Here is a 72,089-nt window from a genome sequence, read left to right as displayed (position 1 = left end):
TTCATTCACTCATATTCCATGCATACCATTCATCTCTAATATTCTAAAACAATTCATTTGTGAAAGCTAGAATTTTCTTATAAACCTTCTCTTTCTATTTGTTTAATTTCAAATTTATCATACTAATAATGATAATAGTCGTCCACATTGTAAACATTATCAAAACCTGTTTGTTTCAAAGACCTCACTGTTCTAGTGAATCTCAATAGGTCCTCTGTGGACCTGAATAGTCCTGTCAAATACTGGCCTGTGACATTGCTACCTTATTACTTAAATAATTCCAGAGCATGCGTTTCTCAACATGATCGCCAGTTATCTGTTAGCAGTATCTGCAACCCCCATGAATCAGGGTTCCAAAGCTGTCAGTCCACTGAAATGGCCTTGAGCCATGTCTCATCTTTCACACCTCTGCTCATCCCCTCAAACTATCTTCCTATCTCATCCTCCTCAACCTCATTGCAACCTTTGACCCTGTTGATCATACCCATCTCCTTCTGAGCCTCAACATCCCCAGAATTCAGACCTCAGCACTTGCTTGGGTTGCTTTCTACTTTTCTGATCACTCATTTGCTATATTTTGGAACATGCAGATCTCTGAAGCCACCCCTCTTCCAGTAGGTATCCGCTAAGCCTACATCCAAGACCCACTTGTTTGTACGCTCTTTACGCTGTGCACCCCCCATCTTGGTAAGCTTAATTACTCTTTCACATCTTTGCTGTCAGCACTCAGATCTTCTCCTTCCATACTTTCACCCTGAACTGTCCTTTGGCATTTCTGTCTCTCTCTTGCCCGTACGTTACTTGATCGCTCTTTGCTGTCTTATGCTCAGCTTCCCTAAGGTCCATGCAATGTGTCTGTCCATCCACAATACACCACTCCTGATCCCAATATTCTTTTCCCCTTACCTCCTCCCTCTCCCACAAGGCTTGCAACCTTAACTTTATAGTCCTTTTTTACAGTGATCTTAAACTACAATGGTTCATCTCTTTACTGAGACCGCTGTTAGGCTAAACTTGTTGCTTCTCTGTAATATAGGTGCTTTTGTCACCTACCATTCCACAAAAACTTTTATTTCCACTACGGTACTTACTTGACTTGACTGCTGCTCAAGTCTCTTCTTGGGCCTCCTTATCTAGTTTTTCGCTCAACTCCTAAAAATTCTTATTTGCAACGCACACTCCCTTTGAATCCACCAATCTTGGTCCTTGCTAGTCTCGCTGGATAAGGAACTTTGATATTCCTATTGTGTTTGTTGGTCTGCACTGCTGGAAAAGGACAACATTTACTGTGGAACCCTCCTCTCCGCTCCAAGAGGGGGGAGTTGGATTGTCAGTGGTGTGGGAGGAACTAAGGGGTGGAGCTAAGTGGAGAATAATGTGGGTGCCCTGAATATAGGATGCTGGCTGATTTGCATAAAAAGAAAGTGCATTTTTGGAACATATGAATAACCAACAATGTATCAAACCTGTCTGTGTTAGTAATTTAAATGTGCATTCATTCTGACCGTGCAATGCACACTTGGTACGTTAGATGCTCATTTCATCTGGCAGAATCGTCACCATGACAGTAAAATGTGTGCAAAGCATGAGACATACATATAGCTTTGGACTGAGCCTTGTTTGAGTTTGGGCTGTCGAGCAAAGGACCACTTTTAGATGCAGTCTGTGATGTTTTTTGTATATGACAGCTTAGTTGCACGTCTAGAGACACTGTATCTCCCTTTATGTGTGCAGCTGAGCGGAGATATGCAACAAGTGCCATTCCATGTAGAACCGTGGCGCAAACCCCTCACCAGGTTGCAAAATCTCTCTGGCGCTAACTGTGGTGAGTCTCCTGTTCGCAGCGGTCAGAACACTTGCATCAGTTTTCTGAACACTGTGTGCATTCACGAGACTGGTGGCAGTCGGTGGCAGAGAGATTCCTTAACTTGGGAAGGAGGGCGGGGGGGTTGGGCCTCAGGTCTACTTGGGACGGCGCACAGGCAAGACAGTGTTTGCCAGAGCACAGTTCTGACTTATTCCGGCCCAATTACGTCCCATCATTACTCACTCGCGGTGATCTACGCACAGAGGGAGTGGTCATGGCTCAATAAAAGCCGCAAACCCTTGTGCTTCAGTGGAAGGTTTAGGAGTTGGCAAGAGAGGAACAGAGATTGTGGGAGAAAGCAGGCAGTGGCCGAGACCAGGAAGGAGGTAGAAGGGTTGTGAGGGAAGAAGGCTGATTATAGACAGAAGTAGGAGAGAGTACCAGGAGGAAGGTTTTAGGGAACAACAAAGAGACGGCAGCGTGGCAGGAGCTGCGAGGAGGAAGTGGAAAGGTGTTATGAGGAGGGTGCTGAAAAGAACACAGAAGAGGAAGTTGCCAGGAGCTGCGAGGATGAAGGAGAGAGTATTACGTTGAGTGTTGGGTGGAATATAGAGAGGAAGGTGGAAAGGAGTACAGTGGAGGAGGTTGTAAGAGATCAAAGGTTGCAGAGAACCATCTGAAGGAGGTCCGGAGGACTATTTCAAAGGGAAGAAATAGAGACAAGCAGGTAGATGAGGAGAAAGAGAAGAGGGGAGAGAAGGGGACAGCAAGAAAAAGAGAAGACCTCTAGGAACAAGACTGTTGTAATTCGTTGATGAGGGAGATGAGGTTGTTTCATGGATTAAGCCTAGGACTCTTCGGCAGGGAGCTAGCAAATGAAAGGCAGTACAGAGAAAGTCTGATTAGTAGTTTCCTGGTGGGGGTTCATCAGCACTTAGGAATGGCTGACTTCATCCCTTTGCGAGGCCTAGTATGCAGCTGCAGGTGGGCCTGGAGAACTCAGTCAAGGATCTCTTGCAACTGTGAGGATGAGAAGCAGATGTCCAGAGCATGAGGAAACACAAAACCAGAAAGAATTGGCAGGGTTCCTTAAACCCCCACACCTCTGAGTGGGTGTGAATCCAGTAGCCTCTCTGGGACGGGAGCCCCTAATTGAGACTTGTTAAACCAAGAATGTTTGGACGCAAGACAAAGTTGTTCTGTGGTTGTCGATGATGACATTATTTTAAGTGGCCTTTCATAACTTATTTGTCCATTCCCTGTAAATATCCCTGAAAAACATGACTTTAAATATAGCTTTGCATTGCCTGCGTGTTGTTGATCCTGCTTGGCTTTGTGACATCCCTGGGACCAGGCTGCCTGCCCGGTCTCAGGCCTTTGATTTGCGCAGAGATGTGCTGACCAGCGGTAGGGCACATTGGCCAGGCACTTCCTCACTCTTAGACATTCACATACCTGTATAGTAAAGGAGACAGCAGCAGCCACAGTGTGATAGCAAGCACGGTTTACTAAGAAGATACTACATGAGCCCAGGTGTCTAGGGTGCCCGCGTTCTAGTGATGCTCTGCCCGCACGATTCCGTACGTACTCTAGTTACACCAAACAGTCCTTTAACCTCGTTCAAACCTTAACACAATGTTTATTGTGATAGTGCAAAGAATTGGAGGTGGACACAATGATCCTGTTTCGTGCCACTACTCTGCCTGCCAAAACTACCAAAATCCCTGACTGGAACGCTAAACGTAGTGTTAAACCAGGCGGGAAGCACCTAGCTTTAAGACCACGTTCTGCTCTTTGGGGGATGATTTTAAAATGACCACCATGTATTCCTACACAGAGAAGCCAGGGAATAGGACCAGTCTGCACGGAATTCGTCCTTTCCATTCACCCTCATTTGAAGTGTGCCATCTTCTCTGGCCTCATTTTTACCCTCCCAACAGCCCAGGTACCCCCCAGAGAACTCCTTCGAATTACATCCGTTGCATCACACTCTAAAAAGGCTTGTCTATGACAGCGATTAATGGGCTCCTGCTCAAAAAACATCTGACATGGCCCTCCATAGAGACCCAACAGGGTGAGAGGTTTGGACAGGGGAGAAGGTCAGAGAGTGCTGGAGCTGCAAGTGGGCAGGGCGTGGTGAGAGAAAGCGAGGAAGGACTTGAGGTGAGAATGGACAGTGAGCAGTGATATAGGGAGGGTCAGGAGGCCGGAGGCAAAGGAAAAACTCTTCAAATTGTATCAAATGACAAATTCTATAAACAGGATTCTCCTTCAATAGGGATAGTCAACTAACCCCGGAAGTGTTCTGACCTCCCAAAGTAGGCCTACTACTTTAGAGATGCTTTGAAGGCCTATGCTTTCAATGGGAACAATGAAACTACAAGCCACAGAATGCAACCAGAAAAAAACAGGACTGGCTCATGGTGTTACTCATGACATTGGGCTACTTGGCTGACAGCTATGATGTACGCCTTAAAGAGATCTCATAACCTGCTGCTCAACATGTTACGCATGCATTCCTTGAGAAGTCAGGCAAGGCCTCTGACACGCTGTTCATTGCTCATCTTCACAGGGGGGGAGGAGGGACGGGGGGTCAGAAGAAGAATATAGGGCTGGATGGAAGAAGAGTCTTTGGAAATCCCCAAAATACCCAGCCATTTGCAATAGGCTTCAGAGACCTACCTATCCCTGGCGTCATCTAATGCACAGCTCTTTAAAATTGCCTCACTAAAATCAAATAGGAACAGTTGCCATTTATACAATGGAAAATCCCCCTCACTAACGTGACAGGGGGCTTAGATTATATTAAAGAAAGGCGGCGAGTAGTATGCATTACAATCTTTACTCTGAAACCACAGCAGCAAAGAAAAAACTTTTACAAACAAAACAGTTTCAATAACAGAACTAAATAGAGTTCAATGTCAATGCAAGGGGGACTCCCCAATCCATCATGGTGGACAGGTCATGCCCTTCAGGGGACCAATGAGCAGGGACCCTCCTCTATATATGTCCTTTACTCTAAACCCAACTCCACTTTCTGCAGCTGTCTTGCACCGGACGCCCAATGTAACGATTCCACTGCGTAGCGTGGAGAAAGGATCTAGCGAAACCCGAGGGATCTCAACCTCTCCGCAGCCTGAAGCTACGCCGAAGCTCTTCTGGATAGGACTACTCACCCGAAAGCTGAAACAATATGAAATAGAACACGGTGGGTGGGTGGAATAAGAAACAGAAAACAAAGGGAGGGTGGATGGGATAATACTCGTACCTGTCTTTTTTAATAGAATCTAAACCCCCTGTCACGTTAGTGAGGTGGATTTTCCATTCTATGGCATGACAGGAGGCTTCATATTATGCAAGTTCAAAGCCCTTGCATCCCAATAATCCCAACTTGCACAATACACTTGTAATAAAATAAAATTATTCCAATTATTATTATTATTATTCTCACGACCAATCAGCTGCTTTGATAATTCCCTCCCCTAGGAGAACGTCCTAAACACTATAGCATCTTCAACTGAAGAACCAAAGGAGTAATTAACTCCCTCTCACTGCAAAACCTACTTAATCCATTTGGTCCAAGGGGCAAGGGACCCCGCAATAGTGTTCCCACAGGAAGAGCAGCTGAGAGGTATTCGGGGTACTTAATAACTCATTCATTGCAAAATGTTCTGGAAACCTGCCAAACCACTGTTTCCACCCTTAGCGACCATGTCTCGCGTAGATAATGGCAGTTAAAAACAATCATCGACATGTAATGTTACCCTTTGAAAACAGCTCCCCAGGAAACTACCTATTTCTGCTATAAGGGAGAAACAGAAGCAAAAATTTGAGTCACATACCCACTCACCGAACAGTTGCCAGCTAAAAGAAACAGACTTATTAAAGGCTATCGCAAAGTCCTTGATGACACAGATAGAGCACTGCGAAAAAACCTCAGAAGCCCCCGGAAGAGATGAAAAATATATTTTAATGAATAACAGAGAGGAACTCTTGAAGGAACCATTCATAAGAGAAAAACTGTCGGGGCAGAGATAGACCACTGGTGGAGAGGGATGAGATTGGAACATATGCACTGTAAAATCCTGTAGGGCTGGGAACCACCACCCCCACCCCCGAAAAAGCCAACACTAGTTTTGCCGCCTGCTTGCGCAGCTGAACTCGCAACTCTTGCTATCAGATGGCTGACTGACACAGTTTAACTAGATGTGGCAGCTGGATAACTAACATGGTTCACTTAGATGTGACAAATGGCCAATATTCACATTTCTGTCTAGATGTGACGCAAGCCAGCATGCATAATTCAGTCCAGATGTGACACAGCCAGCAGCCACACCTTTGTCCAAATGTGACGCAAGCCAATATCCAAACCTTAGTCCAGATGTGACGCAAGCCAGTATGCACACGTCTGTCTTGATGCGACGCAAGCCAACACTCACACCACTGTCCAGATGTGATGCAAGCTTAACCAGTATGCACATTTCTGTCTACATGCGACGCAAGCTAACACTCACATTTCTGTTTAGATGCGACACAAGCCAACATTCACACCTCTGTCCGGATGTTACGCAAGCTAACATCCACATTTCTGTCCAGATGCAACACAAGCCAGCATCCATCCACACTTCTGTCGAAATGTGATGCAAGCCAGTATGCACACATGTGTCTAGATGCAATGCAAGCCAGTATGCACAACTCTGTCCATATATGGTGTAAGCCAACACTCACATTTATGTCTAGATCTGATGCAAGCCAACGTTTAGATTTCTGTCTGAACTATCTAGTGCAGTTAGAACACAGTTCACCTAGATGTGAGATTTCACTGGCTAACAGTTCTCCTAGATGTGGGACATGGCTGGGCAACACAGTTCACAACTCAGTGAGTTTATTTGGGGCATAATTTCTTAAATAGAAATGGGTACATGCCAGCTACAAGCTCTTGGGTGGTGGAGAAGATAGGAAATGAGAGAGGTGGGCCAGTTAAGTTGGACACAGTGATTGCTGTGCCCCCTGTCAGCACCACACTTACTTTGTCTGTTGCTGCTGGTTGACGGCTGCGTGCCCCCTGATTCTCCGGCCCACACATCTGGAACTGTTTCTGTTTCTGCTGGAGCTGTCCTTTGCCTCTGGGTCCTTTGCCTGAGGGGGCTGCAACAGGCAGGGGCTGCCCTGGTCAGGTGTTCTCTAATGGGTCTATCCAGCCAGTGGGAGCAGAGGGGTGGGAGGGGATGAGGGTGGGAGGTGGGCAACCAGGAAGTGGGGTTGGGAAGGGTACACAAATTAAACAAAAATGGGGTTGGGTAGCATAAATGGGGACTCACGTACCTTCTGCACCGAAGCTAAAGTGGTGGTGAGAGCCGGAGTGAAGGTCAGGAGAGCTATTATGTTACTAGGCAGCTTAAGAGGCCAGTGGGAGCACGGGGTGGGACGTGTGGAGGGTGGGCAATCAAGAAGCGGGGTCGGGAAGGGTACACAAGGTGCACGAACAAAGCACTGGCAAATTAAACAAAAATGGGGTTGGGCAGCATAAAGGGGGACTCACTCACCTTTCTGCACTAAAGCTAAAGAGTTGGAGATCCAGAGTGAAGCTTGGGAGGCCTACAAAGTTACTAGGCCCCTTAAGAGGCCAATGGGAGCACAGAGGTGGGATGGGAGGAGGGCGGGTAACCAGGAAGCAGGGTTGGCAAGGTTACACAAGGTGCAGAAGCAAAGCGCTGGCAAATTAAAAAAAATTGGGTCAGGCAGCATAAAGGGTGACTCACTCACCTTTTCGCAATGAAGGCGGGGACCTAGAGTGTATCTCGGCAGACCTAGGATTTTACTAGGCCACTTAAGAGGCCAATGGGAGCACAGGGGTGCGACAGGGGGAGGGCGGACAACCAGGAAGCGGGGTCGGGTCGGGTACACAAGGCACAGGAATGAAGTGCTGGCAGATTAAACTATGATGGGGTTAGGAAGCATAAAGGGGGACTTTCTCACCTTCTGCACTGAAGCTAAAGTGACGGGGAAGCCGGAGTAAAGGTTTGGCAGACCTACAATGTTACTAGGCCACTTAAGAGGCTAATGGGCATGCGGAGTGGGACGGTAGGAGTGCAGGCAACCAGGAAGCAGGATCGGAAAGAGTACACAAGGTGCAGGAATGAAGCTCTTGCAAATTAAACAAAAATGGGGTCAGGCAGCATAAAGGGGGACTCACTCAACTTCTGATCTGAAGCTTAAGTGGTGGGGAAGCCGCAGTGAAGGTCAGAAGACCTACAATGTTTCTGACCACTTAAGAGGCCAATGGGAGCACAGAGGTGGGAAGGGTTGAGGGGGGCAACTATGAAGCAGGTCGGGAAGGGTCCACAAGGCGTGGGAATGAAGCACTGGCAAATCGAACAAAAATGTGGTCAGGCAGCATAAAGGGGGACTCACTCACCTTCTGCGCAGAAGCTAAAGGGATGTGGGGGCCGGAGTGAAGGTCAGGAAACCTATGATGTTACTAGGCTGCTTAAGGGGCCAATGGGAGCATGGGGGTGGGAGGCAAAGACCATGGGCAACCAGGAAGCGGGGTCTGGAAGGGTACAGAAGGTGCAGGAATGAAACCCTGGCAAATTAAACAAAAAATGGGGTCGGGTAGCATAAAGGAGGACTCATTCACCTTCTGCACTGAAGCTAAAGTGGCGTGGGAGCCGGAGTCAGTGGCAGCTGAAGCAGTGGCACTGTAACTGTAAAGAAGAAGCAAGTAAGGTGTGTCGCTGTGTGACCTCTAATGGGTGGACCATGTGGTCTGACAACTGTGCCTATACCAAGTACACCCACCTAAAGGAAAAGACACTTAATTCACCCATAAACTTGTGTATGATTGTCAAGAAGAAACTTTAGTGGTCTGACTTTGTTTGAACTGAACTTTTATGACATTAGTGAAATTGATGAAAGACAAAGTGGCCAGAAAAGCTGAGAAGGATCCTAAGGAATTGTATTGTTTTTTTGGAACATTGAGAAACTTTAAAGTGTGGGGAAGGGAACCCCTCTTTTTGACAAAGTGAAGCATCCTGAATCCTGTGAAAGAGAAATCCCCTTTCCAACGACGAGCAGGAAGAAGCTCTGGAATTTTATTTGAACACTGATCATTTTGATGCTGACATCCCTACACATTATAATTAAGTAGTTGTGAGGGCAAGAATAGGTTTTGGACACAAACAGATATTTGCTTTAGACTTCTTGACAAAGACTCTCCTTAGTTTCATTTAGGTAGGGAAATCCCACCTTAGCATAGGACAAGTTAGGCATTTTCCCAACCTTCCTTTATTTAAATAAAGGTTTATGACCCAAGTTTTACTCAGTTTGGAGTTGCTTTCTCACTCTGAGTAGAGGGTGTGCTTTTAACTATTTCAGTTTGTTTCACTTTAAACCACTTTTCTGAACAGAACAGTTCCAGCTATTCAGGTTACCACTTGGAACCCCTCTGCTTTTAGGCAAGGTCGGGGAATAGTAAACAGTTGGGAATCTTGCTTTTAATGTACCCCTCCTTTTTAGAGGATTTCCGGGTTGGCAAGAATAATGTTGTGATACCCAATTACTTTAACAGACTCAGGGTCATTATGTGTTGGCCAGTTTTCTGGCTGTAAATCTGCCAGAATACCCCCCTACTGAATTACCACTTGGTCCGGCTGTATTACTGCCAGATTACAGGTGTCAGGTGGTGGCAAAAGTCCACAAGGTTTTGTAGTCCATAGGACTCAATGGGGTATTTCTGGTAGAATGTACACAGTAGTAATTCCACCATGGTAATTCCTCTGTAAATAAGCAGAAAGTTGGCAGATTTACCTCCATCTCATAGCTCGACGTGATTCCTCAAACTTTCAGCCAGCTCATAGTTGGGAATGCAGCAGTATATGGTAATACCGCTGCATTTAACCTGCACCGTCCAACTCGCAATGACCCCCACTTTATCATCACTTGGATGGATGCAGGGAATTTCAAAGTTCCCCATATTCACTCCAGTGTCCGTTAACTATATAGGAATTAATTAAATAATGAATTAATCTGAAAATACTAGGGATCTACTTCGGTATGCCCACACAAACAATATAGGGAAGATATTCATTCAAATAGAACCACACCAAAGGTTTGTCTTGTGTACTTACTTTAAATCACTCTGGATCTATGCTCAGAAAAAGTCATCAGGGTTCCATGGTCATCTCATGGGAAGCATAGGCACATGGTCAGACGCCCCTTCAGATTCAGTTATGGATAGCCTACAGCTTCAATCCCTCTTTCCTGGTTCCCCCCCAGATTGTAGTCTTCAACATGACAATTTTTTCTGTGTACAGCTAAGTATCACAAACTATCTATTTCTGTATTGGTCTGATTCCAGTCGCAATGCACTGTGTCTCGTGTCAGCACATGGTTGCAGGTTTGTATGGCAGATTTTTGCGATTTATTCAAACAGGCTAAAATTAGAATCATTATATTTTACAGACACATGTCTCATTCCATTAGCTACAAGGTAGTTGGCTATTTGATCTATAATTTATTCTGGGGAGGTGCAATCACATTTTAGTTAATAACTCTTGTTCCCAAGGATGGAATTTTGAGGGGAGTTGGATTATCGGATGGGGCTTTTCATACGCTTTTCAGAAATATTTGAACCACGGTCCCCATGTTAATGGACAAAATATGATTCGACATATAAACGTATGGCATCCTAATCATTATAGCATATTTTTCACTTCATTTAATTAAACGTGTTCTTCCCAATCCCCTGATGTTGCCCTGGGCATTCTCTCTGTGTTGCCCCAGGCTGTAATAAAGCACTTAATGATGTTGCTCCCAGGGATGATGAACATCTGTGTTCTTATCTTCCTTGAGCAGTTGGGATAACCCCCTTGACTTATGTAACATTCTTCTGAAACATGCCAATTGTAATCAGCCCCTCAGCTTCACTGCAAAACTGAATTTAATTTTGACTATCTTTTTAGAGTTCACCCTCCATTAGCTGCATCATTGTTTATTATTTTAAATATGTGATTATTTGTGTCTTAGCCAAATCATGGTTTTTCATAATGTAACACATGTATGAAGAAAAAACCAAAAGAGAAGAAAAAAAACAAAACAATGTGCAGCATAAAAAAGGTATATATTCGATTTCATGAAAAGGAAACATATGAAAGCAGACAAGAAAAAGGATAAAAGAATCAAATATATACAGTACACAAATTCCCTCCCCGCAATCCATCATTTGTTAGTGCAGACTTTTGCATGACATTACATTAAGAATACATCACAAATCTCCCGTTTAACACAGATCACTCATCATTGTTTATTCAGTGTTGTCATTCACCCAATAAAACTTCTTCCCAGGTTCAAACTCCATCCCCCTTCCTGGCTCTCCTGAGGCTTCAAAAGAGTTGACCAAATGTCTGGTACATATAGAGGGAGGTGAGCAGTTCTTGATCTTTGTATCTGATGTGGGGTAAGGCTTTTTTGGGCTTAAACACAGGTTTCCAGTGCTCTGATTAACCGAAATGAGCACCTTTGTATTTCCATTACATGATGCTAGTTTCACTGTCTTGTATCTCACGAGATGCATTTTGCATATAGGTGCGTTATAAATGCCATATCATATCATATCTTCATTCTCGCAACTTATTTTAAAACAGTTTTTCTGTAGCCACCAGTTTCCTTAGGGTGTGCCTTTGAATTTACTTCTGCAGTGGAGTTTCATATGTACATGTTTATTTCCATGCGGCAGAATGCACACATTTCTCCATGTCAACTCAGTGGTAGGCAAAGTTACATTTTCAGGTATTCGGCCCATGTAGTTGGAATTAGGTCTCAGGTTTTTTCGGCCTAGTCATTTGATACAAGCCACACTCAATATTTTTATTTTTCTGTAGAGCACTTTGGGATATTTGGCAGTTGAAATTTTAATGCTGGCCTTGTCCCTGCCATTCAACAAAGCACTTTTGGGCTTAAAGGGGTAGTCCAGCTAAAACTTTTATTAAAAAAATAGAAAGGCAACATTAAAAAAAAAATACTAGCACTTTTCTTTTTTAAAACTTCCTATGTAAAATTTGGAGCTATTCAAGCTCAAAATTCGCAAAAGCAAGCACATGGGCGCATCCATTTTGTGAAATGGATGCCCGCCTGTGCTGGCTTTTGCTTTTGCGGCACTAATGAAGGAAAAGCCAGCCAGCTGTAGTAAACAAAAGCTACCGCTGGGTGGCTTTTCCTTCATTGGGGCTGTACGCGGAGGACGAGGACCGGAGACCAGAGCAGGAAAGCTGCAGCTGAATCTCGGTAAGTGCTATTTATTTATTTTTTAAAATAAGCACTAGCTGGAGGAGCCCGGAAAACTTAGAAATAAAACCGCAGCTTTAAAAACATTGTATTTATGTTTGCGGTCGCTTTTGAATCTACCGCACACATAAATACAACGTTATTGTGTTTGAAAACGCTGCGGTTTTTCTTTCCAAGTTTCTCAGGCTCCTCCGGCTCGGCGGAGCCTGAGAAACTCAGAAAGAAAAACCGCAGCGTTTTCAAACACAACCGCGTTGTGTTTCTGCCTGCTGTGGCTATCACTTTGGGTCTCCGGTGCTCCCCCAGGGGAGCACCGGAGACCCAAAGTGAAAGCCTTGGCAGGCAGAAACACAAAGCGGTTGTGTTTACATGCCGCAGTGTTTCTGCCTACAGCTGATTTCCCATTTGGGGCTCTCGGGCTCCCCACGGGGGGCCCGAGAGCCCCAAATGGGAAATGCTAAATGCTGCAGTGTTTCTGCCTAAATCTGCTTTCCCATTTGGGGCTCTCGGGGAGCCCCAGAGCCCCAAATTGGAAAGCAGATTTAGGCAGAAACACAACCGCGTTGTGTGTCTGCCTGCCTTGGCTTTCACTTTGGGTCTCCGGTGCTCCCCTGGGGGGAGCCACAGCAGGCAGAAACACAACGCGGTTGTGTTTTAAAATGCTGCGGTTTTTCTTTCCGAGTTTCTCAGGCTCCTCCAGCCCGGAAAAATTAGAAAAGAAACCGCAGCTAGTGCTCATTTTAAAAAATAAATAAATAGCACTTACCGAGATTCAGCTGCAGCTTTCCTGCTCTGGTCTCCGGTCCCCGTCCTCCGCGTACAGCACCAATGAAGGAAAAGCCACCCAGCGGTAGCTTTTGTTTACTACAGCTGGCTGGCTTTTCCTTCATTAGTGCGGCAAAAGCAAAAGCCAGCACAGGCGGGCATTCATTTCACAAAATGGATGCGCCCATGTGCTTGCTTTTGCGAATTTTGAGCTTGAATAGCTCAAAATGTTACATAGCAAGTTTAAAAAAAAAAGTGCTAGTATTTTTTTGTTGCCTATCTATTTTTTAAATAACATTTTTAGCTGGACTACCCATTTAACTTAGCCATAGGCAGTTAACTTTTAGCTGGTGCTTAAAATACCCCACAGATTGTGCTCACAGCTATCGTAGAAACATGGATTGACCCTGTGACATGGCCGCTCTTGATTTCCCTCACACAGACCCTGCTACCTTTCAGCACTCTGCCCATCTTGCCAAAGGAGGTGCTGGGGTTGGCTAAAGGAGAAATAAGACAATCCCTCTGCTTCTCTCTTCTGCCATCTTTATTCCCACTCTAATTTTTTCCAGCTGCCTATGCCCAGTCCATCACTATCCTTATAATGAACACAAAAGCTAACAGCCAACGTACCAAAGGAGACATGGGTCAGTTATTTCTCAAATATGTACGCAGCTCTTCCTGATTCAGCTGAACAAGAGGAAAGTAAAATTAACATAAAATGGTCAGTACCCATTTCATATGAAGATCTTCTATTCATGATCAATCGACTTAACACCTCAAGAGCGCCGGGCCCTGATGGACTTTCGAATGCCATGCTCAAACAAGACCCCTCGGCATGGGCAAGTTTTCTGCACAAGTTATTTGATATTATAAACTTACACAACCAAATTCCTACTACCTGGAAAACAGCAACAATAGTCCCCATACACAAGCAAGGCTCGCGTGATAATCCACAAAACTTCCGCCCCATTGCCTTACTCGACCCTTTAGGGAAACTCTTTGCATCAGTCCTATTAAAACAACTCACTGCCTGGGCCAACTCGACCGGTAGATTCTCAACACGGCAAACTGGATTCACTCCTAATCTTGGAACGAACATCAATCTCCTTCTCCTCCATCTCATTAAACATGAAGCGATTAACAGCAAGACCATGATATACGCCGTGTTCATCGATTTAAAGATGGCCTTTGACGCGATACCTCGGCAAAAATTATGGGCGAAGCTTAAGGCATGGAACTGCCCTCCGAACATTCTTGAGCCCATCAAACTACTTTACTCAGACACTTCAATAAAAGTCAGGCTCACAAAACAAGGATTGACCACTGAAGCAATACCAACATTTAACGGACTAAAGCAAGGATGTCCTTTAGCAGCGACTCTTTACAACCTCTATACATCAGATATTGAACAACATCTGGAAAACAATAAAGTAAACCCCCCAAAAATCAATTCAACCCCTGTATCCATAATGGCATATGCAGACGACATTGTCTTAATGGAGAAAACCCCTTCTGGCCTGCAACTTTCACTCACAGCTCTGAGCAACTACATGACCCAAAATGATCTAACAATCAATATCACTAAAACAAAATCTATGCAATTGACGAAATTTCAACCCAAAGCTAAACAACAACCCACCTTCAATATCAATGGAAACAAGTTGGAAAACGTGACAACATTCAAGTATCTTGGAATCACGATCAACCAATCAAATACAGAAGCAGAATGGTTGGACAAAATTGAACAGAAGGCGCAAGCATTAGCACGCCAAGGTTGCATCTTACACAGAAAATTTGGTAAGTTTTCATTTAAACCGATAATTGCGTACTAGAGGCAAAAATACATTCCAATAATAACTTATGGCGCTGAAACAATGCTGAACGCAAAAGAAGTAAACTGGATGAAATTTGAGTCCATATTCTGGCGTAAGATTCTATCTCTACCGAAATCGTACCCCATGCCACGAATAAGGTACGAACTTGCAACTCAATCTATCGGCTCCATAGTACGATGGAAACGTCTGGACATCTATCGTAAACTCCTGTCCGACGATAAGACACCGGCAATCAATATTCTCAAAACTAAAACGGCGACCTTAAATACCACAGTTCTATCAAAATGGAAAAAATCTATCACCAAGGAAATGGAACAAGAAGAAATATCTCAAGAACTTTTAACGAAGCGTCCCCAACATGCCAAAGTCAAACTCCTACAAAATGACTGGATCAAAACCATTGAACAGAAAAACTCCTATAAGCGGTCGCTATACTGTAACAAGGACAACAGAAAACTAAATGAACCACAACCATACCTGCGATTATTTCCCGATCCAGTGATTAGATCAATATTTCTGAGAATTAGATTGAATATCCTGCCGACAAACTACTATTTATCCACAACAAACCGGATCCCCAAAGCAAGGAACTACTGTCGTTTTTGCGAAATTGAAACCATACCGGAGACCATATTCCACCTAGTCATGGAGTGTCCGGCGCTGGCAGCTCAACGCATGCAATTTGGTTCCCATTTCGATATGGCTTCACAAGAATTGGACAAAGATGAAAGATGGAATACTATCCTCAGCGGAACAAACAACAAATACATATTCACAGTTGTCCATTTTCTGACTAACACTCTTGATCTCAAGCGCAGAAAACTATAAAGCCCTTCTTACATTTCCTTCGCCCTTGTATAAGATTCACAATGATGCAAAAGTTTATCACTAAACTAAGACATCAAAAAAAAAAAAAAAAAAAATAATGAACACAAACCTTGGCCAATTAAACTGTTTCTTCCCAGACCTGGACCACTTTCTTGACTCCATCCCTACAAATGTTTCTGTTGCACTAATTCAAGACTTTAATCATCTCAATTTCCCCATCTCACACCAACCTGAGATTGTACTCATGAATCATTCTTTGACCTGTCTAGACAATCCACTTGCAAATAATTGAAGCAGTTCTGTTGATCTTGTCTTTCTATCATCGTCCCTTTGCACACATCCCCACTATTGTCTCTTCTCTTTCAGACCACTCTCTGCTTCACTTCACTGTCTCTGTTTTCCTCCTCTCTCTCCTGCAACATTATCTGCTTCCAAATACAAGTTTAAACCTGACTCTATGGCCCTCTAGCTGGTAAAGGTCAGGTCCTTGGTCTTAGCTTGATACACTCTTCAGTCCTCGTCTATTAAACTATATTTCAATGTCTTTAACGTGTCCCTTACTTCTCCATTTGATCATCACTTACCAGCCCACACCTTTACTCCATCTTCTGCTGCCTCCAGGCCTTGGACACCACCATAATCCTACAATGTAGGATTGACATGCACATTCACCTTAGCCATTGACCGAACCTCCTCCTCTCCACGCCTAATCCCCCACAAGAATGTGCTCCTAACGTCCCTGCTACATCCCTGAATGCTGATAAGTAGTGTGATGTTATGCACTTTTTTTGTCCTCTCTGTGCTCAAACCCACAAACTCTTCTCCGAGTCATGTTAGTCCAACCCCTTGCTGTATATCCTCATTCTATTTCTCTGTCCCTATCAGCTGATGACTTTGCCTTGTACTTCTCATCCAAGATCTTTAAGATTCACAACACCCTCACTCTCTCATTCTCTCCACCGCCCCTCTTCCTTTTCCTCTTCCCCTACACTAACACACTATCTTGATGTTGCTCCATCTGTTACCTCACCCATTGCGCTGGCTCCAATTCTCCGGAGAGCAAAACTATTTCTGTGCCTTGATGGACCTCTTTGTTACACAAAGTATCAGTGAATTAGTGCCTGTTATCTACTTCTATCTCACCTACCTCTCCTTAACTTCTGGGTTCTGGTCTGTTTGTTTCAAAGATACAAAAAACAGCAATTGTACCCAGTGGGACCTAGGAAGGATCGGAGAAGGAAACAGGAGCTGTCTCTACTTAATCATTATTTTATTTTATTTTCATTCTTTTTAATATATAAAAAAGTTACAAAATTGATTCAATAAAACATGGTTCTTCATTCACTCATATTCCATGCATACCATTCATCTCTAATATTCTAAAACAATTCATTTGTGAAAGCTAGAATTTTCTTATAAACCTTCTCTTTCTATTTGTTTAATTTCAAATTTATCATACTAATAATGATAATAGTCGTCCACATTGTAAACATTATCAAAACCTGTTTGTTTCAAAGACCTCACTGTTCTAGTGAATCTCAATAAGTCCTCTGTGGACCTGAATAGTCCTGTCAAATACTGGCCTGTGACATTGCTACCTTATTACTTAAATAATTCCAGAGCATGCGTTTCTCAACATGATCGCCAGTTATCTGTTAGCAGTATCTGCAACCCCCATGAATCAGGGTTCCAAAGCTGTCAGTCCACTGAAATGGCCTTGAGCCATGTCTCATCTTTCATACCTCTGCTCATCCCCTCAAACTATCTTCCTATCTCATCCTCCTCAACCTCATTGCAACCTTTGACGCTGTTGATCATACCCATCTCCTTCTGAGCTTCAACGTCCCCAGAATTCAGGCCTCAGCTCTTGCTTGGGTTGTGTTCTACTTTTCCGATCACTGATTTGCTATCTTTTGGAACATGCAGATCTCTGAAGCTACCCCTCTTCCAGCAGGCATCCCCCAAGCCTACATCCAAGACCCACTTGTTTTTACACACTTTACGCTGTGCACCCTCCATCTTGGTAAGCTTAATTACTCTTTCACTTCTTTGCTGTCAGCACTCAGATCTTCTCCTTCCATACTTTCACCCTGAACTGTCCTTTGGCATTTCTGGCTGTCTCTTGCCCGTAAGTTACTTGATCGCTCTTTGCTGTTTTATGCTCAGCTTCTCTAAGGCCCATGCAATGTGTCTGTCCATCCACAATACACCACTCCTGATCCCAATATTCTTTTCCCCTTACCTCCTCCTCCCACAAGGCTTGCAACCTTAACCCTATAGTCCTTTTTTACAGTGATCTTAAACTACAATGGTTCATCTCTTTATTGAGACCACTGTTTGGCTAAACGTGTTGCTTCTCTTTGAAATAGGTGCTCTTGTCACCTACCATTTCACAAAAACTTTTATTTCCACTACGGTACTTACTTGACTTGACTGCTGCTCAAGTCTCTTCTTGGGCCTCCTTATCTACTTTTTCGCTCAACTCCTAAAAATTGTTATATTTGCAACGCACACTCTCTTTGAATCCACCAATCTTGGTCCTTGCTAGTCTTGCTTGATAAGGAACTTTGATATTCCTATTGTGTTTGTTGCTGGAAAAGGACAACATTTACTGGTGGAACCCTCCTCCCCACTCCAAGAGGGGGGAGTTGGATTGTCAGTGGTGTGGGAGGAACTAAGGGGTGGAGCTAAGTGGAGAATAATGTGGGTGCCCTGAATATAGGATGCTGGCTTCTTTGCATAAAAACAAAGTGCATTTTGGGAACATATGAATAACCACCAATGTATCAAACCTGTCTGTGTTAGTAATTTAAATGTGCATTCATTCTGAGCGTGCAATGCACACTTGGTACGTATGTTGCTCATTTCATCTGGCAGAATCGTCACCATGACAGTAAAATGTGTGCAAAGCATGAGACATACATATAGCTTTGGACTCAGCCTTATTTGAGTTTGGGCTATCGAGCAAAGGACCACTTTGAAGGGATTGTGTCCTCCTACGTATTCCTTATCTTTATCTTTGATAATACGTTTCCAGCTTGCTGGCCTCGGAAATTTTTTCTGTAGAGGGTGCTGCGCATTGACGTCCGTCGAGTCGATGTCCCTCGACGGCCACCGTATCGGCGCCGACGTCACCATGCCCATAAATAGCCATGCGCTGCGTCCGTTGCTAAATTCTGTTTTTCCGCGCTTCGTGGGGCCTCAGAACGTCATTGCTCAGTTTAGTCAGGATAACTCTATATCTACACGAATAAATACCTACTCGTTCTCGATGGCATCTTCATCGGAACCAACGACGCCGCGATCCAGCTTCAAGAAATGTCGAGACTGCGGTAAAAAAATGTCGATAACGGATCCACACAGGATCTGCTTGTGGTGCTTGGGAGCCGAGCACCATTGTTCGGAGTGTGAGGACTGCATGTCCATGACGGCGAAAGCCTTGAAGGAGTGCAAGGGGAAGCTCGAGAGAGGTAAATCAGTCAAATCCTCCTCGAAGGTTTCTTCGGCGGAGTCGAGGCATTCGTCTCCTCGCCGTCGAAAACATTCCCATTCTAGATTTCGAAGTAGCTCCCACCATTCGTCGAGATCAAGACACTCAAAAAAGAGACGTCGAAAATCCCCTTCCTCGTCGTCTTCTGTTTCCCCAGAAAGGGTCTCCTGTCCCACAAAACACAGCTCTCAGGCTGAGTGGGAGGAATTCAGAAAGAAAATGTTAAGCGTCTTCGAGAAAGCGGCCCGACCCCCTCGAAGACAGCTGAGGTGAAAAACCCAAAAAATCAAAACGCCGCGAGTCGCAGCACCCGGTGAAACATTCCACCCGAGAGCGCCACGAGCCATCGGGTAAGAAGGCACCATCTTCGACGCCGTCGTCAAAGATTCCTTCGATGCATGGATCGGCGCCATCGACGCCGTTGTCGAAGGGTTCCTCGACGCATCGGTCGATCGACTTGACGCCATCGTCGACGCCGACATCGACGCCGATGAAAGAGAAGACCAAGGCTACTCCACAGCCAACGGTGATTCCAAGGGCCTCCGGCACGACGCCGAGACCGTCGTCGATGTCCTCGAGTAGGATCCCGATCCTCTCGAGTTCTTCGAGACCTCTTCCAGTTTTCTCGGAGCCTTTGAAGCCTGTCACATCGGCGCCTTAGAAATGGGTTTTACACCATTTCAGAGGTCAGAGTACCCTGTACTATCATCAATATATGAAGAGGGGGAAGATTCTGACCAGGAAACATTTGGGTTACAGAGGACCACACTGCCTATTTCAGAGGATTTCACCTCTGAGGAAAGAAGGTTGAAGGACCTACAGGAGTCACTACATGAGGCAAGTGGGCTGGACACTTCCCCAGAAGTGGAATTTGTTAAGCCAGACCCAGGGGAACATGCCGAAACACCCTATAGAACCCTTATGGCAAGAATTATTGAATTTATGGGTTGGTCTGCGCCTTTGCCTGTTTTTCAACAGGATGACTTAACAGACATATTAGACAAAGGTCCACAGGAGGACCCTGTGATCCCCTTCCATGCAGCCTTACAAAGGAAAATTACATCTAATTGGGAAACTCCTGAAGTTGTCCCTGCAGTCAATAAAAGATTGTCAGCTAAGTATAGGGTAGCGGCTGCTGACCCTGAATACTTATCAAAACACCCGACTCCAGAGAGCCTGGTGGTTCAAGCGGCAACTTCATCTAGCAGTAGGACCGCTTACCCTACTGTCCCACAGGATAGAGATGACAAGAGGTACGATTCTATGACGAAGAAAGTCTTCTCTGCTTGTAGTATGGCGTTGAAGTCCATCACCGCCACCAGTACGCCCACCAGGTTCAGTCACACACTGTGGGAGTGTGCTTCATCAGTGGCTGACTGCATAACCGAAGGAGAGGAAAAGGAAGCCTTCCTTAACATTATTAAAGATGGCAAAGATGCCATGTGCGAATCACTTCAAACTGGCATCGATTCCGCTGACAGTATCAGCAGGGCCATGGCGGCAAGTACAACAATCCACAGGCATGCGTGGTTGCGAAAGTCTGGCTTTGCTCCAGATGTACAGGCCAGACTTTTGAATATGCCCTTTGATGGCTCTTCACTATTCGGAAAAAAGGCTGATGACAGTCTGGAAAAGTTGCAGACCTCTAAAGCAGCAGCAAAATCTTTAGGAGCTGCTATCCGCCAAACTCCTTTTCGCCCCTCAGGAACCTCTGGGAGAGGAAAGTCCTTTCGCTATTATTCCGCATTCGGGAAAGGCAGAGGACAGCCGGCTCAAAGAGGCCAAAGGAGATCCACCCGAGGTGGACGGGTCAAAGGTACTAAGGCCGCAGCAGCAGCAGGTGCCTCTTTACCCTCGGTATCTGCATCAGTCGCCCCCAAACCACTCTGAGGCCTTTCCACACAATACACCTGTAGGGGGCAGGTTAACTCTCCATCTGACGGAATGGCAGGCTATAACGTCAGATGCTTGGGCATTGGAGACAGTTGCCCAGGGTTACTGCCTACCCTTTCTACACATCCCTCAGAGTCATCCACCGGGGAACAGCTCTCTAAAAGTTCCAGATCCGCTCTTCTTGCAGGAAATTATAGACCTGCTAGAGAAAGGTGCCATAGAACCGGTACCTGTAGCGGACAGGAACAAGGGCTGGTACTCCCCCTACTTTCTCATACCAAAGAAGGACGGAGGACTGAGACCTATCCTGGACTTACGAGATTTGAACAAGTTCCTCAGGAAGGACAAGTTCAAGATGGTAACTCTCTCTCAGATCCTTCAGGCCCTCCAGCTCCAGGACTGGCTGGTATCTCTGGACCTTCAGGATGCTTATTTCCATGTGCCAATCCATCTCAAACACAGGAAATACCTGAGGTTCGCAATTGGCGAATCTCATTATCAATTTCGAGTTCTGCCATTTGGGCTGACCTCTGCCCCAAGGGTCTTCACCAAGCTGATGTCGGTAGTGGCGACGAGTCTAAGGAGGGAAGAGATCTACGTCTACCCCTACCTGGACGATTGGTTGATCAGGGCTGTATCTCTGAAACAGGCCCAGGCCCAGCTAGATTATGTCTGCCACTTCCTTCACAAACTGGGCTTCTCCCTCAATTTAAAGAAGTCACAGATGATACCATCACAGAGACTCCAGTTCATTGGAGCGGTCCTGGACACTTCCCTGGGAAAAGCCTCGCCACCAGAGGTGAGGGCTCAAGATATTCTACAGATGGTCACCAAGTTTCAAAATGCCCAACGTCTCCCAGCCTCCGACTTTTTGAGGTTGCTAGGCCTCATGGCATCCTGCATCTTCCTTGTGCCAGAGGCTCGCCTGAGAATGAGATCTCTTCAGTGGGTACTGAGAAGTCAGTGGTCGCAATTCTCAGGGAGAATGACAGATCTCCTCTGGATTCCGGACAAGGTAGCCCGCGACCTTCAATGGTGGGCCTATCCAGAGAACATTTTGAAAGGAGAACTGTTTTGGCAACCATGGCCGGAGATAGCAGTAGCCACAGACACCTCACTCACGGGTTGGGGAGCCCATGCCAACGACTTCACCATCAGAGGTCGCTGGTCTCCATCGGAGTCCAGACTACACATCCACCTATTGGAGCTGAGAGCGATCAGACTAGCGCTGAAAGCTTTCCTGCCATCAGTACAGGGGAGAAATGTCCTGATAATGACGGACAACACGGTGGCCATGCACTACCTCAACAAAAGAGGAGGCGTAGGATACCTGCCACTGTACAGAGAGGCGATGCAGCTCTGGTTTTGGGCAATCCAAGAAGGAATCTCTCTATCGGCAGTCCATCTAGCCGGAGAGAAGAACTTGACAGCGGACGCTCTGAGCAGGCAGAGCACAGTGTCCCACGAGTGGGAGCTAGCTCAGGAAGTCCTTCAAGAGATCTTCGCCCTTTGGGGAACTCCTCGGGTGGATCTGTTCGCCACAAGCACCAACAGGAAGTGCGATCTGTTCTGTTCAAGGGAATTTCCCCCGAGAGGAGTTCTAGGAGACGCGTTCATAGTGGACTGGGAGTTTCCACTCCTTTACGCGTTCCCACCAGTCCCTGTTATTCCTCAAATGATCAGGAGGTTGAGAAGATTCCGGAAAACCATGATCCTAATTGCCCCGGATTGGGCCAGGAGAACGTGGTACCCGGACCTTCTAGATATGTCCATCTGTCCTCCAATCCGTCTTCCACTCAAAGAGAATCTTCCCTCGCAGAAGAGAGGTCAGGTTCTCCATCCAGACACCAGAACCCTCAACCTTCACGCTTGGCTTTTGAAAGGGTGAGGTACAAGGATTGGGATCTCCCTGATCATGTCATGGAGGTGTTGCTTTCGGCCAGAAGGCCAGCAACAAAGTCTTTATACCGCTGCCGTTGGAACAAATTTTGCAGCTGGTGTAGGGAAGAGAAAATCGACCCTTTTTCATGTGGTACACCAACGGTGTTATCGTTTCTACTCTACTTGGCAAACTCAGGCCTTCAAGTTGGCACTGTAAAAGGCTATCTAGCAGCGCTTTCTATCTTCAAGCGCACTGCGGAGGAACCATCGTATTTCAAACTTCCTCTAGTGGTACAATTTCTCAAGGGATTAACTAATGTTTATCCTCCAAAACCATTCCAGGTTCCCTTATGGGACTTAAATTTAGTCTTAAACTTCCTAATGGGCACTCCATTCGAACCCCTTCACTCTTGTTCGCTGAGATTTCTCACGCTTAAAACTGTCCTATTGGTAGCACTAACATCTGCTAGGAGGGTGAGCGAGCTACAAGCTCTCTCCTGTAAACCCCCACATACAATTTTCCACAAGGACAAAGTTGTCCTACAGGTGAAGCCTAATTTCCTCCCAAAGGTGGTTTCTGAATTTCATATTACTCAGAAAATTACCTTACCTTCGTTCTACCCTCCTCCCCATCCGGGGAAAGAGGAAGAAAGGCTACATAGGCTGGACCCAAGGCGAGCTCTCAGCTTTTACATCAGCAGAATGGCTAGGATCAGGCAAGCAGACCAACTGTTTGTAGGATACTCAGGTCACAAGTTGGGACTACCCATAACAAAACAAACCATCTCCAGGTGGATTATTTTGGCCATTCTGGAATGTTACAAACTGGCAGGGAAAGAGCCATCCCAAAATCTCAGGGCTCATTCAACCAGGGGTACTGCAGCCTCTTCGGCTCTCGAAAGAGGGGTACCGGTCCGAGACATATGTGCGGCTGCCACATGGTCATCCGCACATACATTCACAAAATTTTACAATCTGGATTCCTCCACTAGTCAAGAGACCAGATTTGGCAAGGCCGTATTACATTCGGTCCATCCCTAAAGGGATACATAACATTCTCACTCCCTCCTCCAATTACATGCCACTGCTATGGGAGTCTATCAAAGATAAGGAATACGTCGGAGGACACAATCCCTTCGAAGAACAAGTTACTTCTTACCTTGTAACGTTCTTTCGACGGGATGTTCCTCCGACGTATTCCTTATCGCCCCTCCCATCCATCCCCGCAGTGATACTTCCCTTGTGGTTGCAGCTTACGCTCCTTCAAGGTCAATAACCAATTCAGGCATGACTTTTCTTATGCTACAAAACGGAACTGAGCAACGGACGCAGCGCGTGGCTATTTATGGGCATGGTGACGTCGGCGCCGATACGGTGGCCGTCGAGGGACATCGACTCGGCGGACGTCGACGCGCAGCGCCCTCGACAGAAAAGATTTCCGAGGCCAGCAAGCTGGAAACGTATTATCAAAGATAAAGATAAGGAATACGTCGGAGGAACATCCCGTCGAAAGATCGTTACAAGGTAAGAAGTAACTTGTTCTTTTAGATGCAGTCTGTGATGTTTTTGTATATGACAGCTTAGTTGCACATCTAGTGACACTGTATCTCCCTTTATGTGTGCAGCTGAGCGGAGATATGCAACGAGTGCCATTCCATGTAGAACTGTGGCCCAAACACCTCATCAAGTTGCAAAATCTCTCTGGCGCTAACTGTGGTGAGTCTCCTGATCGCAGCGGTCAGAACACTTGCGTCAGTTTCCTGAACAATGTGTGCATTCAGGAGACTGGTGGCAGTCGGGGGCAGAGAGATTTCTCAACTTGGGAAGGAGGGCGGGTGGTTGGGCCTCAGGTCTACATGGAACGGCGTAAGGGCAAGGCAGTGTTTGCCGGAGCACAGTTCTGTCTTATTCCGGCCCAATTACGTCCCATCATTACTCACTCGCGGTGATCTACGCACAGAGGCAGTGGTCATGGCTCAATAAAAGCCACAAACCCTTGTGCTTCAGTGGAAGGCTTAGGAGTTGGCAAGAGAGGAACAGAGATTCTGGGAGAAAGCAGGCAGTGGCCGAGACCAGGATGGAGGTTGAAGGGTTGTGAGCGAAGAAGGCTGATTATAGACAGAAGTAGGAAAGAGTACCAGGAGGAAGGTTTTAGGGAACAACAAAGAGACGGGGGTGTGGCAGGAGCTGCGAGGAGGAAGTGGAAAGGTGTTATGAGGAGGGTACTGAAAAGAACACAGAAGAGGAAGGTGCCAGGAGCTGCAAGGACGAAGGAGAGACTATTACGTTGAGGGTTGGGTGGAATATAGAGAGGAAAGTGGAAAGGAGTACAGTGGAGGAGGTTGTAAGAGATCAAATGTTGCAGAGAACCATCTGAAGGAGGCCCGGAGGACTATTTCAAAGGGAAGAAATTGAGACAAGAAGGTAGATGAGGAGAAAGAGAAGAGAGGAGAGAAGGGGACAGCAAGAAAAAGAGAAGACCTCTAGGAACAAGACTGTTGTAATTCGTTGATGAGGGAGATGAGGTTGTTTCATGGATTAAGCCTAGGACTCTTCGGCAGGGAGCTAGCAAATAAAAGGCAGTACAGAGAGAGTCTGATTAGTAGTTTCCTGGTGGGGGTTCACCAGCATTTAGCAATATCTGACTTCATCCCTTTGTGAGGCCTAGTATGCAGCTGCAGGTGGGCCTGGAGAACTCTGTGAAGGATCACTTGCAACTGTGAGGATGAGAAGCAGATGACCAGAGCATGAGGAAACACGAAACAAGAAGGAATTGGCAGGGTCACTTAAACCCCCACACCTCTGAGTGGGTGTGAATCCAGTAGCCTCTCTGGGACGGGAGCCCCTAATTGAGACTTGTTAAACCAAGAAAGTTTGGACCCAAAACAAAGCTGTTCTGTTGTTGATGATGACATTGTTTTAAGTGGCCTTTCATTACTTATTTGATCATTCCCTGTAAATATCCCTAAAAAACAGGACTTTAAATATAGCTCTGCCTGCGTGTTGTTGATCCTGCTTGGCTTTGTGACATCCCTGGGACCAGGCTGCCTGCCCGGTCTCAGGCCTTTGATTTGCGCAGAGATGTGCTGACCAGCGGTAGGGCACATTGGCCAGGCACTTCCTCACTCTTAGACATTCACATACCTGTATAGTAAAGGAGACAGCAGCAGCCACAGTGTGATAGCAAGCACGGTTTGCTAAGAAGATACTACATGAGCCCAGGTGTCTAGGGTGCCCGCGTTCTAGTGATGCTCTGCCCGCACGATTCCGTACGTACTCTAGTTACACCAAACAGTCCTTTAACCTCGTCCGAGCCTTAACACAATTTCTATTGTGATAGTGCAAAGAATTGGAGGTTTAAACAATGATCCTTTTTCGTGCCCATACTCTGCCTGCCAAAAGTACCAAAATCCCTGACTGGAACGCTAAACGTAGTGTTAAACCAGGCGGGAAGCACCTAGCTTTAACACCACTTTCTGCTCTTTGGGGGATGATTTTAAAATGACCCCATGTATTCCTACACAGAGAAGCCAGGGAATAGATGGGAAATAGACCAGTCTGCACGGAGTTCTGCCTTTCCATTCACCCTCATTTGAAGTGTGCCATCTTCTCTGGCCTCATTTTTACCCTCCTAACAGCCCAGGTGCCCCCCAGAGAATTCCTTTGAATTACACCCGTACCATCACACTCTAAAAAGGCTTGTCTATGACGACGATTAATGGGCTCCTGCTCCAAAAACATCTGACATGGCCCTCCATGGAGACCCAACAGGATGAGAGAAGTACAGGGGAGAAGGTCAGAGAGTGCTGGAGCTGCAAGTGGGCAGGGCGTGGTGAGAGAAAGCGAGGAAGGACTTGAGGGGAGAATGGACAGTGAGCAGTGAGATAGGGAGGGTCAGGAGGTCGGAGGCAAAGGCAAAACTCTTCAAATTGTACCAAGTGACAAATTCTATAAACAGGATTCTCCTTCAATAGAAATAGTCAACTAACCCCGGAAGTGTTCTGACCTCCCAAAGTAGACCTACTACTTCATAGATGCTTTGAAGGCCTATGCTTTCAATGGGAACAATGAAACTACAAGCCACAGAATGCAACCAGAAACAACAGGACTGGCTCATGGTGTTACTCATGACATTGGGCTACTTGGCTGGCAGCTATGATGTACGCCTTAAAGAGATCTCATAACCTGCTGCTCAACATGTTACGCATGCATTCCTTGAGAAGTCAGGCAAGGCCTCTGACACGCTGTTCATTGCTCATCTTCACAGGGGGGGAGGAGGGACGGGGGGTCAGAAGAAGAATATAGGGCTGGATGGAAGAAGAGTCTTTGGAAATCCCCAAAATACCCAGCCATTTGCAATAGGCTTCAGAGACCTACCTATCCCTGGCGTCATCTAATGCACAGCTCTTTAAAATTGCCTCACTAAAATCAAATAGGAACAGTTGCCATTTTTACAATTGTAATCCAAAGGGTTTATACATTTTTTGTTTTCCTCCGTAACAACAGAGAAGTGAAACATTTTTTACTGTCAGAAACAAATCTTTAATACATTTGGTGGACGTTGGGACACATGGTTTTATAACGGGTGAAATGGTACCGAAGTAAGTAAGATCTGCGGCCTGCAGCGCCACGGCAAGGATCCAAGGTGTACTGCAGAAGCGGGGTAGTGGCTAGATCTTATATGTGCAAAATGTTTCCCTGGAAAATAATGCTTGAACAAGCAGGACGTGAACATCTCGGTATAAACCTTTAGGGAACATTGCCATCTAGTGACATAAGTGAATATCGCATTTATGTTGCCTTAAAATACACGTCAATGTGTCATGTGAAATTCTTTTGACTAAGATAATGGCGAGTTTCCGATGTGATTCGAAGATGTTAATTTGCACATGTTTACATCAGTACTTGATATTTATACGTTATTGATTCGCTTATACAATGTCTAAATTACAAATATCCGTTACACTAGCTTCATTCTTCTTGCCCGTGCACTGTCAATATTGCTGGCATGGGAACTTCTTTGTCTTTAATGGAAAGGGAATAGAAATATAAATGATGTAAATTATACATAAACAACTACTAATTGTGATAAAGCTCAGTGAGTTGTTTTTTTTTTACAGCTTTTAGTGTTTAGGGGTCTGACTCTAGCTGGAGGCAGCTCGGCCTCCTCACCAGGTTTTGCTGTCAATAGTGGTAATATTGAATGATTAAGCCTGAAGCTAATGTTGTAAATTACAGGGTTCATGGCAATGGGCTGGGAAGGACATTACAGGAGGTGATGTCAAAGGATAATCCCTACTGCATGCAGATCCATTTTGTGCATGTCCCCAGGGTTCTTACCCCACACACTTGAAATGTCATTGAACATCACAGACTTAAAGGAGCTCACCTTTTAATCTCAAAACATACCAGGACTTAACTTTTTTGTGGGTGCTGTTTGTGGCAATTGAAAGACCCATTAACTCCAACCCACCACCTCCATATCTCCTCCAGCTTCACAGGCTTCAGGGCAGTGGATGGAAATGGAGAGGGAATACAGACAGGATAGTGAGGGAGAACACGAGCAGGTGACATGAAGACTGATGGGACAGAAGAGTGGACGAGAGCAAACGTGTGAGAGATTGAGAGTGGGAGAAGGCAGGAGATGAGGTGATTGAAGGGAGCTAGACATGGGTAAAAGATTGAATGGGTACAGAGAATGAACAAGGGAAGGAGAATGGGTAAATAGTTAATGAGGCAAAACAATGAGGGTAAATGCCAGGTAAAAAGGATGAAAGAGAGGAAAACAACAGGGCATGGGGTTCAGGAGTGTAAGGAGAATAGGCAATAACAGAGATCTAAAGAGTCAGGGAGAAATGTAGAGTGAGGGAGCACAGGAGAAAGGGAGAGAATGGAGGCAAGTGAGCGAGGAATGAGCAGTGGACGGGCAGCAGTGTAGGCAAATGGTGTGTGACGTGGGTAAACAAAGGAGGGGAACATTGAGTGAAGTAAGGCAGGTGAGTATGCGAATAGCAGCAAAATGAGGAAGAGAGCAGGATCTTAATAAAAAAAGAACCTTTGGCAGAAATGGAGAAAGAGAAAGGCAGGAGGATTAAAGGAATGAGGAAAGAACAGGAGATGACAGTGTTAAAAAAAAAGAGCGGGAAAGAGTGGGATAGTAGAGAAGACATTGCTAGTAAAGAAAAAAAGAGGGGGCCAAAAAAGTGCTGTATGGGAGAAAAAGGAAGCAGAAGGGAAAGACGTGAAAGGGGAGCATATTTGTGATGCTAGGTGGGCAGGTGCTTGCTCTAGCTACCCATCTATACACAACCACAACTGTAATAGATAAACAAACAGTGAAACAATTAAAATGCAGCCACTTAGATAAGGTTGAACAGAAATGGGCCAAAAAGATCCACATGGTTGACGAACATCCCTTTTGTGTGAATTATCTGTGTTCACCTTGTACCAAGTTGGCAGCTAAACAAGCCCAGAGGAAACCCAAGGACGGGGAACAGGGCTGGGTGTGTCTGTAGCAAGGCCAACCACTGTCCTGATTTTATGGGCTGTGTCCTGTGTCTCGCATACAGTCAGCTCGGAACATGAATAAGCTCGGATTTTTCTCCTCTGAAGCAGGATCAGCCGTCCAAAGTCTTCCCAACTCACCTTTTTCATGTGATAGTTAAAAGCTGAGGGAAGGACAGCGTCTTTCCCACTGCTCCCCCAGGTTCAGCTTTGTGTCAACCTTATTTCAATAAACCGATTGGAGTTTGATGATCCAGACAAGGGTAGCCTGGCTAAGGACGATTGGGGGGTGATAATAAATAGAAGTGGAGTATAACGCAGCATGCTGTGTAAAATAATGAGTCAAGCAGATTACCTTATATTGAATTCTCTTGCACTGTGAATAACTTTTTAAAAACCAAATGATATTGTTTTCAGGTCCACATTCCTTTGCAGTATGCTACTGCAATTGTGTATTCAGGGTGGTGTATATAAAGTTATACATGTCTTTTTGCTTGGCCTATTTCTATAACAATGTATATAATGTCAGGTTGGTTTCTTCTGTGATTTGTGTACTTTTCAAGGTATTTATCGAAATACTAATTATTTAGTTATTGGAAATCCAACCGTAAACAAAATATTTGTGATCTGACAATGTAGTCAGGTGCTTAAATCACAGTCTGTGGTCCAGATGCTGATTTCACCACTTTAACAAAATGTGTGATCTTGGGCAAATCATTTAATCTCACATGCGTGATCACTAGAGGTGATTAAGTTTGCAATTTTTCCTATGAAGAAAGGCCCTCATGTTTAGTAAACTATTGAGTTGTTGCATTTTAATAATAGTAAACATTATTCTCTTGGCTTACTCTTGAAAACTTCTTTTAATGATAATGATGTGTTATTTATATAGCGCCTTACCAATGCCACTGCTTTTTTGTTTCTTTCAAATTTCAGTTTTATTAGTTTTCAAAAGGTGGAAGTTTGGCAATCATTTACAAGCATTTTCCACCAACAAGACAGATAAAAATTATTACAAAAAGAGCAACCGTGTATAGAACATATAAAGTCTTTGCAGAACACATACATTTCTATTAGCAACGTACAAACCAATTGCCTACACCCCGCCCTCCTCCCCCCTATTCCCATATCGCCGTCTGACGGGCTAGAAGAAACCAGATGTTACATTAGAACCATTTTCATATACATAACATAGGACACATGAGCACAAAATGACCTGTGAATTCGACATAGCAGACAACGCGAACCGTCGCATAGATTGTCTCTGAGTGTAGTAACGCTTTGCACACACTCTGTTTATGTGATATATTTAGCACGAATTCAGACCATGCATTTTCAACTGTGGTGCGATCCCCATGTAGGGCCGCAGTCAGATTGTCCATTCTGTATATGGCCAGTGCAACACCCAACCACTCAGTTTTGCTAGGGAGCTTTGGTCTCTTCCAAGCCATGGTGAGGCAGGCTCTTGCGGCCATAAGAAGGCCTTGTATCATTTTGGGTGCTTTCAAGGTCGTGTCGTCCGTTTCAACCAGGCCGAACAGAATCAGCAGTGGTTGTTTCTCCCATACATCCTCATCTAATTCCTTGATCCAGCTGAGAACCTCTGACCAGTAAGCTTGGACAACCCCACATCCCCACCACATATGCCAATAGTCTGCTCGCTTTCCACAACCCCTCCAGCAGTGTGGGTTTACCCCTTGATACATTTTAGCCAGCCGGATCGGATCATACTGCCATCTATACATCAACTTGACGGCATGCAATTTGTATTGGCAGGATATAGATGATTTCGCCGTTCGTCTACAAATTTGTAGCCATAAGTTTTGTGAGATCTGCCTGCCCATATCTGATTCCCATCTGCACTTGAGTGTGAGGGATGGTGTAATATCGATCTCAATCAACGCCGAGTACATTGCACTTATTAAACCTCTAGAGGTCGTACAGGTGTCGAGAAAACTCTCTAACAGGGTGAGGTCCCTTTGTAGCTGATCTTTCCATATCGCCCTTGTCATCACCCACCTTGAGTCTAAGGTAGAGGAAGACCGATAGCAGGCCTATGCCAAGTGCCTCCTGAAGCTCCTGAATAGTAATGAAGGTACCATTCCTCCAGAGTTGACCAGCCCTTTCCAATCCCGCGTCATACCAGGTTTCAAAGCTCCCTGGGTCCGGGATTGCATCTCGGATCCCTGGCGACTAGAGGTGTCCCAACGGGGAGGGCCATGTCGTAACTCCCACCATTCTCTTGCCTGCCTTCCATATTGCCCATATTGTTCCAATAATGGGGTGATTTTTGACACTATTACGTAGCTGGGGACCCGGAACCCATAGCCATTCACCCAGAATGAAAGGGCGGATATGGTAATTGTCCAAGGCTATCCATTGCGGTTCTGACTGCTGCCTGACATGCGGGACAAGGACACGCAGCTAGGCTGCCCTATAATATGTTTCTATGTCCGGGAGGCCTACCCCTGCATTGTCTTTTCGAAGCTAGAGCAAAGATCTGGGGACTCTTGGCTTTTGATTTTGCCACAGGAAGGTTAAAAGGGACTTTCTAGTATCCATAACGTATTCTTGGGGCATTTTGATGGGGAGCATTTGGAACAAGTAGAGTATTTTGGGGAGAATCACCATTTTTATTGCATTTAAACAGCCCAGCCAGGAGATGGTGAGTCTGGACCATGGATATAGTTTTGAAGGACAAGTGATAGAGGGGGGAAGTTAGCCTCGTATACGGAATCCAAGTTGCGTGTAACATTGATGCCTAGGTATCGGAGTGTGGAGAGGCTGCCCTTTACTCCTAGAGGAGTAAAGTGTTCCATCTCAGAGTCTCTACTTTTATCAGTTGGGAGGAGGATAGACTTTCCAGTGTTGATTTTCAGGCTGGCCAGTTCCCCATATTCTTCGATTATCTCGATCGCAGCTGGGACAGAATTTAGGGGATCAGTTAGATGTAGTAAGATGTCATCAGCGTAGAGGCCTAGTTTATACTCACAATCACCCACTATGATTCCCTTAACTTTACCATCATTCCTTAACCTCTGAGCCAGCGGCTCAAGGAACAGTACAAATAGTATTGCCGACAGTGGGCAGCCTTGCCTTGTTCCCCTTTCCAAGGGAGACCAGCGTGAGTAGCCTCCGTTCACTGCCACTGACATTGTGGGGGATGTGTACAGTGCTTTGATGGCGCGGCGGAGCTTCGGCCCGAGCCCGCTCCAGACCAAAACCCTTTCTAAGAAGTCCCATGACACCCTATCAAAGGCCTTCTCAGCATCCAATGACAGAAGAGTCGGATCCCCTCCCATTCCCTGTGCTTTATGAATTAAATGAAGTGTTTTCCTCATGGTATCCGCACCCTGTCTCCCAATAACGAAGCCAACTTGATCGGACTTAGCCGAGGTAAGTGCAATTCAAGCCGGGCCGCAAAGACTCTAGCATATACCTTAGCATCAATGTTGAGAAGAGAGACGGGGCGATAGGAGCTACAATATTTGGGGTCTCTACCTTCCTTTGGAATGACAGCGAGCAGGGCCTGAGAGAAGGATGGGGGGCTTGGCCTGTGTCAAAGATGTGATTTAACAAGGATGCAAGGAAGGGGGCGATGAATGCGAAGAATGTCTTATAAAAACCAGGCGTGAAACCATCATCCCCAGGGGCCTTTCCCGTCTTCAGGCGTTTTATGGCATCCGTGACTTCCTCTTCTGTGACTGGTGTGTCTAAGGATTCGGCCTCCATGGATGTGAGCGTGGGGATCTGAACTTCTTTGAGGTATGTGTCAATACTCTCGGGAGGAGGGGGGGGTCACATGTATATAAGTCTTCATAAAAGAAGGCAAATGCTTCTTGTATGCCTTCGGGGGATGTTACTATTGTGTCTGTGAGGGTGCCGTCAGTCCTCTCGATGAGATCGACCCATCTCTCTGCCTTCTGTGTACGGAGACGAGCCGCAAGGAGGGCGTCTGCCTTGTCGCATTTTTCATAATATTTTTGTTTGAGGTATTGTAGGGTTTGAGCTGTTTTGCCCACGATAAGTATTTTCAGCTCCTCTCTGAGCTGTTTAGCTTCCGCAAGATGCTTGGGTCTCTCACATGGGGAGGACTGTGCCAACTTTTGGGCTGTAGAGAGCTTCTCCCTAATATTCTTTTCTATCAGGGCACATTCTCTTTTTTTTTGGGCTCCTTCCCTAATGAGCACCTCCCTCCAAGTGGCCTTGGCTGCTTCCCATACGGACGTCTTCCCAATCCCTCCCGTGTCATTAGTGGCAAAGAATTGTTCGATCTCAATTTGAAGAGTTTCTTTGAAAACCGAGTCAGCCCATAAGGAGTCATTACATCTCCATTTAGTATTCTGGGGGGCCAGGTCGTTCCAGCATATATCCACCGTAACCATGTCGTGATCCGACCATGCCGTGGGGTGTATATTCGCGGCGCGAAGTATTCGCAGGAGGCCATCGGAGAGGAAAATGTAGTCAATACATGTGAGCGTGAAATGAGGGAGGGAGTGAAAAGTGAAGCCCCTATCCACTGGGTGCAAATGGCGCCAACTGTCAGTGAGGCCATATAGGTCCAGGGTTAATTTGATTTCAGCTTCATCTCGGGAGGTGGGTGGGTCGTGTGCATCGGATCTAGTCTGTCTATCCACCGAGCTGTCCATTCATGTATTAAAATCTCCACCTAGAGCTATGTGTCCCTTGGCCATGCTAAAAACCTTCTCAGTGATTTTGTGGCAGAACCTATTCTGCCCTTGGTTAGGTGCATATAGCGTGGCAAGGGTGACAATTGTGCCTCGAATGTTTCCCACAACCACGAGAGCCCTTCGTTCCTTGTCTGACCAAGTCTCAAGAGTCGACATCCAGAGGCCTCTGCGAATTAGAATCCCCACTCCCGCCTTTTTTGAGATACCAGAGCTCCAGTAGGAAGGGCCTACCTCATGTGATGGAATCACCCTCTCCTCCCCCCTTTGGTATCGTGTCTCCTGCAGAAAAAGAATATCTACGTTTGACCTCTTGAATTCTCTGGCCACCATGGATCGTTTCGTGGGGGAGTTTAATCCCTTCACATTAAGTGTGCATATTCGTAGTGTGTCGTTAGAGAATATAGGTGACATCTTGAGCGTCGTGTGAGTGCTTAAGCGACAATGTCGTCTGCATCATGGTCCGTGCAGTGTTCGATAATGCAATGTATGGTTCATTTCTCGTGCGTCTGGTCTCCGAGAGTCCTGAAGAGGCTAAGGGATGACCCTTCCAATTCGCACTTTGACCCTTCATGGTCCCATTTTGTGTTCTTCCGCCCCCCAGGTCCGTCTTCTCATGGATCATATGTCTTCTTCCCTGGGGTCGGGTGCACCGTTGGCGCATGCTGAGCGTGAGCTCCCCCATCCGTCATACCGAAAACCCTCCACTTTCACGCGGGCAGCGCCCAAGCGCTCAGCTTCATCCATACCACTCACCCCATTGCTCCTTTGCCACGTGCGGCTTAACGTGACAGCCTGGAATCCGGGTTAATGTTCCATGTCTTGTGAATTGTTCATTCTCCAGAATTTTCTGGATCCCTGAATCCTCCTGCGCCGCGTGCCCTTAGCGCGCCACTCACCCTCCCCTCCTTTCGATTCAGCAAGGGAGGTTCTTTCTCCCTGGGGACCCAACAGGTCCGCTATACCGTCCGCAATGTCCTTTTCCGAAACAAGTTTCATTGTCGAGGCCTCCCACTCAAAGGTGAGTGAGAACGGATAATCCCACCGGTACCTGATACCTTTGTCCATCAGCATCCTTGTAATTGGGGAGCATTTCTTCCTCATTGCCAACGTGAGCAATGATAAGTCTTGGTAGATTGAGATGTTCGCTTCGCCCAGTGAAAGTTGTTGTGCGTGTCTGACCTTTTCTAGGATCCTAGCTCTGTCCGCATAATTATGAAAACGAGCCAGTACTGATCTCGGGCCTCCTGGTCTGCCTCCAGCCCTATGGATGCGGTCAATTTTGAGTTCATCCACTAATTCATCCCTAAATAGGAGCTTCAGAATGGTGTGTAGGGTCTGTTTTAGGTCAAGGTTGGTTTCGCCCTCCTTTTCGGGCACGCCGAACACACGAATGTTGTTACGGCGCTCCCTGTTTTCGAGATCATCAACCTTTAGGCGTATTTCCTCTTCCCTGTGTTCTATTTCTGCAATGCGGTGGTCCATTTGTGCCTCCAACGTGTTCAGAGAGGTTTGGTTGTGCTCGACTTGTTCCAGCCTGTCGTCAATTTTGTCCATTCTTTGTGTGATTTTATCAATTTTGCTGCCTATATCTGCTCTCATGCTTCTCATCTCGGTAAGCAGGTCAGCAACATCCGCCTTGGTGGAAGCGGCGTCAGATTGTGCAGTCGACATCTTGGACTCGGCGGGTGGCCTCAGGGATTCGTGGGTTGGTGTAAACCTATATTTCGCCAATTCCCCTTAAGGTCCATGGGTGGCGGGACCTCAGTGGTGAGGTGTGTGGGTCTCAGCTATACACAGATAGCCCCGCCAGAATGGTCTATTGAGAAGTATACGCCTGTGTATACGGGCTTTGTCCTCCAGTGGCGAAGCGTGACGGGGGGATGTTATTAAAAGCTCTGATAACAGATAGCCTCTCTTATGTGATTAATTGCCCTTCGGTTCTTCCTGTTCCTGCTTTATCCAACTGCGGAGCTTCCCGTGGTGTAGGACATCACAAGGCTACGGGACAGTTCCCAAGGAAGAGAGATATCAGTTTGAGGCCTGCGCGGCCCACCCCAGGTGGGGTGCCGGGGTACTGTTCCTAAGTATGCGTGGGTTCCGAGGAGGGCACACGCCCTAACAGACAGGGGCCCAACCCTCAAACTTTTGTGGCCTGGTTAAGATCTTCTAGCGCCCTTAATAGGACCCGAGGCGCATTGGCTTGCTCATTCTCTCCGGGGTCCAGGTGCTCCGTGCAGCCCCCCAGCCAAATTGCGACTCGGGAGAGGGCCCGCCGCCTTCCCTGTTCGTGATGCAGGAGGAGAGTCCACACGTGAAGAGCCGGGACAACTCGAGCGGATGGAGCCGGTCGTCTCCTTCTAAAGTGACCGGGGCACGCGCTCGTATATGAGGCGACAGCGGAGACCGCGTAAACTGGGTCTGCTCCACAGCAGTCCTCCCACGGGTGCACCCGGTGCCCGATCGGGCCCCCTCCGGGTCCCCGGCTCACAGAGGTGGGGGTGTGCTTGTACTTGTCGGTGGGCCCTGACAGTGGTGTGCGTCGCTGAATTCCCCCTGGTTCTGCGCGTATCACGGCTCTGCGATCGATGGAGGGCGCGGCGGGATCTCGCAGGCCTGCTCTGCCTTTGTGCGCCCAATCTTGCAGAGGGGGTTTCTCCACGAAAAAAGCTCAGTTTCAGTCCGGGTTTTCTCCCAGTATGTCCTGAACACTTCCAATGCTAATTTCCGTCAAAATTGTAGCCGGGGGGTCTCGTGGTGGGGGCTCAATCCACTTTTTGGGACCCTTGCGCAGAGCCTACACAGAAAGTAATCCCATCCGTGCACCCCCTGGTGGCTGACCCCTGATGCCACTGCTTTTAATGTTATTTACTGTGATGGCACTTCTGATCATGTCAATCCATATTGTGAAAATTAGGGATCTGTATATCTTGCTGGACAGGTCCGCAAGAAATTAGAACGGTACCCAGTGATTTAATCGCTGAAAAAAAATTGAGGGGCACTCAATATTTTTTTAACCCACTATCCAACACTTTCCCAAAATATTCTAGGACTGGAGTTTGTTTATATTACTGCTCCAGTCCTAAAATATGTTAGGAAGGGTGTCTAGTGGGTTAGGAAAATATAGAGTACCCCTCAATGTTTTTCCCCGCGATGAAATCACATGTAGCCATTGGGACATATCAGTGCCGTGTGTGCCTAACAGTCCCACAGTGATGTGATTTTATTCTGTGTATGGGTTCAAGAGCCTAAGGCAGGGGAAGTAGGAGGGGGCAATCAGCTGCCCCTATGTTGGCTACTACACAGTAACATATGTCTTACTTTCATGGCATTGAATGTGCACTTTGCCTTGTGTGCATATTACAGGCTGCCTTTTGCTGACTGCAGTCACCTTAACTGAAGACTTTAAATGTGCGCTTTGCAGCATGTTACAGACTGTTTTGATGGCACCCAGCATCCAGCAGTGTCATCACCTCTTTTCCCCCGGTTTCACCTGCGTTAGCACCTTGCTGACAGAGCCATTACAAACTTTTTTAGTGTCAGTTTAGTGTTTCAGTTCCACTCTGGCTGCCTGCCCCTTGAGACCAAAGAACATTCTTATTTAAGGAACGCAAGGGTACTACACAATGTGTCCACCCCCTTCCCACACCTGTAAGCAAGTGAGGGACCATTCATATTGAAATGGGCCCCACAAGCTCTAACAAATAGCTAGCCAGGCCCTGTGAGCGAGCACTCAAGCTGCTCTTTGTTATTCCAATGTGCTTAATTGCCACCAATCAGGAATGAGGGCGTGTCTGTTGTGGCTGATGTGAAGTGATTTGGAATGTGTCACAAGGACATGGCAGGGCCTGTTCGCTCTTTGGCCGTCATATAAGTGCTTAATCCACCTCTGCTATATGGTGGCGCACCAGAAGCCGAAAATATTGCATTGGAGTTTAGCTAGGGGGGAAAGGCATATGAGGAGGGAGGGACACAACGTTTGACAGTATTGTTTTGTTATTTACCCACCACTTGGCTGCCCATGGCCTTTTCCACCCACTTCAGGCCCCTCTCAGCCTCAAACTCACCCAACTCACTAGGACCTCTTTGACCTAGCTTTATCAAGTCTTAACACGAAGCTTTGCACTCAAGGTGCCTGACTGTGTTATTTCAAAGCAGTCTTCTGAGATTTAATGGCTTAATTGGAGCTGTAGGCAAGCTACTAGTGTAATGAAAATGTCTTAAGCGGGTCTGCCTTCAGCCACTTGAATTATAAGCACTCTGCATTTCCTTCACTGAAGTTCTGGAAAAACAAGCATTGGCAAAACCAACAGTTTTGGTTTACATATAGGCATTATGCTATTATATGCCCAGGTATTCACACCAGTTTTTAACTGCTATCATTAATGGCCTGCCAGTACCTTTATGGCAATACCTGGCAAATTAATTCCCAGGCCTTCACAAAAGCCCAAATTATTGGCATTGATGGCCTATGATGCAAATTGCATCTGATTGGCCCATTGCATCATGAGTTTGGCTGTCCTAAACTTCAGAGATATAGATACGTGACAGGCTGGATAGAGTCACAGCCCACAGAAGTAACTACTGAATATATGTGGTACCGTAAGCCCCCAAAGGAGAGCAGGGCAGAGGGAGCAACGCTCTGTGGGCACGTCTTTGCAGTAGACAATGGGCACCCTTACAGCTGTAATAGTAGCGCTGAAGTGGAAGACGTTTGCGGCTGTCACGGAATGGCAGTGAATGGGTGCATGATGAATTTCGTGGTCTGTAAAAGAGATTTCAAGTATACTTCACCTAAAGATTCGAAGGGCAGCTTGCATCAATAAAATGTGTGTTAATGAAAATAAAAGGTGTCTTGCCTGCGAACATAGCCGAGAGAAAGCTGGGCACTCTTCCCCACCAAACAATAGGCCTCCAAGATAGAAAGCAAAGGCATTGCAATGTTGTGTGGAATGAAGCACCTCCATCCACAATACTTGTAATTGGTATTTGCAATATCATCTGAAATGTTATGAGCCAGTTGGTGCAATGCGATACACTACAACTTGGAGTGCCCCCTGCTATACATCTTTTTCATTTTTGCCCAATTGTCAATACGTCTTAAAGAAAAGCACTAGATGCAGACACACTGCACATGCACAAGATCTTAGCCATACCAAACATGCAACATTATCTACTGCCCTGCAGTGTAGAGTGTCATCTTCAGGATGTAGCCTGGTGCATAGTGACTGACCATTGTAATGATATATATATATATATTTTTTTGCTTCTATCAATTCAATGATTTTGTAAAAGCGAGACAAACAAATCTGTCAAAGTTTCTTTTCTATTCTTTCTTCTCAAGCTTAATTTGACTTGAAGTTTGAAATTTGAGCTTCGCAGTTACCCTCTTGGACTTAGAAGTCTGATATATTGGGAGACCACACTCAACATAGGGTTGTTCCCTCCGTCCCCCCAATTAAGAGAGCCCGCAACACACCATTGCTTTTTGGATTCAGCAAGCTCCATCAATCCCTGCCCCTGTGCCAGCAATGAGCTAAGAACCAGGCCGGGCAGTGGTAGAAGTGTACCGAAAAAAGTAGTGGAACTGTGACCTCGGCAGGGAAGAGGGTAGGCAGAAGCATAGTGCAACATGTGACAAGGTGCTGTAGCCAGGGCATTGCAATAGTCTAAGTGGCTAGTTAAGGCTCCAATTACAACTTTACACTTGCATAGGGACATGAATAAACACATCCTCTATATAGAATGGGGAATATGGTCGTAAAAAGTAGAGGAATGGTAAATGGAAAAAAATAAAAGTAGTGGAACGCCGCTCCAGAGCGTTCCTGCTCACTTCGATCACTGAGGCTAGTGTATTAGAGAGAATAATTATTTAAAGTATGTGTTCAATTAATCATTTCCTTTAATGGTTACACACACCACCTTCACTGTCGCACAAAGTACACCTTCAATGCAAAACACACTTTTACCTTTTTGTAATAAACAGGTAAATATTACATGATCAGGTTTAGATTTGAAACAAAGCACAGTTATGTTTAAAATAAAAATACAAATCACACATGCAACCCGTTGTACATGTCAATTCCCTGCACACTTGAAAATGCTAGCAGTTTTGAAATCATAGATAAGAGTATGTTTTACCAGGTAATAGCGCGCTCAGGCAAACTCCATCTATGTCCAAATCTATAAAGAAGACGACTGCTGCAATCCAATGGAACTGATAGGTTACCCCAACTTAGTTTAAGAAATGCCAAAAAAATAAAAAATAAATAAAGCTAATACAAAAGACAAAGATTATGCAAAAATGTATACACTCCTCAAGGAGTATCAAGATGAAATTAAATTGCAAAAATTCAGCACGCTTTTTAGGGATGAGCGAGATTATAATAATGACCGGGTTTATACTTTTCAAGCCAAATTTGATCATGACAATATACCACCAAATGTTAAAACACTGACTCTTACTCCAGTTTTCTCAGAGGTAGAATCGGAAGAGGAAAATCCCACAACAACAGAATTGGAGGAGGGCAGTGCTACCATAGGCTTACAGCATTGTAGAAGGGGTTTCCTAGCAGAAATGAAGCGTTACAAGAAAGGTAACCAATTGAATTATAATCCTTCATTCTCAAAACATGTCAGATTCCAAGTCCCTTTAGGACGGAATATACCAACAGCGACCACTTCTTCAGAGGAGGAAGAGGAAGAGGGTCAAGGAGCAGACACAGGCATGAATAAAAACACAAGATTAATCAGGTCAAGCACCAGGAACCTCAGGGGCAAGCCCATCCTGAAAACATAGTTTGCAATTTGTCTGATAGACCATTAAATTCCTCTGAACTGTCTCTTCTCAATAAAGGTCTCTCTTTTGCTCCCAGCACTCAATCTGATTTAATAGAATTTCAAGTATGTGAGAAAACTTAAATTGAAGACATTTTTTCATAATCAGGTTACAACATACCACTCATCAGAGAGGCAAGAACCTGTGATGCCTTCACAGTGGCAGGCATAGAGAATACAAACTTACCATTGTCACTTACCACAGATACGTCACCTTCTACAATATCCATACAACAGGGTTTAGGAGTCCACCAACGTAATTTGGATATTACAGAACACAACAAAAATCCAAATTTGTCCCAACTGGCGAGAATGTGATCGACACATTTTATCAAGTAGTCACAAAGGATATTCACCATTACATCGATCACTCCAAACAAGGCATTACTAGTTAAAAATCTGATCTCTCCCAAGCAGAGAGGATTGCACTTAAAGTTTTGTGAGATCTGCCTGCCCATATCTGATTCCATATCTGATTCCCATCTGCACTTGAGTGTGAGGGATGGTGTAATATCGATCTCAATCAACGCCGAGTACATTGCACTTATTAAACCTCTAGAGGTCGTACAGGTGTCGAGAAATCTCTCTAACAGGGTGAGGTCCCTTTGTAGCTGATCTTTCCATATCGCCCTTGTCATCACCCACCTTGAGTCTAAGGTAGAGGAAGACCGATAGCAGGCCTATGCCAAGTGCCTCCTGAAGCTCCTGAATAGTAATGAAGGTACCATTCCTCCAGAGTTGACCAGCCCTTTCCAATCCCGCGTCATACCAGGTTTCAAAGCTCCCTGGGTCCGGGATTGCATCTCGGATCCCTGGCGACTAGAGGTGTCCCAACGGGGAGGGCCATGTCGTAACTCCCATCATTCTCTTGCCTGGCTTCCATATTGCCCATATTGTTCCAATAATGGGGTGATTTTTGACACTATTACGTAGCTGGGGACCCGGAACCCATAGCCATTCACCCAGAATGAAAGGGCGGATATGGTAATTGTCCAAGGCTATCCATTGCGGTTCTGACTGCTGCCTGACATGCGGGACAAGGACACGCAGCTAGGCTGCCCTATAATATGTTTCTATGTCCGGGAGGCCTACCCCTGCATTGTCTTTTCGAAGCTAGAGCAAAGATCTGGGGACTCTTGGCTTTTGATTTTGCCACAGGAAGGTTAAAAGGGACTTTCTAGTATCCATAAAGTATTCTTGGGGCATTTTGATGGGGAGCATTTGGAACAAGTAGAGTATTTTGGGGAGAATCACCATTTTTATTGCATTTAAACAGCCCAGCCAGGAGATGGTGAGTCTGGACCATGGATATAGTTTTGAAGGACAAGTGATAGAGGGGGGAAGTTAGCCTCGTATACGGAATCCAAGTTGCGTGTAACATTGATGCCTAGGTATCGGAGTGTGGAGAGGCTGCCCTTTACTCCTAGAGGAGTAAAGTGTTCCATCTCAGAGTCTCTACTTTTATCAGTTGGGAGGAGGATAGACTTTCCAGTGTTGATTTTCAGGCCGGCCAGTTCGCCATATTCTTCGATTATCTCGATCGCAGCTGGGACAGAATTTAGGGGATCAGTTAGATGTAGTAAGATGTCATCAGCGTAGAGGCCTAGTTTATACTCACGATCACCCACTATGATTCCCTTAACTTTACCATCATTCCTTAACCTCTGAGCCAGCGGCTCAAGGAACAGTACAAATAGTATTGCCGACAGTGGGCAGCCTTGCCTTGTTCCCCTTTCCAAGGGAAACCAGCGTGAGTAGCATCCGTTCACTGCCACTGACATTGTGGGGGATGTGTACAGTGCTTTGATGGCGCGGCGGAGCATCGGCCCGAGCCCGCTCCAGACCAAAACCCTTTCTAAGAAGTCCCATGACACCCTATCAAAGGCCTTCTCAGCATCCAATGACAGAAGAGTCGGATCCCCTCCCATTCCCTGTGCTTCATGAATTAAATGAAGTGTTTTCCTCATGGTATCCGCACCCTGTCTCCCAATAACGAAGCCAACTTGATCGGACTTAGCCGAGGTAAGTGCAATTCAAGCCGGGCCGCAAAGACTCTAGCATATATCTTAGCATCAATGTTGAGAAGAGAGACGGGGCGATAGGAGCTACAATATTTGGGGTCTCTACCTTCCTTTGGAATGACAGCAAGCAGGGCCTGAGAGAAGGATGGGGGCTTGGCCTGTGTCAAAGATGTGATTGAACAAGGATGCAAGGAAGGGGGCGATGAATGCGAAGAATGTCTTATAAAAACCAGGCGTGAAACCATCATCCCCAGGGGCCTTTCCCGTCTTCAGGCGTTTTATGGCATCCGTGACTTCCTCTTCTGTGACTGGTGTGTCTAAGGATTCGGCCTCCATGGATGTGAGCGTGGGGATCTGAACTTCTTTGAGGTATGTGTCAATACTCTCGGGAGGAGGGGGGGGTCACATGTATATAAGTCTTCATAAAAGAAGGCAAATGCTTCTTGTATGCCTTCGGGGGATGTTACTATTGTGTCTGTGAGGGTGCCGTCAGTCCTCTCGATGAGATTGACCCATCTCTCTGCCTTCTGTGTACGGAGACGAGCCGCAAGGAGGGCGTCTGCCTTGTCGCATTTTTCATAATATTTTTGTTTGAGGTATTGTAGGGTTTGAGCTGTTTTGCCCACGATAAGTATTTTCAGCTCCTCTCTGAGCTGTTTAGCTTCCGCAAGATACTTGGGTCTCTCACATGGGGAGGACTGTGCCAACTTTTGGGCTGTAGAGAGCTTCTCCCTAATATTCTTTTCTATCAGGGTACATTCTCTTTTTTTTCGGGCTCCTTCCCTAATGAGCAACCCCCTCCAAGTGGCCTTGGCTGCTTCCCATACGGACGTCTTCCCAATCTCTCCCGTGTCATTAGTGGCAAAGAATTGTTCGATCTCAATTTGAAGAGTTTCTTTGAAAACCGAGTCAGCCCATAAGGAGTCATTACATCTCCATTTAGTATTCTGGGGGGCCAGGTCGTTCCAGCATATATCCACCGTAACCATGTCGTGATCCGACCATGCCGTGGGGTGTATATTCGCGGCGCGAAGTATTCGCAGGAGGCCATCGGAGAGGAAAATGTAGTCAATACATGTGAGCGTGAAATGAGGGAGGGAGTGAAAAGTGAAGCCCCTATCCACTGGGTGCAAATGGCGCCAACTGTCAGTGAGGCCATATAGGTCCAGGGTTAATTTGATTTCAGCTTCATCTCGGGAGGTGGGTGGGTCGTGTGCATCGGATCTAGTCTGTCTATCCACCGAGCTGTCCATTCATGTATTAAAATCTCCACCTAGAGCTATGTGTCCCTTGGCCATGCTAAAAACCTTCTCAGTGATTTTGTGGCAGAACCTATTCTGCCCTTGGTTAGGTGCATATAGCGTGGCAAGGGTGACAATTGTGCCTCGAATGTTTCCCACAACCACGAGAGCCCTTCGTTCCTTGTCTGACCAAGTCTCAAGAGTCGACATCCAGAGGCCTCTGCGAATTAGAATCCCCACTCCCGCCTTTTTTGAGATACCAGAGCTCCAGTAGGAAGGGCCTACCTCATGTGATGGAATCACCCTCTCCTCCCCCCTTTGGTATCGTGTCTCCTGCAGAAAAAGAATATCTACGTTTGACCTCTTGAATTCTCTGGCCACCATGGATCGTTTCGTGGGGGAGTTTAATCCCTTCACATTAAGTGTGCATATTCGTAGTGTGTCGTTAGAGAATATAGGTGACATCTTGAGCGTCGTGTGAGTGCTTAAGCGACAATGTCGTCTGCATCATGGTCCGTGCAGTGTTCGATAATGCAATGTATGGTTCATTTCTCGTGCGTCTGGTCTCCGAGAGTCCTGAAGAGGCCAAGGGATGACCCTTCCAATTCGCACTTTGACCCTTCATGGTCCCATTTTGTGTTCTTCCGCCCCCCAGGTCCGTCTTCTCATGGATCATATGTCTTCTTCCCTGGGGTCGGGTGCACCGTTGGCGCATGCTGAGCGTGAGCTCCCCCATCCGTCATACCGAAAACCCTCCACTTTCACGCGGGCAGCGCCCAAGCGCTCAGCTTCATCCATACCACTCACCCCATTGCTCCTTTGCCACGTGCGGCTTAACGTGACAGCCTGGAATCCGGGTTAATGTTCCATGTCTTGTGAATTGTTCATTCTCCAGAATTTTCTGGATCCCTGAATCCTCCTGCGCCGCGTGCCCTTAGTGCGCCACTCACCCTCCCCTCCTTTCGATTCAGCAAGGGAGGTTCTTTCTCCCTGGGGACCCAACAGGTCCGCTATACCGTCCGCAATGTCCTTTTCCGAAACAAGTTTCATTGTCGAGGCCTCCCACTCAAAGGTGAGTGAGAACGGATAACCCCACCGGTACCTGATACCTTTGTCCATCAGCATCCTTGTAATTGGGGAGCATTTCTTCCTCATTGCCAACGTGAGCGATGATAAGTCTTGGTAGATTGAGATGTTCGCTTCGCCCAGTGAAAGTTGTTGTGCGTGTCTGGCCTTTTCTAGGATCCTAGCTCTGTCCGCATAATTATGAAAACGAGCCAGTACTGATCTCGGGCCTCCTGATCTGCCTCCAGCCCTATGGATGCGGTCAATTTTGAGTTCATCCACTAATTCATCCCTAAATAGGAGCTTCAGAATGGTGTGTAGGGTCTGTTTTAGGTCAAGGTTGGTTTCGCCCTCCTTTTCGGGCACGCCGAACACACGAATGTTGTTACGGCGCTCCCTGTTTTCGAGATCATCAACCTTCAGGCGTATTTCCTCTTCCCTGTGTTCTATTTCTGCAATGCGGTGGTCCATTTGTGCCTCCAACGTGTTCAGAGAGGTTTGGTTGTGCTCGACTTGTTCCAGCCTGTCGTCAATTTTGTCCATTCTTTGTGTGATTTTATCAATTTTGCTGCCTATATCTGCTCTCATGCTTCTCATCTCGGTAAGCAGGTCAGCAACATCCGCCTTGGTGGAAGCGGCGTCAGATTGTGCAGTCGACATCTTGGACTCGGCGGGTGGCCTCAGGGATTCGTGGGTTGGTGTAAACCTATATTTCGCCAATTTGCCCTTAAGGTCCATGGGTGGCGGGACCTCAGTGGTGAGGTGTGTGGGTCTCAGCTATACACAGATAGCCCCGCCAGAATGGTCTATTGAGAAGTATACGCCTGTGTATACGGGCTTTGTCCTCCAGTGGCGAAGCGTGACGGGGGGATGTTAGTAAAAGCTCTGATAACAGATAGCCTCTCTTATGTGATTAATTGCCCTTCGGTTCTTCCTGTTCCTGCTTTATCCAACTGCGGAGCTTCCCGTGGTGTAGGACATCACAAGGCTACGGGACAGTTCCCAAGGAAGAGAGATATCAGTTTGAGGCCTGCGCGGCCCACCCCAGGTGGGGTGCCGGGGTACTGTTCCTAAGTATGCGTGGGTTCCGAGGAGGGCACACGCCCTAACAGACAGGGGCCCAACCCTCAAACTTTTGTGGCCTGGTTAAGATCTTCTAGCGCCCTTAATAGGACCCGAGGCGCATTGGCTTGCTCATTCTCTCCGGGGTCCAGGTGCTCCGTGCAGCCCCCCAGCCAAATTGCGACTCGGGAGAGGGCCCGCCGCCTTCCCTGTTCGTGATGCAGGAGGAGAGTCCACACGTGAAGAGCCGGGACAACTCGAGCGGATGGAGCCGGTCGTCTCCTTCTAAAGTGACCGGGGCACGCGCTCGTATATGAGGCGACAGCGGAGACCGCGTAAACTGGGTCTGCTCCACAGCAGTCCTCCCACGGGTGCACCCGGTGCCCGATCGGGCCCCCTCCGGGTCCCCGGCTCACAGAGGTGGGGGTGTGCTTGTACTTGTCGGTGGGCCCTGACAGTGGTGTGCGTCGCTGAATTCCCCCTGGTTCTGCGCGTATCACGGCTCTGCGATCGATGGAGGGCGCGGCGGGATCTCGCAGGCCTGCTCTGCCTTTGTGCGCCCAATCTTGCAGAGGGGGTTTCTCCACGAAAAAAGCTCAGTTTCAGTCCGGGTTTTCTCCCAGTATGTCCTGAACACTTCCAATGCTAATTTCCGTCAAAATTGTAGCCGGGGGGGTCTCGTGGTGGGGGCTCAATCCACTTTTTGGGACCCTTGCGCAGAGCCTACACAGAAAGTAATCCCATCCGTGCACCCCCTGGTGGCTGACCCCTGATGCCACTGCTTTTAATGTTATTTACTGTGATGGCACTTCTGATCATGTCAATCCATATTGTGAAAATTAGGGATCTGTATATCTTGCTGGACAGGTCCGCAAGAAATTAGAACGGTACCCAGTGATTTAATCGCTGAAAAAAAATTGAGGGGCACTCAATATTTTTTTAACCCACTATCCAACACTTTCCCAAAATATTCTACGACTGGAGTTTGTTTATATTACTGCTCCAGTCCTAAAATATGTTAGGAAGGGTGTTTAGTGGGTTAGGAAAATATAGAGTACCCCTCAATGTTTTTCCCCGCAATGAAATCACATGTAGCCATTGGGACATATCAGTGCCGTGTGTGCCTAACAGTCCCACAGTGATGTGATTTTATTCTGTGTATGTGTTCAAGAGCCTAAGGCAGGGGAAGTAGGAGGGGGCAATCAGCTGCCCCTATGTTGGCTACTACACAGTAACATATGTCTTACTTTCATGGCATTGAATGTGCACTTTGCCTTGTGTGCATATTACAGGCTGCCTTTTGCTGACTGCAGTCACCTTAACTGAAGACTTTAAATGTGCGCTTTGCAGCATGTTACAGACTGTTTTGATGGCACCCAGCATCCAGCAGTGTCATCACCTCTTTTCCCCCGGTTTCACCTGCGTTAGCACCTTGCTGACAGAGCCATTACAAACTTTTTTAGTGTCAGTTTAGTGTTTCAGTTCCACTCTGGCTGCCTGCCCCTTGAGACCAAAGAACATTCTTATTTAAGGAACGCAAGGGTACTACACAATGTGTCCACCCCCTCCCCACACCTGTAAGCAAGTGAGGGACCATTCATATTGAAATGGGCCCCACAAGCTCTAACAAATATTTAGCCAGGCCCTGTGAGCGAGCACTCAAGCTGCTCTTTGTTATTCCAATGTGCCTAATTGCCACCAATCAGGAATGAGGGCGTGTCTGTTGTGGCTGATGTGAAGTGATTTGGAATGTGTCACAAGGACATGGCAGGGCCTGTTCACTCTTTGGCCGTCATATAAGTGCTTAATCCACCTCTGCTATATGGTGGCGCACCAGAAGCCGAAAATATTGCATTGGAGTTTAGCTAGGGGGGAAAGGCATATGAGGAGGGAGGGACACAACGTTTGACAGTATTGTTTTGTTATTTACCCACCACTTGGCTGCCCATGGCCTTTTCCACCCACTTCAGGCCCCTCTCAGCCTCAAACTCACCCAACTCACTAGGACCTCTTTGACCTAGCTTTATCAAGTCTTAACACGAAGCTTTGCACTCAAGGTACCTGACTGTGTTATTTCAAAGCAGTCTTCTGAGATTTAATGGCTTAGTTGGAGCTGTAGGCAAGCTACTAGTGTAATGAAAATGTCTTAAGCGGGTCTGCCTTCAGCCACTTGAATTATAAGCACTCTGCATTTCCTTCACTGAAGTTCTGGAAAAACAAGCATTGGCAAAACCAACAGTTTTGGTTTACATATAGGCATTATGCTATTATATGCCCAGGTATTCACACCAGTTTTCAACTGCTATCATTAATGGCCTGCCAGTACCTTTATGGCAATACCTGACAAATTAATTCCCAGGCCTTCACAAAAGCCCAAATTATTGGCATTGATGGCCTATGATGCAAATTGCATCTGATTGGCCCATTGCATCATGAGTTTGGCTGTCCTAAACTTCAGAGATATAGATACGTGCCAGGCTGGATTGAGTCACAGCCCACAGAAGTAACTACTGAATATATGTGGTACCGTAAGCCCCCAAAGGAGAGCAGGGCAGAGGGAGCAACGCTCTGTGGGCACGTCTTTGCAGTAGACAATGGGCACCCTTACAGCTGTAATAGTAGCGCTGAAGTGGAAGACGTTTGCGGCTGTCACGGAATGGCAGTGAATGGGTGCATGATGAATTTCGTGGTCTGTAAAAGAGATTTCAAGTATACTTCACCTAAAGATTCGAAGGGCAGCTTGCATCAATAAAATGTGTGTTAATGAAAATAAAAAGTGTCTTGCCTGCGAACATAGCCGAGAGAAAGCTGGGCACTCTTCCCCACCAAACAATAGGCCTCCAAGATAGAAAGCAAAGGCATTGCAATGTTGTGTGGAATGAAGCACCTCCATCCACAATACTTGTAATTGGTATTTGCAATATCATCTGAAATGTTATGAGCCAGTTGGTGCAATGCGATACACTACAACTTGGAGTGCCCCCTGCTATACATCTTTTTCATTTTTGCCCAATTGTCAATACGTCTTAAAGAAAAGCACTAGATGCAGACACACTGCACATGTACAAGGTCTTAGCCATACCAAACATGCAACATTATCTACTGCCCTGCAGTGTAGAGTGTCATCTTCAGGATGGAGCCTGGTGCATAGTGACTGACCATTGTAATGATATATATATTTTTTTTTGCTTCTATCAATTCAATGATTTTGTAAAAGCGAGACAAACAAATCTGTCAAAGTTTCTTTTCTATTCTTTCTTCTCAAGCTTAATTTGACTTGAAGTTTGAAATTTGAGCTTCGCAGTTACCCTCTTGGACTTAGAAGTCTGATATATTGGGAGACCACACTCAACATAGGGTTGTTCCCCCTGTCCCCCCAATTAAGAGAGCCCGCAACACACCATTGCTTTTTGGATTCAGCAAGCTCCATCAATCCCTGCCCCTGTGCCAGCAATGAGCTAAGATCCAGGCCGGGCAGTGGTAGAAGTGTACCGAAAAAAGTAGTGGAACTGTGACCTCGGCAGGGAAGAGGGTAGGCAGAAGCATAGTGCAACATGTGACAAGGTGCTGTAGCCAGGGCATTGCAAAAGTGGCTAGTTAAGGCTCCAATTACAACTTTACACTTGCATAGGGACATGAATAAACACATCCTCTATTAGAATGGGGAATATGGTCGTAAAAAGTAGAGGAATGGTAAATGGAAAAAAAAAAAGTAGTGGAACGCCGCTCCAGACCGTTCCTGCTCACTTCGATCACTGAGGCCGGGGTATTAGAGAGAATATTTATTTAAAGTATGTGTTCAATTAATCATTTCCTTTAATGGTTACACACACCACCTTCACTGTCGCACAAAGCACACCTTCAATGCAAAACACACTTTTACCTTTTTGCAATAAACAGGTAAATATTACATGATCAGGTTTAGATTTGAAACAAAGCACAGTTATGTTTAAAATAAAAATACAAATCACACATGCAACCCGTTGTACATGTCAATTCCCTGCACACTTGAAAATGCTAGCAGTTTTGAAATCATAGATAAGAGTATGTTTTACCAGGTAATAGCGCACTCAGGCAAACTCCATCTATGTCCAAATCTATAAAGAAGACGACTGCTGCAATCCAATGGAACTGATAGGTTACCCCAACTTAGTTTAAGAAATGCCAAAAAAATAAAAAAAAATAAAGCTAATACAAAAGACAAAGATTATGCAAAAATGTATACACTCCTCAAGGAGTATCAAGATGAAATTAAATTGCAACAATTCAGCACGCTTTTTAGGGATGAGCGAGATTATAATAATGACCGGGTTTATACTTTTCAAGCCAAATTTGATCATGACAATATACCACCAAATGTTAAAACACTGACTCTTACTCCAGTTTTCTCAGAGGTAGAATCGGAAGAGGAAAATCCCACAACAACAGAATTGGAGGAGGGCAGTGCTACCATAGGCTTACAGCATTGTAGAAGGGGTTTCCTAGCAGAAATGAAGCGTTACAAGAAAGGTAACCAATTGAATTATAATCCTTCATTCTCAAAACATGTCAGATTCCAAGTCCCTTTAGGACGGAATATACCAACAGCGACCACTTCTTCAGAGGAGGAAGAGGAAGAGGGTCAAGGAGCAGACACAGGCATGAATAAAAACACAAGATTAATCAGGTCAAGCACCAGGAACCTCAGGGGCAAGCCCATCCTGAAAACATAGTTTGCAATTTGTCTGATAGACCATTAAATTCCTCTGAACTGTCTCTTCTCAATAAAGGTCTCTCTTTTGCTCCCAGCACTCAATCTGATTTAATAGAATTTCAAGTATGTGAGAAAACTTAAATTGAAGACATTTTTTCATAATCAGGTTACAACATACCACTCATCAGAGAGGCAAGAACCTGTGATGCCTTCACAGTGGCAGGCATAGAGAATACAAACTTACCATTGTCACTTACCACAGATACGTCACCTTCTACAATATCCATACAACAGGGTTTAGGAGTCCACCAACGTAATTTGGATATTACAGAACACAACAAAAATCCAAATTTGTCCCAACTGGCGAGAATGTGATCGACACATTTTATCAAGTAGTCACAAAGGATATTCACCATTACATCGATCACTCCAAACAAGGCATTACTAGTTAAAAATCTGATCTCTCCCAAGCAGAGAGGATTGCACTTAAAGTTTTAGCTAAAGATTCAAGTATTGAGATTAAGGAGGCCGATAAAGGTGGGAATATTGTGCTCCTTAATACATCAGACTATTTGCAAATGCCAAACGACCATTTGGCTACACCCGGGTGTTACAGGAAACCCATTGGCAATCCCACTACACAGACAGTTTCTGAACGCACAGCACTCATTCCTGATTGCCACTCACAGGGTTCACTGATGATGAAAGGGCATTTTTGATGAGACAACACCCGGTTATTCCAACCATGTATTTCTTGCCAAAGATTCATAAAAGCTATCGACTATTACCTGATATTCGACCAATTATGAGTGGACTTGGTTGGGCAACAGAAGGCCTTTCGCAATATATAGACACTGCAATCATAGACCTGGTCCCACTGCTGCCTGCGTACCTTAAAGACTCCACACAGAAATTGGCAAGACTTAGTTTAATAGTGTGGCAACCTCAGTATCAACTAGCCAGTTTAGATGTTAAGGCATTGTATACATCCATCCAACATAGTTTAGCGTTGGACACCATAGATTTTGTATTTCGAGAACACTCTGCACCTTATACCAAACACATTGATATGATCAAAGCATTTCTTATCTTTACTTTAAATCACAATCAATTTCTGTTTAATCAGCAATAGTATCTCCAGACAAAAGGTCTGGCCATGGCCGCTAAATGTGCGCCATCCCTGGCCAACCTCTTTATGGGTCACTATGAACATACCTATATTTACAACGCACATGAATTTGAGACAGAAATCATAACCTGGAAGCGCTATATAGACGATGTTCTATTGATATGGAATGGAACATCGAAAAGATTAATCCATTTTACGAAATATCTCAATCAAAATATGTTTGGTATTGAATTTTCTGGTTGCATCAGCAGTAATATGCTAGAATTCCTCGATTTAAGGATTGAGATAATTAATAATACTTTGCATACAAGAACTTTCAGGAAAACACCAGCAGTCAATGCAACTTTACATGCTAGTAGTTGCCACTGAAGGTCTGTTATCAACGATATCCCGGTTGGGGAATTCCATCGTGCAAAAAGAAACTGCAGCTCGCAGGCAGCATATGAGCAGGAATGTGAACTGATTGAGCGAATGTTCAAGCAACAAGGATATCCGCTTCATTGTATTAACACGGCTTTTCACAAAACCAACCGCCTTACAATAAACTCTATCCTGAATCACACCAGTTCACGACAGACACAGTCCTCAAAGGGGGTTAGTTTTATTACCAAGTATGTTCAAGACAGTGATTGCTGGTACAGGCTATTAAATAAACATTGGAATATTTTGAAACTTGATCCAGACTTGAACCAATATATTAGTAATAGACCCAAGCTCATCTTTACCAAAAACATGACTCTAAAAAACAAACTCAGTCCTTCTTTCCTTGAACCACAGCTACATCAACACACAAATTCCAGCTGGCTAAAAAGCACCCTCTCTGGTTTTCACAAATGTGGAACATGTAATTTTTGCCAATATGCTCTGACAACAATGACGAGGTTCACATGTCACCATTGTCTAACAATGCATACTCGTGACTTCATCAACTGTAAATCGAAATACATTGTTTACGCGATATTATGTGTATGTCAAAAGGTCTATGTTGGTAGCACAATACGTGAATTACGTATAAAGATACGCGAACATCTTTCACACTTGAACAGCCAAGATCCAAAGCTACCTTTTGCAGTGCACTGGCAGACCCAACATCAACTGGATAACAAAAAGGACATTCGCTTTGTAGGCTTACAGCAAGCATGTGCCCACACCAGAGGAGGTGATCGCCAGCTACTTTAACGACAACTTGAAGCCCGAACAATCTGTAAATTAAGGTGCACTACACTTGGTTTGAACTAAGAGCATGAGCTTAATGTTTTCCTGTGAAAACCCAACCCACATGGTGTTTTGCTCGGACCTTCCGTATTGTCACACAAATGCCCCATGGAGGTTTCATTTTTGGTGAGACCATCACTAATGCAGTTACCATGGCAATAATACCACAATGTTATAATAACATTTAATTGCAAGTATTATTCTTATGTACAGCCTAAAGGTACGACACTCGCTGTCCACGTGGGGATAATAGTTATGGTCTCCAATGCAAAAATATCCCATTTTCGCTGAGTTTAATCTAATATTGAAACACTTGTGTATAGGCGCATTACAAATGCCATATCATATCATAGCAATATGGTCAAATGTCAATGGGACCAGTATTAGTATTCATTGAATTTGTAAGTTTATTATGATTTCTTTGAACGTTAATGGGAGAAGCATCAACTCACATTTAAATGGCCAATTCTCATCCAATTGGTAAGGGACATATACGTAACAAAAATCAAATACCCAGAAATTTGCTCCAATATTAAAATAGTAACACTGTATTATGTGATCAGCTCAGGTCACACGGGAAGCCAACCTTTCATTGAACTACTCACTTAGTACTCTGCATTATAGTAATTCTCGGTATAAAAGCACCCAATACCCTAATAAAGTGTTCATTTGTTATATAGACTCAGCACAAGATTGAATCTTCACAACAACAGGTCACGTGATTAGCTCTGGTCAGCTGACCCGTTGCAAAGAAGAAGCGTTTTTTACAATTATGTATCAAACTCACATTTACATGAGCATCCGATGTGATATTATAATTATCTATTGTGGCCACAGACGGTCTTGTTCTAAATCAAGTAACGTTTAGAGGATTCAAATTCAAATCGCGCTACAGCAAACATCACGCGACCGGTCCAGTCACATGATGCTATCCAGTACGTACTTGGTAGTGATAACAACCCAGCTCACAAGGACATTGTGAAGCGGGAAACATGCAAAAGGCGGTGCAGCGGACTGGTCGCAATGCGAAACCCCAGCTCACAAACGGTAATACATTTAGATTATCCTATGAACACAAGTGTACATTAAATATTCCGAAAATATTTTGTCAATTCAACAATGAGACAAAATCGTCTTATATATACTTTTTGAACATAGGAACTCTACAATTAAGAACAAACGTTGGGAACCTATATTTGTAATCATATTTACTAGAAGATATAAGAACGTTTGGGGGTCACATGAAATTTGTTGGCAAATAATCTCAAGATTACAAGCAAAAGGTGGTGAGGCGGTTTTGGTCGCGAGCGGAACCTCAATACACATATGGTAACATATCTTCATATTCTTATAACCTCACGTTTACATACGTTTTTCCTGGGAGTCGTGGTGACTCAAATAATGAGACAAATTTGTCCATTTATATCAACATATAGGAACTCTGCTAACGGGATTAACCATTGTGACCTATACTTGGAAATAATCACAAAAGAAGACACATGAACGCTTGGGACTCACGTGGAACTTTAGTCAACATACGTAAGGTGCAACTCTCACAGTATACATCTACAAATGGTTTGTCCGAGAACGTCATTGGCAATATCATTTCACATTGCTCTCTCTCTTAGGAAAAGACCCTACAGCAGGTCCATTCCCATTACTCACAGATCAACGAATCATCAGTGTAACGGGAAAAGGTGATCCTTGGTAATAATTTGACTGCCTTTCTGACTTAGCCTATTTCAACACAGCACGGATGGTTATTTCACTTACATAACCTGTGCTATTTGGTTGTTTATATTCACAATGATAGCGCCTAAAAATATGATGCATAGATTTCGCATGGGACTGAATTGCATCCGCCTAAATGAAACTTTCCTTTCAAACACAGGTGCATTAATCAGAGAGGTCTGATAACAGAAGTGTATGATAACTGGATGGATAATTTAGGATGGGTTTTATTTGCATTGGAGATCATTATCTACCCTGGTCATACATTAGCTTTCCAGAGGCAGTTGACAGTTGCACTGAAAGTGTGTATGTTACTTATATTTGAACTATTATTATATTTTAGATCATTTGAGACTTCTAGAGAACTATTATGAGTGGAATAAGATCTATGTTAAGTATGCCCGATTTTACTGCTAACCAAGTTCTTCTTTTTTCTCTTTTTCTTTTTTCTTGTATCTCTCTTGTTTGTATTGAATTCGTATTATTGTTTGTTTTTGTGTCCTCAATATGTCCAATCCTTCCCCTTCTCTCACTCATGCAATGGATTTGTTCATTTGTTTAATTTTTACTTTTTGTTTGATATATGTAATGTGACCAACAATGGGTATTATTTTAGTGTTTTTGTATAAAGTCTTGCCTTGAAAAAGAGCAAAAGTGGTCGAAACACGTGTTGGCACAGTGGCACAGTTTGGACTAACTAAACCACACAATTGTGATTAAACAAAAGACTGCATATTGTAACTTTGATGCTTTTTCTATTTACACACGTGACAGCGCATCTGCATGGAACAACAGCTTGTTTTGCAGTTTTTAAATCATACTGACTTTTAAAAATAGTTTTACTTTATAGAACCTTTCTTTCTTCACCCCCAAAACAATATGACTCACTCTGAGGAAAGAGTGTACATTTTTCAATGGAGAATTACTCCAGAAAGTACTTCTCTCCCCAGCACCAGAAACCCAGGCATTAATTATATGCAGCACCCCTCTGTTTAAAGGGCAGGTCTAGGGAATGGAGGACAGGTAGGAGGTGGGTTTTTGGGACAAGAACACCCCTTAGTGAAAAGGCAAGGTTTATGAGGAGTGACAGTTGGGAATTTTATTTTGGACCAAGCGCACGCCTGCTCTTTAGAAGTCTGGTGTTGACAGGAAAAATAAATGCACCCAATCACTTTAATGACAATAACAGTACTTCCTGGTAGGAGAGAGGGCGCGGGTTTCAAACTCCTCCGAGCTCCCCCATGCATCAATCTATTTGGAAGTAAATTAAATGAATATTAAGTCAAATATACTAAGGGTCTACACAATTTGCCCCCACCCACGATTAAGAGAAGATATTAAGGCAGGCAGGTCCCCCACAAATTCGTTGTCATTTGGATAAATATACGTACATTGGAAACCTCTGTTTTGGAGCACTCAGGAAAGACAGCAAGGTTTCCTCATATGGGGTCTTCTTAATAACAGGGCCCAGTCAGCTCTTGGCTTTCCCAGTTTTTGTCTCCCATACAAGGTTAAGGCTCCATCAATTTTAAGTCCTCTCCACCCAAATAAGGTCAGGCAGCTGTCTCAGGATACACCCAGGTGGATTATGGGCAATTCTCCTTTGAGATGTTTAGCGGCTCCCTCCAAGATGGTTTTTAGGCAGGTTTTGCTCTGTCCTTGTCTATCTGTCACTTTCTCCGTAGAGCAAGGGCTTTTTACTCTATAAGCAACCCATCCACTGTGTCAGTATATTAGTGCTAACATTTTCATTGGAGTACTATCCCCTCTTCCTCCTCCCAAGATCCAACCCCTCTCTACGATAGACCGTTGGGGTTCTATGATGAAGGTGATGTGAAAAGGTACACCTTCTATTTGACATATTTTACATATCAGCTTTTGCACTCAAAATGTCCCTACATGGCAATAGTAATTTACAAATAAATGCCATAATACATAGATATTAATGTTCCCCTAATCATTACGGCAGGTGATTGCACATGCAAGCTATAGTTTTTCACCCTTTGTGCAAAAAGTATCATAGTTTGGAATGTGACATTGTCCTAATCAAATAGACAATTTCATAAACCATTATCTCCCCAACTTCCAGATTTATAGCATTTTTAGGGAAGCTAGAAAGACCTTTTAGGATGTCACAGGGTTATAAGAAATCAGATTCAGATACAAATGACATCAACATAACAGGCTCGTCCCAAGCTTTCCAATGACACCGGATGGACTTGGCGTTACTTATCGCTGCTGAGAAAGTGACCAATTATTTTGTATTTGTATTTATTCGATTTTATATAGCGCTTTAAACCAAAGCGCTATATGATATGATATGATATCATATGATAGGATATTCTATTTAAATGAATGGAAATGTTCAAACATATATGCACATTTTGACTTTGATATCACAATTTTCCTTAAGTTTCAGTCTCCATATCCTTGAAACCACGTGGTTCAGAGCCTGCTCCAGTCTCTGGGCGCAATGTCGATTTAGCCTGCAATAAAATGTTCAATCACTCTTGTGGAGTCAACCCTCGGGTTAAAGAATGCTGAAAAGATCTTCCAGTGCTCTACTTTATTTCAAATGCATTTATATTGATAAACTATTATCAGTAAACCAGTGCAGAATCTTGTAGACTTTGCTTTTGTCTTATGTTTAGAAAAGAGTTGGGATGGTGCCAGGCACAGACTGGCATAGTGTGCTTTTTTTAAAACTTTCATGGCGTGTTCACCCTTCATAAACAGAGCCCTAGTAGTGTACTGCAGAGGGGCAATTATGGATTTGAAGACATGGGGATGAGCCTTGACAGCTGGATTCAGAGCTCTACACTACCTCGGGTACCTCATGTGGCGTAGGGTTAAATTATAGAAAATTACATTTTACATCTGAACCAAAATGCAGTCAACCATGTAAGCAGCATGCAGGCTTTGATTTCTGTTCTTTTCGGAAAATGGAATAGCCCTGTCTGAATTGGACACCAGTTAAGTTATGGGGACTTTTAAAGAACGAATGTAAGGACTTCCATTAAAGCGATTTGGGATGCGATGGTGCCCAGGGTTTGCTTACATACTGTGCTGTTTTAAACTGTGTTTAAGCCCATAAATACTTGTTTGAGCTTCCCAACCAAAGCATTGGCAGTGGAGAAGATCAGAGCCTTAATTCAGAAAAAATAAAGCAGCTTTGGAAGCAGGTTTCAATCCTCTACAACAGTGCTTCCTTTTTATTTTAATATTCATTTGTATGATCTTAAATGGCCCACAAAGGGCCTACAGTTAAAATGCATGATTTTCTTGATTGAGGGAGGGATTGCAGGAGAGACATTCCTGTCTGCTCGAGTTGCAACACTATAGAAAAATACTCAGCTGGGGTGAAGGAGCGATGACGGGGAACTCAAAGTGAGCACCAACCTTTGGCTAAGGCATGGATTATGCAAGATGCCTGTCCTCTTTGATGGCTGCGGGGGCAATCTCTCTTGGTATACAGTCTTTTCACTGCAACATTTTTCCTCGAGAGATGTTTCACCAAAAATGTTAATTGAAAGATGTTTTCATGGAAAACATCTTTCACTGAATTTTCTTATCAAAAATATATGTATATATGTTTGGGTAGGGTAAAGGGTTACATTTTGAAAACAGGGATTTGTGGGAAGAACCCCCTAAAAATAGGGTAAACAGGTTTTCCGCAAATAGTGTTATTAATCTACATTAGGTGAAACATTTTTCGGTGAAAAGAATTTGAGGGAAAATTCCTTAAATGAAAGAAATTCGGTGAAAAGACATGTAACCTATACCTTCACATCAATGACATTTTGTATACTGATAAAAAGAGCATTTAACATATTGCTATAATTGCTTCACTCTAATGGGGTAAGGACAGAAAAAGATCAAGTGATTCGCACAGTTAATGTACAGAAGCAGGTAGAAATACCCACCCTTCACCGTCAACATGACACTGCAGCAATATCCAAAGCAGCATGCCCCAGTCAATTTGGGAGTTGCTTGCCCAGCAGCAGATTCTGCAGTACTTCTGAATGCCAAAAGAGTGCCAAGCTCTGGCAGTGCCTCTGGTGTGAGGGATCGGGGAGGTCTGGGACTTTCACTGAAGCTGCTGATAAGCAGTGATTATCCCCAGCAGGCAGCGGGAGCTCACCTTGATGGTGTGGATTAACCTCTTCCAGCGTAGTCATTCTTGTCTGTTTGTCATGCAAAACAGTTGCCAGGTGCCCTTGATAATTGCAATGCGGGGGGAGGGGGAGGGGGGTCAGAAAGCAGCCTCTAGACATGTTACTCTCACATGTGACCAGAAAGCAGGTGTCAGCGGTAAAGACATAAATACAATCCAGAAATTGAGTTACTGTGTAAGAGCCAGTAGAAGCAAGCTACCATCACCTTACAATGAACAGTTGCCTGTTTTCATGCCATTATGCCTCATATGCAATGAATTGTTATTATTAATATTGTACAGTAGTTCAAGAGTTGCACGAAAGCGAGGGAAAAGAAAATTGGCCATCTAGAGAGGGCCATACATGCAGTTGGCATCCATTTTGGACAACTGAGAAGCCAATATGACTGATGGAGATTCCAGTGCCTTAGTTTGTGAGCTCCCCTATGAGCATTGCGTGTGTAGGAGGGGCCAAACTAGGTTCTGGGAGTTTAGATTTTAGCCAGTTCCTCTAGACCACTGTCTCTCTTCCAAATCTGCACATCCGATTTTAAGTACCTACTGTAAAAGTGATTATGCTCAAACGCTGCCCACTGGAATGTGCCCTTATTTTATATCCTGTTCTATGACTGAATAACAAAAGTAATTTCTAACCATTTTGTTTGTGATTACGGTATGCTATGAGTTTTGTTTCTGCATCATTGCAGGAGAAATTGTTGGGACATACTGAAAAAAATTCAATAACATCAAGGGATTGGTAGATTTACTGTACAGGAGGCAGAAGCAGTAGCATGCACAAGTGCAAAATCTGTTATCCCAAAATTGGAGAAATTCTTATTAGCCCAGTCCTCTATAAAGTGGTCAAGACAGGTAATCAACTGCAATTTCTAGGACCACACTGTCATCAAAAGCATCTGCATCACACCGAACATTCATTATCACTGAAATGTTATTCAGATCAACCACCTTGCATACATACAAGGTCAATAGATGGAATAGAGCTCTTAGATTCTGGAGAATCTAGTGAATGACTGCTCTCATCCACTGGGTCGGCCCACGTCACACTCCTTACTGGCCAGCCATCAGCAACAACCATGTCAGCACACAGACATGGTTGTTGCTTTGTTTATCTGGACAGGCAGCAATTGAGTCATTTGTCCAGGTCCAGTTTCAAGTATCAGTAAACCAGTAAAATAGCAGTGGCAGTATCACACAGTGATCATTGTTAAGATGGATTTCCAAAATCAACCCTGGGGTGGATGTTGTGGAGGCCAGCCTATTATGGAGGACAGGGAAGACCCTGAAATATAGCTAAACCCAGTCAAGATAAGGTGCAGTGCAGCAAAGCTTAGGCTCATGAGGGCTGTGAGAGTCGTCTAGGGCTACAATTAGTCCAGACAGAACAACAGCAATGATTCCAGTCAGACAGCTAAGTACAAACATATACAATACAATGACTGGAATCATTCACGAATGGTGCCGGTGCATCCGGCCTCCCCATTCCCATTGGGCCCTACAGGGCTCAAATGGGAATGGGGAGCATTTTTTTCCGGCGCCCGGGAATGGGCAATTACTGGATCCGCCGGGGCTGTAATTCCCTGGTAATTGCCCATTCCCAGGCCCCGGAAAAAGAAGGATTCCGGCGGCAGCGTGCCGGTTTTACCGGCACGGCTACCGCCGGTCTCATAATGAGGCCCAATGACTTTAGTCAATAAAATAAGGTAAGTAATGCAGTAAGATGGAACCAAGTCACATGAAATATGCCGTAGATTCAGGCGTCCAATCCCTATGAAGACGGGGCCTTGTGCCCATAAGTCACAATGCTTCTCCCCAGAATGTATCTGATACTGATAGCATTGGTCATTATTCAAGAGAAGAGATGCAACAAAGTTACTGGTAGGTAAAAAGGTATTCTTATCTTTCAGGTTTCACTGCTCACGTGCAACGACCAAAAAACGGTGGAATAGAAGGATGTAAAGAGACTTGTTTGCAATGTTATCCTATGGAGGACAGGCAGAGACAAATGTTTTGCGTTTACTTCTCCCCCTGACTCTGATTTTTCCCATAGGACTGCATGGGTCGACTGGGGGTCACTGGAGGTTGGGTTTCCCCACCGTTAGTTCTAGTGAGAGGTGTCCTGGAGTTGCGGGTGCAAGGATTCTTCTGATCAGGTCCAGGAGCAGAGTACAATCCTTGCCAATGGAGAAATGCAGAAAGCACCAATGCAGCCTTTCTATAGGACACTTCACAGGATGGGCAAGGTGAGATCCAGCGACAGCCACCACACACAGATGACGGCAGGTGTCTTTCCAGTCACGATTATAGAAGTCCTTCCAGAGTAGTATTCGTTGAAGATGAGAGGCTGACTCATACAACAAAATGGCAACCAACGAAGTTTCAGCTGGAAGCATGGAATGGCGATAGTTCTATCGATGTAGCCCACTGGAGACCTGGTGAGTCCACCGGGTGGTCAAGGGACATTTCCATAGGCTCATGACAGCTGGATCCTCGAGAATACGTCGAGACTGGTGGTCCCACCAGTCCAGGGTTTGAAGCACCATGCAGTGCCTTTGTTAATCAGGTAGTCTATTATATAGCGTAATTAGTTTCTCATTGTAACCTCGATGGAATTTTGACAGCTCAGGCTGTGACATCAAGGAACCTTAGGATGGTGGAATTCTAATGTTATGTTATGAGTTGAAGGGCAGTTGGAGTCTTGCCAAGCTATGGAGAAGACTGCAGCCCATGAAGCTGTTAACAAATAAATACTGTTCATTTACCTTAAAGCATATTAGCAGCTTCATTATAGTGGCTACGAGCTGTTGCCTGGGGCTGCGGTGGAGAGGGGCAGCAGTGTGGACCCACAGTGTGTGGAGTGTGGATTTTGGGTGTTTCCGGATTGTGTGGGCCCTGAGTTTCAAGTGGGCTACCTTGAAGCACTCCAGAACGGATGTAAAAGTGACTGTGAGGCAGTGCGTACGGCAGGGTGATCACTGCGTTTGGGAGGCGGCGGATCGGTGCACACCGCTCAGTGAATGTTGCGCGTAGCAATCCAGGAGTGCAGGAAAAGTCCCTGTGTCCGAAGCGATTTGTTATTGTTTTGTTGCAGGCGCGCGGGCGTGTAGATGCGCGGACATACTTTGAGGAAAGGACCTCAGTACACTCCGCAGTGTACGGCCATTTTGGAAGTTTTCTGGTATCCATAGTTACCAGCTTAGAGTTTTTCATACGCTAAAGGGATCGCGGCTGTGGCACTAATCCCTCAGTTCACCACTTCCTCATCACAGTAATAAAATAAAAAAATGAGCTAATGAGAGTCTGGTAGACAATAATAAGGACAAAGGACAACAGTGATAAGAAGTTAAAAAAGGATCAGTGATGGCAGGAGGACATTCTGAAACAAAGTTTCAACATAAAAGATTGCATTAAAGCAGCAATAACACAAGAGAACAGTCATATCCTCAGCAAAAAGGATTATCGTTGAGCTTACGTGGCTAAGATACCTGGTCCAGCACTGATTTGACCCCAAGGTGGTGTGGAAAACGTTATTCGATGGAAAGATTGGAAGGAGGACTCTTTGAAATGTGCCCTATCTATGTATGGTCCAAATTACTCCATGGAGAGAAAAGATGCACTTTTATATCATTGTCTGTGTCATGGAGGGCAGGAGGTGTTGAAGAGGCTTTCGGAGCCTACAGTGGTGGATGGCTTAGTCTTGAGCTCGTATTAGAGTAGTCTATTGAAACTTGATAAACATTATGATGTCAAGGAGAACAAAACTCTTGCAAGATATCGCTTTGCCACCAGGGAGCAAAGAAAAGGTGAGGGTATTGTGGAATTTCTCATGGCTTTGAGAGGTTTGACAGTCAAATGTCAGTTCAAGGAAGTGCTGAGGGCAAGTGCTGTTTCGCTGTTTGCACTCGGAACATTTTCCAAAGCTAATTTTGGTTGAATTGTATTTACTTTAGTGGAATAACAGTGTGTTACAGATTGGCCATGCCCCTTTTCCTACAATTCCTCTTTACCAGCACGCACGCGCATTTGTTGAAGTGCAAGGGCAAGGGCTGTTTTGCGGTATAGCGAGAAGCGAAAACGCAATTATCTCTTGAATCCTTATACTCTCCTGGTTTCACCATATAACACAGGTTACAAAGCATTATTCACCCTGTTAGATTGACGTTTTAACTTCCACTTTTATTTGGGGCTCGTTATTTAAACTGCATGGCCGCCTCAGCGTGCTTATGTACCTTTACAACATCAATACCGGTGGTGACACCATTGTCGACTTTGCCTACTGTCTCTACCCTTGCGATGAACAAGACTCACAACATTGCAAATACATCTCATAACAATTCTGTTGCAATGCGATCCCGTACCCGCTCTTACACAGCGGACATACAAAATGATTGCATTAATGAAGGTCTTGTTAGTCATCCCACTCTAGACACTAATCCAACAACAATACTTGACCCCTCTTTGCAAACCATTAATGTTGATGTCCAGCCTGATAGACAGAATGCAATGGATCTAGCCACGCCCCCGTACTCGATTATGGAAGCAGGCTTTTCAGAGCTTCCTCTTGACATGTCTATGGGGTGGGGGTCCATGATACAACTGTTGCTAATACCATCCCAATAATTATAAACTCCCAAGAGGAGAGACTGTCCTCTGTGGAACTTATTACATGAGCTTCTACCTTGTGTACTCCTAAAGCTCTGATTCCTTCTGAAGCCAATCCTTCTACTGGTTTAATCCAATTTTGAATACAGTTTCACCCATTCCCACTCACTCCTTTTCGAAGGCTTCTACTTCGCCTAATACTCTCTCTCAATCCTCTTTTTCCACTTTCCAATCATAATTCATCAGCTCTATCTATTTCCTTCGCTAATCCCACCCCTAGAAGACCTCCCATTTCTGGTAATTCGGCCCCGCTCACGGATCATTCATCTCCTTTTTTAGCCCATACCATCGCGGCCATGAATACTGCCCTGATGTCCATTGCTAAACTTTATGAAATTCTCGATGCTAAAGTCACTTCTCAGACATTGATGGTGGTGCAACTGCTCCACAATGGCATATTGCCTAAAGGACAAGGTCATTCTCTCAATATATCTTGTTTATGCTGTGCGAAACCTAATCCTTGCCCGCTCGGGCCTTCTGCATGGACCTTTTTATCAACAGTCTCTGATCCCATTAATCTAGATTTAAATCCTCAATTAGAACCTATGATGGCTGTTTTGAGTCCTGCCTGTGCAACTTCAGATGTTCCTACGGGGCCGGTGAGTCTCGCTAACCAAAAGCAGCTCAAGAGGAGCACAACTAGCAAACCGGCTTTTCAAATTTGCATAGCGCCAAAAGAGTCTTAGTCCCCGCAGTGAAAAATCCCCCAAAGAAAATAAAAAACATAAAGAATGTGACATCTTCCACAAGATCCACCTTGAAGTATTTTATCAAAGCCTTATCAATTCCTAACAAGGCTTCTCAGATTGCCTCTGTTGCTCGTGCAAAGAAATATGCTTCACTTGTTTCTATGAAAAAGCAGGAAGCTAAAACAAATTCTCACCAAACACTGGCCTATGAACCTCTTGATCAACTTATAAAGGAAGTTAACAACCAACCCAACTCGCAGTCGGTTATATGAATCTCTGTGCTGCAACAATCACTGACTAATACTGCTAAAATCTCTGTAATTGGCTCTCGATCGCTGGGCTCAGAACCAATATTGTCAAATCCCACAGACTTGGCACCTTTAACTAATATATATAAAGACCCACGTGATGTGGCTTCATGTCACTTACCACCCCTAAGTTCTGGCAATTTGGAAAGAACAATCACGACATTGAAGCAGCGAAAAGAAGCAATTGCAAAATCCATAAATTTGTATACACAAACACAAAACTTGCGACAACTGAGTCAAACATCACGCATTGTTCATGAACAGCCCTCAAAATGTTGCCAGCCAACGGTTATGCCCACTCCTACCTCTGCCAAGCAGAATGGCTCCAAAACCAATTCTACTGCTATGAAACACAATTTCAAACCCAATTCCTTGACCCATTACCATCACCTTATAATCGCATGTAGAGGAACCCCTTATCTGATATATGACCTAAATCGCATGTATATTAAACATCTTTAGTTATGTTCTGGCGCTAGAGGACTTGACCAAAACAGATATTCACAGTGTGGAATTTCTAAGGGACTCTGATCTCACGGTAGCTAGAATTTGGATACCTTCGGGCATTGTTCTGAATGCCATTTGGCAAGCCAGAGCAGGGATCAAACAGCTTGGCTTTGACCTTGAGACAAGAACCTCCTCTAAGTGGAAGCAACTTGCCTGCTAATGAAACAAAGTATTCTGTTATGAACCACCGCCGCGTTCCCCGTCTCCAGGCATCTCCGATCTGGCAACGCTGGAGATTACCATGGAGATGTGGCTTTTCCGCTGCCCGTGTTTCAGGTAGTCACGTGACACAACGTTTACGCGCATACACGCGCGGTGACGCCTTCTTTTCCTCTTCAAATACGAGTGCCAAAGGAGTAAACGCTGCTTCTAATTAGCGTTATTACTTCAATTCCTTTGATCCAGAATCTCTTCCACAATTGAACCATCTATATGCCAAGGCCGAAAAAAGTGTGTCTTTCACTCCTCCGAGGTTCAATTTTTGGGCTTTAACATCACCAACCAAGGTATCAAGATGAGCCAGTCCAAGGTCAAGGCAGTCTTAGAATGGCCTATCCCGAAGACAGTCAAGGAACTTCAATCGTTTCTTGGCTTCGACAATTTTTATCGGCGTTTTATTCATTAATTTTCGGCTCTTACTGCTCCACTGTCGGCCCTGACTAGTTCGAAGGTCCGTTATACGTGGAATGACGATGCTCAGTCAGCCTTTGAATCTCTGAAGGAGGCCTTCACCTCAGCTCCTTTATTACAACATCCCAATCAGGACATACCTTTCTTTGTTGAAGCAGATGCCTCAGGGTATGCCATAGGCGCCATTCTCTCTCAGCCCTGTTCCCTCACAGGGGAAATACATCCTGTTGCCTTCTTTTCTCGGAAACTATCAACGTATGAAAGGAATTACCCTATCATGGAACGAGAACTGCTAGCCATTAAAGATGCCTTCATGGAATGGCGACACCATCTCTTAGGCGCCAAACATGTGGTTACTGTCTATTCAGACCACAGGAGCTTGCTGGCATTCAAGACCATGAAGTGCCTTACCGCCCGACAAGCTCGTTGGCACTTGTATTTCTCACAATTTCAGTTCATCATCACTTATCGCCCAGCACGCCAGAATGTTCCTGCGGACGCCTTGTCGAGGCAGTCGTCCGATGATAAAACGGTTTCCAAGAATCCAACGCCGTTACTGGGGGAAAAGGTGATATGTGGGTGCACTGTCCAGCCTTCTCTACGTTCCATCATTGAGGATTGGGTGAGTTCTAACCCATCCGAAGTAACATCACTCAACTTGGACGTCCAAGGGGGGCTTCCTTTCATTCAAGGGCGTGTTTACATACCTCCTGGCCCTGCCCATGTTCACGCCTTGCGCTGGGCTCATGACTCAGTGGTGGCGTCACATCCTGGCCACCAAAAAACGGTAGAGTCCCTTCGCCGGTGGTCTTGGTGGTCATCCATGTCCAGAGATGTCATGGATTACATCTCTGCCTGCGCCATTTGCGCTCAGTGCAAAACTTCTAGAACCAAACCCGTGGGTCTTCTGCAGCCTCTACCAGTACCATACAAACCATGGCAAATGATATCCATGGATTTTGTGGTGGAGCTTCCAGCCGTTAAAGGAATGAATACTATTCTAGTTGTAATTGACTTTTTACCAAGTATGCGGTATTCATTCCTTGTGCCAGTCTTCCTAATGCCCCTACTCTGGCTGAGTTGGTGCGTATACATGTCTTTCAAAAATTTGGTTTGCCTTCTATCATTGTTTCTGACAGAGGAACGCAGTTTACCTCGCGATTCTGGAGAGCTCTTACTTCTTCTCTCCTTATAGATGACCAATATTCCTCGGCTTTCCATCCTCAAACGGATGGGCAGACAGAATGCCTTAACGCTACTATGGAACAATATCTGAGGTGTCTTTGTCTCCAGTTTCAGTTTTCTTGGTTAACAGCACTACCACTGGCTCAGTTTGCATACAACAATTCATTACATACCGCCACGGGGGTGTCTCCTTTATTTGCCTTATGTGGTTTCCGCCCGCGATCCTTACCTTTGGATCCTTCATTGCCCATAGACAACCCTGCGGCTTTGGCTAGTATTAGGGACATGGATCAGCTACATCGAGATGTCTGGTTGCACTTGCTACGATCCCAGGTTAGCGCTAAGAAGTCCGCTGATGCACACCGAACCCCCTCCCCGGTATATACCCCGGGCATGAAAGTGTGGTTGTCGACTCGCAACTTGAAGATCCCGGGAAAAAAATCCCTCCTGCCTAAATATGTTGGCCCATATGAGATCACTGCGGTCATCAACCCTGTGGCAGTTTGGTTATCCCTACCGTCCGCATGGCGGATCCATCCGGAGTTTCATGTGGCATTGGTTAAGCCCTGCCTCCCGGCTACTCATCTGTTTCGACGCCCGGCGCCGATTCAGGTTGACGGGCAGGAGGAATTTGAGGTTTCTGCCATCCTTGATGTTAAGGTATCCAGAGGGTCTCTCTACTATTTGGTGGTTTGGAAGGGTTATGGTCCGGAGGACCGCACATGGGAACCCTTGTCTAATATTCACTCACCTACTTTGCTGCGTGCCTTCCATGCTGCCAGGGGGTTGCCGTGGCCTTTGCGGGTGGATACTGTTATGAACCACTGCCGCGTTCCCCGTCTCCAGGCATCTCCGATCTGGCAACGCTGGAGATTACCATGGAGACGTGGCTTTTCCGCTGCCCGTGTTTCAGGTAGTCACGTGACACAACGTTTACGCGCATACGCGCACGGTGACGCCTCCTTTTCCTCTTCAAATACGAGTGCCAAAGGAGTAAACGCTGCTTCTAATTAGCGTTATTACTTCAATTCCTTTGATCCAGAATCTCTTCCACAATTGAACTCGGAACGTTTTTTGACCTTTCTATTGGATTACCCCTTGGATTTGACGTACCATCCTGGCTTGCAGCATCCTTGCAGTGGCTTTTTCGGCAGCGGTTCCTCCTGTGTGCCGATACTCATCGCTGCCTTCGTTCCTTCAGGCAAGCCATTCTGCCGGGGCGCCGCTCCTTGTAGCGGTCTCCCCAGCAGCTGTTCCGCCTACCTGTTGAGACCTCACGCTGCCTTTGTTCATAAGGTAAGCCTTCTTGCTGGTCCGCTTCCCTTCAACCGACCACCACAGTGTTCGGAATGCAGTTCTACCATCACATTGCTTTATTATACTTCACTATACTCAGCCTGCAACATTCCACGTTTTGGTAGTCACTGTTTATGGGGAATGTATGAACACATGAACAGTCTTTTTTGACCAACTTCTATCTTCCTGGAACCATTGTGTGAACTTCTGCGTTTGGAACTTTTCAATCAGCAACTGTGCACTTTCTGAACGCTTTCCTGTAGTGCACCATCCCGGGTCTAGTTTGCGACCCTCGTGCCGTTCGGGGTAGTTTTCCTACACTAACCTTCCTGTTTGTTATTTTCTCCTCCCGTTGGTTAGTACTTTCGCGACCCGAAAACACCTATTGGGTAAGCCTTTGGTCATTTGGTGTTTGTTTTCTTGATAATCATTAGACTACCATTCTTACCTGTCTCTCCTTATTTTTAGTCTTCTTGTTTCCAGACAAACCATCCTAAATTGCCTTAGAGTCCTATCAAACCTTTATCAGGTATTGTTTGTTGGTCTGATCTTGAATTTACACAGTTGTCTCCAAGTCAGTGACGTAATATTGTGCTTTTGTTTCTTACAGCCTGGGTTTGGCGGTGTGGTTCTCCCCGCTCTTTTGGTTAATCGATTCCTCTGACTGTTTTGTTATTCAGCAGAGGGGTATATTGCCTTAAAGAGGTCCTCGAGTTGAGGAGGTCTGTTTCTGGATCGTACCTTTGTACACTCCAGCTTAGACTGAATACTTTCTGGAGCTGCTCCCTCTTCGGTTATCCCAAGGTCGAGCAGCGGCCGACCAGTTCAGCAACTGGTGAGTAACATATTCTCAAGTCTCTTTCCCTTTACAAGCTAATTGAGCTCAAAGCTTCAGTGGTCACAATGAGTATACGATTGACTCCTTGCTCCAAATCACCTGTTCTCGCGATTCAAGGTCAATGGTCCGGTCTCTCCAACCACTGACTTACGAGTCACGATCAACTAATCTATGATAGGACTGCTCCACTTAGTAACCCAAGATTCCTACATTCAGATGCATCTGGCTGGCTTCATGGAACACTCGCTCTCACAAGCATCTATTGTTCCCTTCTGGGCTACAATTAATGAAATATTATATCGTGAGCCTAAAGAAACTTGGCTCTCTACGCCTCCAGTCTGGGATGGCTATGGCATTCTTATCTTACCGACCTTAACCCAATTGAGAGGCAGACACAGGCTGGTCTTCATACAGCCACCCGGCAGTCAGTGAGCTTTCGTCTTGAGCGATGGGCTGAAAGGAACCAATTTATTCAACTGGTAAAGATCACCATTCCGACCCAAGTCCTTTACTTATTAATGTGTATTGGAACCACCTAGCGATTGAAGAAGACAGCTTCTTCCAAGACATGGCCCACATCTTTGATGTCATTGCGAGAGATTTTACTGTATCCCACATCCTCCTTGTGGGTGATTTGAATATCCATTACATTCCCAAAACTACGACCCGGATATCTTCTGTAGCAAAATGCTGGGATAACTTCATGAAAGAACACTTGTTCTTCATGGTCAATGGTACTCTTCGGGGGATATCCCACCCTATCCAGCTTGGAGACATATGAACCAAGCAGCTATAATTGACTACATGTTTGCAAACACTGCATTATTTGCTGTAGGAGAAATTTCCAGGTCATTCAACAAACTCATAGTGACCTCGACCTAACATTATTGTCATGATTCCTATCACTGAGCACAATTCCCAGCATTTTCCATTAGAAGTTCACTCGCAACTGCAGCGTCTTCAAGCAGCAGTCTTCGCTCGCAGTCGCAATATATTCAGTCAGAAGTTTTCTTCCGCAGCATCCGCATCTTCCAAAGGTATTTCCGCAGCTTTCCGATAACCTGCAGACAAAAGGTATTTTCATTAACGAACGAACTTAACAGAAATAAAACAGAAGAAGTTTAAATAAGTTTACATACCTGAAGGTTCTTCAGTTTTTCACTGCACAGTAGTTACTGCACTCTTCCCTGAAGGCTGCAGTTACTGCGTATAGACAAACTCACGTTTGTTAAACATTTCTTCATTCTGAGTAACGGTGCAGTCATTCCACAGCCATTAATCTTTCTGAATTCCGTGAACCGGCAAGTAAAAGGGAAAATATTAGAAAGAGAGATCTCTCCAACATAGGAACTCTTCAAGATCTAAAAGACTATAGTATATTCTCCAGATACTTATCCAAAGACAAATTCTGGGAAGGCAAGACCTTGTAAAGGCAAGAATCCATAGAACACATCAGCCTTCCAAAGTTCATTGTTTCTTCATTCCAACACGCCCCTGTAGAATAGCAGGGTGGAGAGCTCCACAAAAAATAAACACAGGTGAGAAGGGAGGGATTACCAAAGTACGCAGTCATACAGTAACCTTTCAGAAAATAGATGTTATAGCAGTTCTATTGTTGTTATTGTTGTTTACACAGAAAAGGAATCCAAGAAGTGCCCAAGTAACAGGTCCACAGGCTGAGAAGGCATTACGCTCCCGAGAAGTCCAGGTAAGCGTTACAGAACGCAAAGCCAGTATTTAAAATACTCCACCTGAGCGTAATGGAGGACACAGGAATTGACAATTTATCCCAGATTTTGGGAGAGTTAAGGGCAGAAGTCCACGCAGCTAGGTCAGAAGCCAACTCTCTTAGGAGAGAATTGGTGGTTAACAGTGAACGCACTGATGAATTGGGTCGCCAATTACTAGAGTCCCAAGCAGGACAAGCACCACTACCTAGTGGGGTTCCACAGGGTCAAATTTCTGCTCCCAGCCCTCCTCTACAGGTAGTTATACCCGGGAACATTCCACTAGCAGCTCCAGAGAGATTTATAGGGGATTCAAGGCGTTTTGCAGTTTTTATGAACCAATGTAATTTACACTTTTTCTGTAGACCCGGGGTCTTTCCTTCAGATCAGGCCAAGGTGGCATTTGTGTTATCATATCTGTGAGGACATGCTGCTGACTGGTCCATACCCTTAGTCAATCGAGATTGCCCATTATTGAGGAATTTCCCTGGGTTTCGGCAGGAGTTAGAGAAACTCTTTGCTCATCTGGCTCAGGGACAGGCTTTAGATAATGAGCTGCTCTCTTTACGCCAAGGTAACCAAGAATTGTTGGCTTACATAGCTTCCTTTAATCGATTAATGGCAGAGACCAATTGGCCTGAGGAGAAGAGAACCACACTCTCTTATCGAAGATTACGAAAAGAACTCAAAGATATATTAGTGCAAGTAGTGAATCCTCCTACAGGTTGTGCCGAATTCATAGACCTAACTAGACAGCTGGATCACTGATTGCAGAACTGGCGCTCTGATCGGGCCAGATCAGAGACTAGATCACTCTATGTTCGTTCAGAAGATTATGGAACTCGTCCAATGATTGAATGTCACTGTGAGCCAATGCAGCTAGGAGGAGTTTGGGGTGCCATATCTAAGGAAGAAAGAGACAAAAGGAGGCAACAGAATATATGTCTCTATTGTGGTTCAGCGGGCCATCATTTGCGAAACTGTCCAGTGAAACCGCTGTGGAACCCAGTGGGAGCAGTAGACAAGGCGGACAGGAATATCACAGAAAACAAACAGATGGAAAACTCCAACACCCGACAAGTGTAGAGGCCGTCTTGTTGTCATGGT

Source organism: Ambystoma mexicanum, chromosome 14 (assembly GCF_040938575.1).
Source record: "Ambystoma mexicanum isolate Mex_15411 chromosome 14, UKY_AmexF1_1, whole genome shotgun sequence".
Classification (NCBI taxonomy): Eukaryota; Metazoa; Chordata; class Amphibia; order Caudata; family Ambystomatidae; genus Ambystoma; species Ambystoma mexicanum.
Note: the sequence above shows the minus strand (reverse complement) of the source record.